General features: G+C 35.4%; 2 protein-coding genes across 2 annotated transcripts in view; one reads left to right on the plus strand and one right to left on the minus strand.

Moving 5' to 3' along the window:
* Positions 1 to 15,363: 15,363 nt before the first annotated feature.
* On the plus strand, positions 15,364 to 24,907 carry LOC148942254 (diacylglycerol kinase epsilon-like). Its single transcript, XM_089102962.1, has 2 exons — positions 15,364 to 15,466; positions 24,555 to 24,907. The coding sequence occupies exons 1-2, from the start codon at positions 15,413 to 15,415 to the stop codon at positions 24,666 to 24,668; spliced, it is 168 nt and encodes a 55-aa protein (XP_088959088.1). The 5' UTR covers positions 15,364 to 15,412; the 3' UTR covers positions 24,669 to 24,907.
* Positions 24,908 to 68,688: 43,781 nt separating this feature from the next.
* The window catches only part of LOC148942255 (diacylglycerol kinase epsilon-like), a 243,418-nt gene continuing 240,017 nt past the window's right edge, over positions 68,689 to 72,089 (minus strand). The window contains exon 10 of the mRNA XM_089103654.1: positions 68,689 to 69,848. Coding sequence (XP_088959780.1) covers positions 69,735 to 69,848 — 114 coding nt within the window. The 3' untranslated portion in view covers positions 68,689 to 69,734. The remainder of the gene's footprint in view (positions 69,849 to 72,089) is intronic.

A 72,089-nucleotide genomic window follows, 5' to 3' on the forward strand; every position in this document is an offset into this window, starting at 1 on the left:
TTTTTTTTCCAGGGGTATTCGTGTTGAACCAGTGGTCCTATAATATCGAGGGAGGGTTTATTCAAACGAAAAATTAAAAGTTCAGTGCCCTATTTAAATGACCAAAAAATGGAGGGCAACTCGGCCCCCTCTCACGCTCATTTTTTCCCCAACGTCATCCAATCAAAATTTTGAGGTAGACATTTTGTTCAACATGGTCGAAAAATACAATAACTATGTCTTTGAGGATGACTTAATCCCCATAGTCCCCGGGGAAGGTCCGCAAGTTATGAACTTTGCCCAATATTTAAATATAGTATTGGTTATTGGGAAGTATACAGAAGTTTTCAGAGGTTTTTTTTTGTAGCTGGGGGGGGGGGGTGGATGGATGTTATGTGGGAGGATCTTTCATGGAGGAAGTTTTCATGGGGAAAGGGACATTGCTATGAAGGGGGCGCCAGATTTTCCAGCCTTATTTAAAAAAAAAACTAGAAAGTAGATTGAAAAAGAAAATGATTTTTTCAACTGAAAGTAAGGAGCAACATCACAATTTAAAACGAACAGAAATTAATACGTATATGATTGGGTTTTCCTCCTACTCATTACCTCGCTCTTTACGCTATAGTTTTTTCTTGACTTTCATCAGAGCTATTTATTCTAATGAACGGCCTTTGTGATTAACGGGTCATTTTAAAAAATTCGAACGAAATTTGAACTTAGCGTAAAGAGCGAGGTATTGACTAGGGGCGAACCCCCTAATATACGTAATAAAAATATGCGAATATTGAAGTTCTTTAAGCATGTTAATTCTTAGGTTATATCTGAACAAAATTTTAAGAGACCCATTTAGCCAAAAAAAATTAATATGCAAATTCTGTTTTAATTATTCATGTACGGTGATCCAAAATAAAAGCTGCATTTACTCAAAAACATTCAGAAATGAAATAAAAAATAAGTTTGTTTTAACTGAAAGTAAGGAGTGACATTAAAACTTGAAACGATCAGAAATTACTCCGTATATGAAAGGGGCTGCCCCCTCCTCAACCCCTCGCTCTTTACGCTAAAGTTTGACTCTGTCTCACAACTTTGTTTTTTAAAACAAAAAAAACTTTAGTGTAAAGAGCGAGGGGTTGAGGAGGAGGTGGCCTCTTTCATATACGGAATAATTTCTGTTTGTTTTAAGTTTTAATGTCACTCCTTACTCTCAGTTAAAAAAAAACTTGTTTTTTTTATTTAATAGGGGGACAGCATCACTCTTTATTGTAAACTTTAGTTAATTTTGTGCTATTGTTTTTTATTATTGTTAATATTATGTCAAAAGTAAAAAAAAACTGTTAAAATTACTAATTGTTTTTGTTAAAGAACAATAATATTCTGACCTTGAGAAGTTTTAGAGTGCTGTAGCCCTACTTCTGTTTCTGGTGGTTTGTGTTCGTTTTAAGTTTGACTGGATTGTTTATATTCATTTCTGTTCGTTTAGGAGTTATTTCCTAATCTATAATAGTATCTGGTATTTTTATTTCCTCTATATCTTTTCCTGCAACTCTATCTATGTTAAGCAAATTCTCAAAATGTTCGGCCCATCTCTCTTTAGTTCTTTCCTTATCGCTAATTGGGGTCCCATTCCTATCTTTAACTGGGGCAAGTCCGGATTGATTACTCCGTCTCAATTTTTTAACATGCCAGTACAATATTTTACTATTATGCCGTCTAGCTGCATCTTCCAGATCCTCGGCAATTTTATCCATGGCCTCCACTTCACACCTCCTTAGTTCATATTTTAATGCTTTCTCCATTTTTTTTACTTTCCTTTGTTTTCATATGATCTATCACTCAGATAATTCTTGTGCAATTCCTTTCTCCTTTCTGTTAAACATCAAACTTTTTCACTAATATTCTTAGCTGCAGTTTTAGCTTTCTTCCCTACCATCTTCCAAATTATCAAATTTTAAACTCTCAAGCTTAGTATTCAACTGTTCCTGGAAAGTTTCTCTCAAATTCTCATCCTGGAGTCTATCAACATCATAACTTCCCGCGAGGTAGTTACCCTTCCGATATTTCAGAATACAATCAGCCACCGTGCAACTTTCCTTTGAGGAACTAGAGTAGGGGCACCACTAAAGTGGAGGGAAAAATTGCCTCTTCCTTTTGGATTGTCAAAAATACCTTTTTTGTATTTTCGTTAAAAAAAAACCAATTAATATGAAGATAACTCCCCTGGTTTTAGAAATATATATTTTTTCTATCTTCATTAATCCTTGCCCCCCTTTCTCCTTCAGCTTCGAGAATTTGTACCCCTGAGCTTGAGTGCTATCTAGGCATCCAACCTGCAAATAGCCCGTTCCTCACTCTTTATTTGTTAAAAAAAAATCGGAAAAAATTCCAATATAAAGCCTCTTTTAGCCTGATATATTTTCTTAACTCACGGGGCTCTCTCAATTAAGGATCGGTACAAAAGTGCAAAGTCACCTGGGTATATGATTTATTTAAAATATTTTAGAACACACGGGATAATAAAGAGCCGTAAATAGTCAAACAACAAAACATAGAAAAATAACTTCAAAAATCATTTAGTTAAAATCATCAATGACAGAGAGGACTTGAAATATTTCTGATAAGCTTAGAAATAACTTAAAACTGTGTCCGTCGTAAATGAACTCTATGGGATAATGATGCTCACTAGTTTTATCCCTCGGCTGATTTAGTTCATAAACCACCAAACTGGCTTTTTCTAGTTCAGATTTGGTTAGAAAAAAATATCCACTATTCAAATCATGTCCAACAAATTTTACCTCTACGGGATAGGTAGGTTTCAATATTTTCAATATTTTGGTTAAGGTTGACAATAACTTATACTTTCCAGTATTTGGCTCAGGAAAAGCTTGTTTGGACAAACATGTGTTTGAGGTGCACATCCAGCCTCTTGGACAACGCCTAGTTGTTTCACAATGTTCTCCTTGGAGTATTTTAAGGCGTTGGCTTATCAATGACTTAAAAACCAATATAGGATCCTTCCTTTCATCCCATTGGCCACCATACTCTTCAATTTCTTTTCCATCATTCTTTTTCGACTCTAGCAAAAATGACACACTGGTGGATCCATTTGAAGGACTTTTACTGCTAGCCCTAGGCCTAATAGTAACTGAAAAATAAACGTTTCAGGACAATCATGTCTTTTTAAGATGAAAATTAAATTACTGAAACAACTAAAAAAAGGTTATATAGATTCCCTATCGTAAAAATTATAAAACCTGTATTCTGGAGGGGGGGGGGTGTTAAAAATAAAACTCCTCACACTGCACACTTTCCTGGGTAAAATATATCCGGATAGGATACTCGTAATTATGCACTAAGAGCGTCAAACAAATCTGATGCATTCTTAATGAAAACAGGACAAACTGCCGGAAGGAAACACAAAAGAACAAGCAGAAAAAATGGACCCCCCCTTCCCCATGAAATTCAGCCAGAAAGCAAAGCGGGCAATCTAAAAAAAAGTCTAAAGAGAGAGTGGAGGTTTATGTAATTATAATAACTGAATATTTTTATATTATTCGAGGCATTAATTCAATGTAAAATATTAAAAGAATTGTAAGTGAAACTATTTAATGATTTAAACTGTCCACAGTAAAAACAAACTTTTAAGGAGAAAGCAAAGGTAAATCCGGTACTTGATTCAAGAACGAGTTAAAACAAATTAATACAGAGTTCCCTATTGGCCACGAAGCTCCAATGTTTTTTCCCAATTGGTATTTAGCAACATTAAAACTCGAAACGAACAGAAATTATTCTGTTTTTTTATGTGATTGTTCCCATCTTAAATATTTCGCTCTTAATGTAATTTTTTAGAATTTTTTTTTTAGAACGATTTATTTTATAATTACAAGACTCTTGTGTTTCAGGAGTCGTTCTCAAAAAATTTGGACAACAATCCAAAAATTATACTGTGGTAAGTTTGGGGTATTAAAATTGGGGAATCCCTTCATATAAGCAATAGTTTTCGTTTATTTTAAGTTTTGATGCTGCTAGAAAATAATTAATTAAAAATAATTTTTCCACAAAATAAGTTTTTCAAAGAAAGTAAAGAATTCCATTAAATCAAAAATGAGTAAAAATAAAATCCAATAATCTACCAAGCGTGAAACAACCATAGATCAGCATCGATAAATAAATAAAACCCAAAACGAACAGAAATTACAATAAATAACCGAGTCAAATTCAAAACAAGTTGAAATTAAAATGAGTAGGGCTCAAAACACCTATGCCTTCCCAAGGCCAGAATATAATTTGCGCTTTACTGAAAAAAATACAAATGAAAGTGCATTGTCAGTTTAATTTACATATAATGATATTTAGTAATCAAAATTTTAATATTATTTGATTTATTAAAGTTATAAAAGCAAAAATTTTTATATTTTTTTCAGTAAAGTACAAATTATATTCTGGCCTTGGGAAGGCATAGGGGTTTTGAGCCCAACTTATGTTAATTTCTGCTCGTTTTGAGTTTGACTCGGTTGTTTATTGTAATTTCTGTTCGTGTTGGGTTTCATTTATTTATTGATGCTGATTTGTGGTAGTTTCACGCTTGGAAGATTATTTGATTTTATTCTTACTCATTTTTGGGTTAATGGAATTCTTTTTTTTTCTTTGAAAACTTATTTTGTGGAAAAAGTTTTTTTTAATTAATTTCTGTTCATTTTATATTGAAATAGTCTTTTCAGGGAAAAAGAAAAAAAAACTTTAAATCTTTACATTTTATTTTAAGACTTTATAGTTTGGCCTGCTGTTTGTATGCTGGAGAAAAATTTTCAGCAATTTCTTACAACATATACCCTTTTAAAAATCTGGACACAAATAGTAGTGTTTAATTTAGTTTCATGCCTCCTTCATGGGCGCCCATAAGCTGAATTCCAGGTGGGGGCAAACTTCGTCTAATTGCTACTTTTAATGCTATATAATAGAAATCTCAGAACAAAAATATAAAAATAAGGCAGATTCATTCAGCCAGGGGGGGCGGCCACGTGGCCCCCCTCCCCGCCCCCCATATGGGCGCCCATGGCCTCCTTTAGTTAATCTGAAATTGAAAACTTGATACCATTCGCAAAAAAAAAATCTGTTTACTTTCTTTGATAGCTTGGATACAGCTATGCTATTTTGATTTGATTAAATTTTAAGAGCAGAAGTTGCCCCGAAAGTTTGAACATAATACCCTCAGTCGTTCTTGGGATACTGCTGAGATGTATTATTGGGAATTAGCATTTAAACAGTGCATTTTGATTTGATATGAAGGTGACATTTAATTTATAAACATAATGGGCAAATTGGAGGTTGGGCATGGGAGGGGGATTAGTTGCCCTCCAATCACTTTCGACTATCAAAAGGGCATCAGCTCTTTCTATTTTCAATTGAATGAGCCCTTTCCGAAGTTCCCACGACAACTCCTTCGATATGAAGTGCCCTGGTCTAAACAACAACAACAACAAAAAATAATGCATTATACACACATCGATCTCTACTATAAAAATGTCAAGCCTTCCAATCACTTTCGACTATTAAAAAGGGCACTAGGCCTTTCAATTTCCAATGGAATGAGCCCTTTTTGAAACAACAACGCTTTCTAAAAACACCTTATATGCTCTCAGGGTATAAATTACAACCCTTAACCTAAGTGTTGTTAGGGTGGTTGTCATCCTCTAAGACCTAATTTCCAGAACTTTTAACTACGTTAAACAAAATGGCTATCTAAAATTTGTATTAGATGTGTTTGAGAAAATAGTGGGCATGACGGGGGCGTTAGTCGCTCTCCAATCACTTTCAACTCTAAAAAAAGGCACTAGCCCTTTCAATTTCCGTTTGAATGAGCCCTTTTGAAGTTTCTACGACAAAGCTTTCAATAAAAACCTTATATGCCCCCAGGGCATAACTTACTACCCTTGCCCTGCGGGCTGGGGGGGGTGGGGAGGCGTTCTCATCTAAAATGGCTATCTGAAAATTTTGATTGGATTTGTTGGGGGAAAAGGGGGGCGTGAGAGGGGGGTTAGTTGCCCTCAAATCAATTTCGACTATTAAAAAGGGCAATTTCAATTTCTGATCAAATGAGCCCTTTTTTAAATTTCTACAACAACTGTCTATATAAACCTTATATGCCCCCAGGGCATATAAGGGGAGGCATTGTCATCCTAAAAGACCTAATTTCCAAAACTTTCAACTATGTTGAATAAAATGGCTATCTAAAAATTTTGATTGGATGTGTTTGAGGAAAAGGTGGGCGGGAGAGGGTAATTAGTTGCCCTCAAATCACTTTCGACTATTAAAAGGGGCACTAGCCCTTTGATTTCAAATCGAATGAGCCCTTATAAAAGTTTCTACGACGAAGATTTCAATAAAAACCCTATATGCCCCCAGGGCATAGCTTATAACCTTTGCCCAGAAGACTCTGGAGGGAGTGTCCTGCTCAAAGGTATAATTTCCTTAACTTTGAACTGCGTGGAACAAAATGGCTATCTCAAAATTTTTATTGGATGTGTTTGGGGAAATGGTGGGACTGGAAGGGGTGTTAGTTGCCTTTCAATCACTTTCGCCTATTAAGAAGGGCACAAGCCACTGTAATTTCCAATTGAATGAGCCCTTTTTGAAGTTTCTACGACAACTTCTTCGATAGGAAGTGCCCTGCTCTAAAGGAACAAAAATAATAAATAATACATTGTGCCAACTTCGTTCTTATGTGCCCCCAGGGCATAACTTAAAACCCTTAAAATCCCTGAAACCCCCAAGGGCATAACTCAATTTATAATCGAATGAGCCCTTTTTGAAGTTTATACGACAACTCTTTTATAAACACCTTACATGCCCCAGGGCATAACTTACAACCCTTGCCCTGAGTGCTGTGGACTGTTTTCATCCTCAAAGACCTAATTTCCAGAAATTAAAACTGCGTTGAAAAAATTGGCTATTTCAAAATTTTGATTGGATGTGTTTGGGGAAAAGAAGGGCGTGAGAGGGGGGTTAGCTGCCCTCCAATTTGAATTTCCAATCAAATGAGCCTTTTTTGAAGTTTCTACGACAAAACCTTCTATAAAAACCTTTTATGCCCCCAGGGCATAACTTACAACCCTTGCCCTACGGGATGTGGGGGAGTGTCCTCCTCAAAAACATAATTTCTATGTGGAAATCAACTACGCTGAACAAAATGGCTATCTCAAAATTTTGATTGGAAGTATTTCGGGAAATGGTGGGCGTGGAAGGGGTGTTAGTCGCCTTCCAATCACTTTCGATTATTAAAAAGGGCACAAGCCACTCCAAATTCCAATTGAATGAGCCCTTTTCAAAGTCTCTACGACAACTTCTTCGATACGAAGTGCCCTGCTCCAAAGGAAAAAAAAGTAATAGATTGTGCCAACTTCGTTCTTATATGCCCCCAGGGCATAACTTAAAACCCTTGCCCTGAGGGTTGTGGGGGAGTGTCCTCCTCAAAAACATATTTTCTATCTGGAAATCAACCACTCTGAACAAAATGGCCACCTCAAAATTTCAATTGGATATATTTGGGGGAATGACGGGCATGGGGGGGGGGGTAGTTGCCCTCCAATCACTTTCGACTATTTAAAAGGGCTTTATCCACTCCAATTTCCAATCGAGTGAGCCCTTTTTGAAGTTTCTACGACAATTCCTTCGATTAGAAGTGCCCTGGTATGGAAAAAAATAATACATTGTACCAACACCGTTCTTTACTTAGGCAGCGCGATTGTGGTGCCTATGATTATCCCATATTTTGCCAAACACAATTATAAGGTTACCGAAATTTTTTCCAGACCAGTAACAGATAAAGGATTATTGGAATTCGGAAATTGGATAAAAAGCAAAACTTGGAGCGAAATTATAATTGCAGAAGATGTTAATGACAAAGTCTTACGGCTAAATAGACTCCGAACTAAACACTACAGTGGATCATTCCCGGAAAAAAAAAGAACGAAAAAGTTTTCCAATGACAAACCGTTCTTCAATCATAACCTTAAAAAAATAGTTCTGGAAAAAATTAAATGCCAAAAAGAAGGAAAACTTTTACAGGCAAAGAAATTAAGGAAAAATTTAAAGAAACGACTTCATCTGGCTGCGTCAAATTTCTACAAAAACAAAATAAATCACTTATACATCACTCATCCAGAAAATTGGTATGAGTAAATAAAACTTATATGTGGCAAATAACCTAAATAATTAAACTTTAACTTAAATGAGCCTCCTATAAAAACCGCAAACGACCTAAAACGCCACCTTAGTTTGATTTCCCAGCGTTGCCTACCCCTGAATCCGAAAAGAATTTCCTCCTAAACCTCTGAAGATAATTTACCAACAATCACAAAATCTGAGATAACAAACAAAATCCAAAAATTAAAAAGAACCAGTATCTGCCCTTTAGATATTCTGATCGTACTCTTAAAAGCTTTCTTCGATAAAATCTCAGAGCTACTGGTAGATATTTTCAACAAGATCACAAAAACAGGCAAATTCCTGGCTCTTTGGAAACAAGGGTACGTAACTCCAGTCCCTAAAAAAGGTGCCGTGGTCGATTTTGACAAAGTTAGAACAATAACATTAACACCACTTTTTTCAAAGCTCTATGAATCATTTTTGTCTGACTGGTTCAGGGTCTCAGTTGCAGAACGTATTGAAATTCGACAATTTGGAAACGTCCCAAAAGTGTCAATGTCGCACTATCTAGTACATATTTACTCTTAGAAAGGACCCTAGAACTTTTAATTTTGAATCGAATTAGCTTCTTTAAATGTTTCAATGATATTTCTAGCTATTATAGAGTGGTGCTGCCTATGATATTATATGCCTTTTTGAAAACCTGCATGTATACAGTTTTTTCGTTTAATTGGAACGTCCCCTGAACACTTCCTAGAAGTTTCACCTTAATGCTCTTAGCGTCATTAGTTACAGTAACTGTAGTGGCAGTACAAAAAGTATACACATAGTGCCTTCTGGCTAGTTCAAAATCCCCCACAACTTACTCTTAAAGGTCTAACTTAATGATATAAGTTGTTCTTGAGGTATTGCTTTGTCACCTTTTTGAAAGTTTACATGCTCAGTAGTTTGTTTTGATTTAGTTCAGCGTCCGCCTTGAATATTTCATTTATTTGATTACTGAAGACATTGTTAGATTCTCTTTGGACTATTGGCTACAAAATGGCTGTCTCACAATTTCAATCGATTGTGTTTGGGGAAAAGAGGATATCAGGGAGAGGGGGGGGCTATTTTCGCTCCATCACACTTGATTCTGGGAATAAAACTAGAAGTATGCAATTCCAATTAAATGGGTCTCCTCTAAAGTTTACAAAACCACTTCTTCATAAAAACCTTAAATCCCCCCGGGGCAAAACTTAAAGCCCTTATCCCCATACTTTGGGAAGTTGTGTCAACCCCAAGGACCGTCTGATGAGATCTTGAACAAATGGCTATCTTAAAATTTCTATCGGATTCATTTGGGGGGGATATGACGTGGGGGGGGGTTAGCTGCCCTCCGATAAATTTGACTCTTAAAAATGGCTCTTCAATTTCCAAATTCCAATCCAATGAGCCCCCTCCAAAGTTTACACAACCACCGTTTCCATAAAAACCTTAAATGCCCTCGGGGCATACCTTACAACCCTTGCACTGAGGACTGTGAGGGGGTTCTTATCCTTAAAGACATAATTTCGGGACTTTTAAACTACGTCAAACAAAATAAATGTCTCGAAATTTCGACTGGAAGTGTTTGGGGAAATGATTGGCGTGGAGGGGGGGTGGTTACCCTCCAATCACTTTTAACTATTAAAGAAGGCACTAGCCTTTTCAATTACCAACCGACTGAGCCCTTTTCGAAGTTTCTACGACAACAAATGGCCATCTTAAAATGTTTATCGGATGTGTTTCGGTAAAATACAACGTGTGTGTGTGTGTGGGGGGGGGGGCTTTTTGCCTTCTGATCACTTTGACTCTAAAAAGAGCACTATAACTTCTGATTGCCAATCCAATTAGCCCTCTTTGAAGTTTATACCACCACCATTTCTATAAAAACCTTAAATGCCCCCAGGGCGTAACTTACAACCCTTGACCTAAGGGCTATATGGGTTGGGGAGTTATATTTAAAGACATAATTTCTGGACCTTTCAAGTACACTGAACAAAATGGCTATCTAAAAAATTATGATTGAATGTGTTTGGGGAAATGATTGGTGTACAGGGTAGGAGGGGGTGGGCTGGATGACCTCCAATTACTTTTGACTGTTAAAAGGCCAGTAGAACTTCTGATTACCAATCAAATGAGTCCCCTCTGAGGTTTATGCGACCACCCTCTCTATACGAAACTATATATCCCCACAGGTCATAATTTAAAACCCTTGCTCTGAGGGTTGAAGGGGGGGGTTTCATTCTCAAAGTCATAATTTCCGGACCTTTAAACTACACTGAACAAAATGGATATCTCAAAATTTTGATTGGATGTGTTTGGGGAAGTGATTGACGTGGGGGAGGGTTGCCCTCCATGAGCTCTTTTGAAGTTCCTATGACATTTCTTTCTAGAAGAAGTGCCTTGTTCTAAAAAAAACAATATATTGTGCCCACATCGCTCTTTAATTAGGCAGCGCTATCGCCATGCCTGTGATATTTTGTCTTGAGATTTCAATTATACAGCACTGGAAGTGCGATTAGACCAGGTAAGCCCCCCCCCCCCCCTAAAATTCCGTCTTTGGGTGCCCATGCCTGGAAACAATATATTTTTCTCGCTGGAAGTTTATAGTTGTACAGCTCTTCATGCTTCTGCACTTCTCCTGCGAATTTCACGTTTAATTCCTGGTCTGACATGTTGGGAGCCAAAATAATCGGACAATATCAAAGCGGTAGCTTCCGAAAATGTATGGGACAATATTTTGCAACGCAACTGTGACCACGGCTGGAGGCTCATACAGAACCGGTTTTAGACTGATTGGAAACCAGTCTCATCTTGATTGCCTAGTGGGCGGGCCCCCGCTCTACTTCAAGCCCATGGTCACAAAACAGCTGCGTGCGCAATTGGTTAGCAATTCTAGGTTCAAAACATTTGCCTCGTGAGCGCTGGGTCTAAGAGTTACCGTTATTATTGAGCCGCGTTTCTCCTTACTTACAGTTTGTTACCACAAATTGTTTGAAAATGTTTATTCCTAGCATTAAAGAACAATCCTAGTATGTTTACAAAGGAACTGTAAAATTATAATATTTGAAGAGAAATTTAACCTGGGCGTACTTGGAAATATCTGCGTCACGGACAAATTTGCTCCATAAGATTACATAATCCAGCATAATATCTAAAGTAATGCTAGTGTGAAAGGTTCTACGTGTAATATGAAAACCCCAAGACCACCTCCCTTTTTAGGGTGAACTTGCCAAGTTTCATATTTAGAAATGGAGGGTTTAAAGGCCCATTTCATGAAGAATTACAAGAAAAGATATTTGTAAAAGACTTACTCAATGTTGCAGCAAATATTGGAAACATTATGTGTTTCTTGATCATTGCGCTAACTACGACTGTTCAGATCTGTCGGAGTTTTACCTTTATATGCATTGAAATTTAAAAAAATATTATTTTCAGTCACTTTTTTCATTTAGCAACTCCTCAGATTTCACGAAATGACTTCATGTACCTGCCTCGGAATTTCATTTTAATTTGAACTCAATTTCGTTTCATTATTTTTTGTCAGGTAATAAAAAAATTTCAAGGAAATAATATAGGATTTAAAGAAATAAATTAGAAAAATATTTTTTTCTTGTTTGGTAACAATTATTGTTTGTTTGTTTGTTTGTTTGTTTGTGAGTTTGATTGTTTGTTTGTTTAAGTTTTGAATTGGTATTGATGTCAACGAATGGGTCAGACATAAGGCAGCTTACTTTTTTTTCTTTCTTTTTTTTTGAAGATGTATTGTGCCAAGTTATTTGACAGTTGTGGTGAAAGACTAAGGACCTTTGAAAATAATCCTTTCTGAGCTGGACATATTCTTTACCCTGATAGGTTTATGTGAGACTTTTTTAACGTCAGAACATTCTTTGTTACTTTTTAATTTTCCAGGATACCAGCTTATTGTAAAAAATAGAAAGACATGACACGTGGAGGTTTAGCATTTCTAGTTAAGGAGCATCTTGTGGCTAATGTGAAGGAGGATTAATCCATTTGAATAGAAGGTAAGGTTGAAACTCTTACTCTTGAGGTGAAAATTGGTGGGAATAAGATTTTGATAAGTGAGGTATATAAGCCACCGAGTATACAATGGGAAGAGTTTGCAGTTTGTTTTGGTTGAGTTTTGGATGAGATCCTGTTGAGTACTTCCAAGTTCATTTGCATGGGTGATTTTAATTTTGATCTTTTGTGTTTGAATAATGATAATTTAGAGTTTTTTACCCTTATGGTTAGTCATGATCTATATCCTGTAGTAGGAATTCCAACGCTCGCTACTCAGCATTCAGCAACATTAATCGGTAACATATTTGTTCGATCTCGCCTACTTGCTACCTCTTATGCTGATGTAATAATTTGTGAGTCTTCTGATCATTTTCCTGTGGTGGCACTGATTTCCTTCCTACGTACACAAAAGCCAAAAATAAAAAGGACAAAGAAAAAGCTACTAAAAAAGAGAATATTGATAGATTTAGGCAAAAACTGAGTGTTCTTTCGTGGCAAGATGTTTATGATGAATATGAAAGTCCATCCGCTGCATTCGATAAGTATATAGGTATTATTCAACCGATATTTCATCCAACATGTCCAATAAGGACTGTCAAGGTGAAGAAGAATACTCCTAGAAAAACCATGGGTAACCCAGGAGCTTCTTCAACTAATCCAGAAAAGAAATGATTTGTACGTACTTTATTTGAATTCAGAGTCAGAGGAGGTGTTCAATCACTTCAAAAACCTTCGCAATTAAACTAATCGGCTTCGCAGATCTTCTGTTCAAAAATATTATGGGATGAAATTTGAAAATAATAAAGGGAACACGAAAGGTACGTTGAAAACTATTAATGAATTATTAAATGGTTGCAAGAAGAATGAAAATACAGCTAGCCTAAAAGTTGACAATAGAATATTTGTTGTAAGGAAGGAAATTTCTGATGTTTTGGGTGAGTATTTTTCAGAAATAGGTGAATCGGTAAGTGAAATTTTGTGTAATAGGAGTAAAATTGCCGAACCTTTTAAAGATGAAAGAGGTTTGGGGGTAAACATGAACATTGCTGAAACTAATATAGAGGAGATGAAGCAAATAATAGGATTTATGAAGTCAAATTCCTCTGTGAGTGATGGTCTCAATCTGCAAACACTTAAATTAGTATTAGTACATTTGTTGCCCGGCCTTGTAAATTTGATTAACTTATCTCTGAAAAAAAGGGTGAGTTTCCTTCGTGATTAAAAGAAGCTATGGTTATCTCTTTGCATAGAGGAGGTCTGAAGACAGATCCTTAGAATTTGAGACCGATTTTGATGTTGTCTTTGTTTTCAAAGTTATATGAAAAGGTCATGCATAAAAGATTGTATAACCATCTGAAAGTTTTTGATACTGCTGTTTTTAAGATCTTGTTGAGCAGGCTATAATGTTTAGGTGTTCAGGATGTATCTTTGAATTGGTTTGAATCTTATCTTGGAGGGAGAACACTTAGAGTGAATGTTGATGGCTGCAAATCATCTCTCTCACCCTCCCTTTCTCTCTCTCTCTCTCTCTTTCTCTCTCTCTCTCCCCCTCTCCCTCTCTCTCTCGAAACTGTGTTTTGCGGAAACACACTTTGGATTCAGGAAAAGCCATTCTAAAGCACTTGAACATGGTGAGTTAGTGCTTTCAATTTGCATAAATTTTAGCAAAGCTTTTCAAACACTTGTTTTTAAGATCTTATTGAGCAGGCTACGTTGTTTAGGTGTTCAGGATGTATCTTTGAATTGGTTCGAGTCTTATATTGGAGGGAGAACACTTAGAGTGAATGTTGATGGCTGCAAATCAAGAAGTTATAGAGTCCATTGCGGAGTTCAAAAAGGTTCGGTGCTTGGGCCCCTACTTTACCTAATTTATGAAGATATCATGCGATTTAATATTCCTGGGACACTAATCACATCATCTTGCAAACATTTTTTGATTGAAAAGGCTAATAAAGCCCTGCTAAATTCAAATACCTGTTAAAATTCAAACCCAAATTGACCAGAAATTACTATTAAAGAGAAAATAAAACCCAAAATGAACAGAAATTAAAATGAACGATCATAGAAAAGATACAGATAGCAGGTTCATGCAGCAATAGTTCATGTAGATTAATAAATAAACCTTACAACGAGTGAAAACTAAACTGAATATTCAATTCAAACTTAAAGCGAACAAAAATTACTATAAGAAGTTGTTTGGTTACTGACCTTTCCCCCCTTCCCTAAAAATATGACTAAAGCTTGTTACGTCATTTGCGTTTCATTGAGAACTATGTATATCTTGAACACTAATTTTGTTTTTCAAAACATCGATGAAAAATAAATATAAAATCCCTATAACAATCAAGGCGACTGGAAAGAGCTAATGAAAATAAACTGATTATTCGACATATAATTATATTAATTCTTGAAAACTTAATGTTGTAAGTATAAAAAAAAACTTAAGTTTTCGTTTTTCAGTAAAGCGCAAATGACGTAAGCGTTGTTGTGATTCAAACGCTTAAGTTTGAATCATAACTTTATTTGTCACACAACTTCATTTTTTAAAACAATTAAAAAACTTTAGCGTAAAGACTGAGGTATTGAGGAGGGACAGCCCCTTTCATATACGGATTAATTTCTGTTCGTTTTAAGTTTTAATGTCGCTCCTTACTTTCAGTTAAAACAACTTGTTTTTGCTTTATTACGAAATAAGACGAGAATGGAATTCTAGATATTTCTCTGGTATGAAAATTGACCAATATTAGATTAGGAATCCCACAGACAGATAAAATTGTGATTGTTGTATAGCTATAATACGTTGTGTATTTTTCTATTTTGATCTAAAAGCCTAAAGTTTAGTTAGTAAAGGATCCAGGAATTTAAGGGAGTCGGCTCGTTACGAAATTTTCCCACTCTTAATTAAGAGTGGGAAATTTATTAAGTGTACTTAATTAAGCGTACCTTATCGATATTTAATTATAGAAAATTATATTCGTTAAACATAAAATGATTTACATCAGTTTCGTGCTTTAGTGTTGCTCTTCATTTGTAGCTTCAAGTTCAAGCACAAAATGGGTTGCAATTTAAAAAAAACTTAAAAATACCCTTATTTTAGGTATTTGAGCATCTGACGATATATATATATATATATATATATATATATATATATATATATATATATATATATATATATGTATATATATATTATAATGATGGTAAAATTGAAGTTTTTGGTATCACTTCTTCATTTCATATTGCGCAGATGCAAGTTGGACTTTCATCCCCCATTCGTTTGGGACAGGCGAATACAGTCAAGGTAAGCTTTAAGAAGAATTAGGGTTGAACTCCCTGCATTACTAGACTCCAAATCGGTGCTACCAATTTTGGCTTGTTTCTAGGCTTTTGAAAGTTTAATCCAGTAGGTTAAATGAAAGCTGTTTCCTCAATTTGAAAAATTGGCACAATTCACCCAAATGTGCTACTTTGCCTTATGAGTTTCACTATTCGGAATAAAATTCGGGATCACTATTCGGGTAACTTAAAGAAAAGTGGCAGCCGCTTCAAATTATAATATTTCAAGCACGATCTTCTGAACTCATTCTAGAATGAACTCATTCTGAAGAGACATGGTCCACAAAAAGGAACGGCTTATATTATGGACATCTTACTTTTTAATATTGCTTCCTTAAAGCTATAAGTAATTTCAAAAGCTTTAACATTCTCGGAGCAATGTACACTCACATTTATTTCATAGGTGCTTACGTTTGTGCTTATTGTACTGGGTTTAGACTGTTAGTAATACACTTCTTGAATTGATTTTATTTTCTTATTTTGTAAATGCCAAGTTCTTTGAGGTTAAAATCTAGATTCTTTCACCTGAATTTTTTCGCTAAATTAAAAAAAAAATCAATCAAAACAGTCATCGACATCATTTGTCTGCTTTCATAATCATATTCACCACTTGTCATTTCTTTCATTTTTCACCTCGTTTGTCACCACTCCTATTTTCAGCAGTCATTCTCTTATATTCCATGTCCTCATTGTCCCCATTGTCCTCATGTCCCCATGTCACCCTTAGCTCCTTTTCAAATAAGGTAAAATATTTAAGGTAAAAGATGACAGGTCGGAACTACCTCCGTACTTTCGTTCGGAGACCCGGCATAAATGGAACATTCAGCACCTAAAATCAAGCACAGAGATATCACGGTTCTTGCCATTATTTCCAATCACGGGTTCATGGTGTCTACATCTACCATTTATTGATTGCAGCAAATCTCTTCCAAATATAAAAAAGCAACTTCATTCTATCCTTATAAATGATTTTAAGAATTAGTAATATATTAAAAAACTGGGTACATTTGATAATATTGTTTTGTTGGGTGTTTTGCCCTGTGAGCTGCCGGTCATCGGCAACCCTTGCTCGCCCGTTGTTTTTTTTGTTTTTTTTTGGTGTGTTTGGTGTCGGTGGGTTTGTGGGGTCTATTAATGAGTCATGGAATAACTCTTATTTATTTGTTTGTTGTCAAATAGGTTTATTCCGATTAATGTACCGGGTTTTTGTCATTCGACCTTGTGTCTCCGGCGTTTACCCTCTATTTATGTCTATTTTGTAAAAATATTTTAAAATTAAACCTTGAAACCATCACTTGTCATCCTCGTATTACCAGTAATTGCATAGTAAATAATGACTTCTAATCCGTAGTAACCAAAATCCAAAAAAAAATTTCAAAAAACTGTCAGGTGAAAAAGAATTGGCATTTTAAGCATATTTAAAAATTTGCTGTGGAAATGCGAAAGGCGTTAAGCGATATTTTTCAAAGTGTGGAGAAGTAAAAAATTGTTTTGGAAAAAAATTTTCTGTATCTCTCTCAAAATCCAATCGTACCTTTCTGGCCATCTTGCAGTGAGCCTTAGGTGACAATCTTCGTGGCTGTGGAAGAGTCGTGATTTTAAAGATTTTGGTCTTTGGTCAAAATGTGGTCATAACGTGTTCGAGTCAATTATAAAATTAAGAATATCTCGATAATGAAAGGGGATGCATTCATTCTGATTAAACCAATCAATCAGGCGTGCCTGGTTTTCGTAAAACCAATATATAACTCATTTTTGACTGATATGTCACATAACGCCTTTTGTGTTTTCACAGCCGAAAAAGAAACTATGATATTGATTAATCTTAGTGGTAAAAGTTTATCGCGAAAACAAATCTGCGGGATTTTCAAAATATAGCCTACTACAACCCCACGAATATGGTGTTCGATCGAGATGAAAACCGAACTATTCGAACCTCCATAGCCGAAACCCCAATCTAGGAGAATTACAGTCCTCTTTTTTGAGTTACAAGTAAAACTGTTTTTTCGCTTGGGAAAATGTGTCTCCTTTTTTTTTATTATCCCCCTGCTTCTTCCTTGTTTTTTTTTTTTTTTTTTTTTTTTTTTGGTTACCGTTCGTGGGGCGCTGCAACATTAACGACATGTTTAAGGGTCCATTTGGAAGGAAAACTACTGTATTTGATTGTTCTTGTAATTAAAAAAACCTAGTATAAAAAATAAAATGAAAATTTTGACAAAAAGTGCATCTTCTTACGCATGATGAATAGCACATGAATTACGTTATATATGTCAATCGTAGTTGGAACGGCAGCTGTAACCTAGGAAAGAACGAAACTCGGCCCATAGTAACCAAAAATTAAGGACGGTGCTTAAAAAGTACAACAACTGACAAGTGAGAAAAAATCGCCACTTGTAGGTGATTTAGGAATGGCAACTATTATCTCGATGAGTAAAATGTTACTATTAATAGTAAAATGTTATTTTGAAATATAATTTATGGGAATTTTGAAAAATAACCTGAAACCGCAAAATTGTCGTCGGTTCAAAACAAAAAGTACAATTTTGAAATTGCCATGGCTGAAAATCCCATACTGGAAGCATAGAGCCTGGCTTGAGCAACAAGGAAAATGACTTTTTTACATGGGTAGCAATGATAATTTTTTTTTCTTCACTGCTTGTAGGGCACTGGAATATCATAGATCTTAGACCTTTGACATTAGTTCCTCCAACACCGTCCAGGGCTCATAAGGCATTAGTGAGACTCCGCCATTCTTCTCAGAACTAGGTAGCGGCTAGTACATCCGCCCAGTCTGGCACAATAGCAGTGTTTATTGTTGCTCCGTCTTTTTCTTGCGTCCGGCGTCGAGTTTTCATCAGCCTGCCGTTGCGTCTTGAGCCCCTGGATTCCATTGGAGTTTCATGTTCGGTAGTCTACTGTCCGGCATCCGTAATACGTGACCAAGAAAGCGCCAGCGTCTATACTTGATTACTTCTGTGATAGCTGATTGCATGGTGCGGGTTCATAATTGTTCGTTGATAACTCAGTAGTGCCACCGGACGTGCAACAATCGTCGGATAAAGTAAGTTTGGTCGAGTTTCCAGATTTTACACGAGTAAAGCAGTATGCTCATCACCTTGCTGTTGAAGAGTCTCATTTTGAGCCTTAGCAATTATTAAAATCAGGAGTCAAATGACATAGCTGTCAAACTCATTCAATGCTATTTGGTTTTTGTTTGAGTGAATGAATGTTTTTCTTTTAATTATCAGTTATTCACTAGTATCCGTCGATGGCTGTTCAATTTTGAATTTCTTTGCAAATCACGGATACTGGTATGACTTGCTTTTATTGTTGTTAGGTATTTGGTTTTAATTCTTACAATTTTTGGCTTTTATTGGATTTTATTCATCTTTTAATTTTTTGTTTTTTTTTTAATTGTTTTTTTTCACATTCACATTGACTTTCCTCGTTTTATTTTGTTGGTTTTTTCTTCGGCACTCGCATTGATTATATTTTTTCGTTTCGCGCTGAGGAAGAGAGGCGTTTGTCCCCTCAAAATATTCGCTAAGTTGCGTTTTTTCAGTATTTCCAGTTGGCTTTTAAAAACCCCATTTTTGCTCGTTTTTCTGTCTTTATGGAATGGAAACAATATCTAAACTCACCATCGGCGCCTCCTTCTTTTCCATAAGCACCACAACATAATTTATAAACAGGGCGAATAATTTAGGAGACAATATGCGACCCCAATATGTGCATGCAGGTTGCCAAAAAGGTATATCTTATGCAGGAGGAAGGCGGCCCCTTTGATGCACACTAAACAAATCCCACCGGCGTGTAGACACGCCCTGTTAGTTGCAAACTTTCTTCCAGCAATGGGTTAAATTGTATGGTACTTCAGGATACCATCTTGGGTGGATCATCTCCAGGAGGACAAGTGCGAAAGGGTGAAAGATCCAGATTTGGACAGCCGGCCTCTGCTAGTTTGGGTTTGTGTTGGTTATGCTCCGAGCTACCACTCAGAGTTTGGCGTCTCTGCCAGCAGAGCTTGAGAGTGGTAGGTACTGCAAGGTACCGACTCCTGCTCCTATTGGGATCACTACTACCCTTGCTGAGGTTAAGTAAGATGTCTTATAACCGCTCCTCATCTGATATAGCAAAGTCTGTCTTAGGAGTTCTTTTGTCCACTGTTTGGACTAACTACCCATTGAGCCAGTTGGAGGTGGTGTTGCTATATACCTTAAAGCTAACATCCCATTTTCGTCACTTTCGATTCCTAGCGATAAGGAGGTCCTTTGGGTGAAAGTAAACCTACCAAACATATTTTTTGTTATTGGTATAGTCTATAGCCCACCAAAGATGAAAATCATCGGATGTCTGGAAGATTGCTTGAAATTTGTGAAGCAAAAGTTCCCTAAATCAGGTATAATAATCCAAGGAGGATTTAACATTCATCATGGCCACTAGCTGAAATGTCGCACGACTGATATGGAAAGCGTAGATCTGCTAGACCTGATTCTTTCTTATTGCCTAGAACAGCTTTGAAGCTGTTGAAATCGACACTTATATTGGCCCTCGTGGATCTTCCCGGCTTGATATCTTCTTAACTGATCATTCGGATTCCTTTAGTGTCGAAATCTATTCTTTTGCCAGCGACCTTGTGATAATTATAGCTCGTGGAAATCTCAAAATGCCTCCACCTGTAAAGCACGACAGGATCATCAGGCAGTATCACCTACAGATTAGAATGGTCTGCAAAACTTCTTATAGGAAAAGTCGTTGTGTACATTTTCAAAAGAAGCCCCAAATAAAGCAGATTTACTTTGCAAAATAGTGATTACAGTGGCCATTCAGCAATTCGTCCCATCAAAAATAGTAAAATTCTTAACTCGAGATTAGCCTTGGTTCAATGCTGGTTGTATAAATGCAACCAGGGTCAGAAAGAACGTTCATATGAAATGATGTTTCACTGAATCAGACGAGGACCGGGAAAAGTACCCCTGCAAAGCGGTGGTGGAGGGTCGTCATAGAAGCTCTACCGTCATATAAACCAACATCAGTTCCTTCGCTTGATGTTGAAGGGATGATGATCCAGTTGGGCCAGGAAAAGGCAGATGTTCTTGCACAGGCCTTTTCAAAAGTCTCCTAACTTGATGACGGCGGAGTCTCCCCTCTCCCCTTTCCGCCATGAACAGATGTGAAAATCACCAGCGGTAACATAACTACTAGTAAGGTGCTCAGAACGCAAAGCCAGCTGGATGTCACCAACGCTTCAGGATCTCACACGATTCCTAATCTCATCCTCAAAAGATATGCCCTTGATATTGCTGGTCCTCTCGCCGCTCTGTATAGAAAATGCTTAGCTGCGGGATCATTTCCGAAAACCTGGAAAATTGCTCATGTGGTCCCTGTCCCAAAGGGAGAATCCGACCTTAGTAATGTTTGAATTGTATCGTCCAATAAGTCTGGTGTCCTGCGTAGGTAAAGTTTATGAGAGCGCCATTAATAAGACACTTTACCAATACCTCGAGTCACATCTGTTGTTGGCAGACACGCAATCAGGTTTGAACTTACTGGTCCTTTCGCCTCTCTGTATAAAAAATGCTTTGCTGCGGGATCATTTCTGAAATCCTGGAAAATTGCTCATGTGATCCCTGTCCCAAAGGGAGAATACGACCTTACTAATGTTGGATCGTATCGTCCAATAAGTCTGCTGTCCTGCGTAGGTAAAGTATATTAAAGAGTCATTAAAAAGACCCTTTACTAATACCTCGAGTCACATTTGTTGTTGGCTGACACGCAATCCGGTTTTGCAGAAAACAATCGACATTAGACTGTCTGATTGCGCAGTATCAAGAGTGGGGTGGGTTTCTTTCTCAGGGGCACGATATGTGCCTTCTCTCCTTTGACATCGCAAAAGCCTTTGATGGTGTATGGCACAACGAACTTCTTTGTAAACTGAAAGCCTGTGGATTTGAGGTGCTTGCTTACTTTCTTTGTCAACGTTCATTGCAGGTTGTCCTCGATGACTTCGTATAAAAAAACACCCAATCTAATCAGGAGTAACCCAAGGAAATATTCTTAGGCCAACTCTTTTCTTGGTGTTTATAAACGACCTAGGGGATAACCTTGTGAAGAAACTTCATCACTTTGCTGATGACACGACAACAAAAATATCAACTGCTAAGGACGAAGATCCCAGCGAACCCCACAAGGAGCTTCAGGCTGATTCGAAAGAATTCAGAAGTGGGCAGGTGCGTGGCTTGTCAGTTTTAACGCATCAAAAACGAAAGAGCTCCTAATTTCTAAGGTGAGGGCTCATCCTGATTTCGTCTTCAAAAGAAAGGCAATATCACGAGTTGATACACTACACCTACTTGGAGTTAATTTCTATTCGAATCTCTCATGGACTGAGCATCTCAGTAAAATTAGATTCTCTTACTCCAAGAAGCTAGGATTTATCCTAAGTTTCCTAAATTCTTTCAAACAGTTTGTGGTAACGAACTGTAAGTAAGGAGCGACCCGGCTCAATGGTAACCGAAACTCTAAAAAACGGAATTTTGATACCAATAGATACATCAAAAGAATTAGATTTTAATGCTGATTTCATATATATAAGTTTCATCAAGTTTAGTTTTACCCATCAAAAGTTACGCGTCTGAGAAAATTTTGCTGATTTTAGAAAAGAGGCGGAAAGAACCCCTAAAATTATAAAACCTTAATGAAAATCACACCATCATATTCAGCGTATCAAATAACCCTACTGTAGAGGCTTCAAACACCTATCTACAAAAATGTGGGATTTTGTATTTTTTGCCAGAAGAAAGATCACGGATGCATGTTTATTTGTTTTTTTGTTTGTTTTTTTTCCCAGGGGTTATCGTATTGACCCAATGCTCCCAGAATATCGCGGGAGGGCTCATTGGAAAGGAAATGAAAAGTTCTAGTGCCCTTTTTAAGTGACCAAAAAAATGGAGGGCAACTAGGCCCCCTCCCACTCTCATTTTTTCCCAAAGTCACCCGATCAAAATTTTGAGATAGCCATTTTGTTCAGCATGGTCAAAAATAGGATAACAATGTCATTTAGAATGACTTAATCCCCCGAAATCCCCGGGGGGAGGGCTGAAAGGTATGAACTTTACCCAATGTTAACATATAGTATTGGTTATTGGGAAGTATACAGACGTTTTCAGGGGGGATTTTTTCTGGTAGGTGGGGGGTGGGTCGGGGTTTATATAGGAGGATCTCTCCATGAAGAAATTTTTCATGGGGGAAGGAACATTGCTATGAAGGGGGCGCCGGATTCCCAGCATCATTAAAGAAAAAGATCAGAAATTAAGTAAAAAAAAAACAAGTTTTTCAACTGATTTCAACTGATCAACTGATTGTGATTAAGGGGCCATTTTTAAAGAATTGGAAAAAATTTCGAACTTTAGCTTAAAGAGAAAGGTATTTACTAGGGGACGAACCCCCCTAATTTACGTGTTAAAAATTTATAAATATAGAAGTTTACTACGTATGTTTATTCGTAAATTAGATATATTTATTACTAGTAAAAACGTTCGTAAATAAAATTAAACAGATTTTGAGAAACCCATTTAACCAAATAAAAGTAAAATTAATATGCAAATTTTGTTTTAATCATTCATGTACGGTGAGCCACAATCAAAACCTGCATTAATTAAAAAACGGACAAAAAAAAAAAAAAGTGAAGTTTTTTTTTTAACTGAAAGTAAGGAACGACGTTAAAACTTAAAACAAACAGAAATCATTCCGTTTACGAAAGGGGCTGGCCCCTCCTCAACGCCTCGCTCTTTACGCTAAAGTTTGACTTTCTCACAACTCTATTTTTTTAACAATAAAAAAAACTTATCACATCCCCACACATGCGGGATGTGCAATATAATTTTTACTGCTTATTCTCATTTATTCTCTCATAGTTCAAGAATGTTAAGAAATTTCACATTTTCACAACTTTATATCCATGCACCTATTTGAGCCTATGCTGAACAAAAGCCTCGCCTACATCAGCACATCAATTGTACTAATTCATTTTCTTTGGAAGTTATATTATGCAAGCATATGAATAGTTATGCAGAATTCATATGCAAAAGGAGCAAGAATAGAGTTTCAGAAAAATTATTTTTCAACTTGTTTCTGCAAGAGTGAACATACATATCTTTCTTGTACTATAAGCCTACATTGTATTTTTTTTCTTATTTTTATTTTAGATATTTGATTTAACTAGGTTAAGTGCTTATTTAAAGTGTGAGAAAGTTTTTCAAGGAGACATTTTATCGAAAACTTAAACAGAAACTTGAAAAAGTCAGTAACACACCAAGTGAATTTTTAAAAACAGTACGTTTAAAAAAAAAAAAAAAATTCATTTAGCATAATTTTCGTTTCACAGAATACTCAAAAATTAAGAAACACATGAAGGGAATTTTCAAAAAGTCAAATATATGTGTAAAAAAAAATGAAATTCTTGTGCAAGAAAACGACACAGGATTATCCAATAACTACAGGAAAGCTGTTTCATATTCCACCCGATCAGAAATTCAAGAAAAAGGGGCGTTAGCAAGTGGTCAGCAGCTTGACGTGACGCCCTGGCGTCGAAGCTACATCAAGGGGTTATGACGGCGTTGTGAAGGGGCTAGGCAACCTGCAAGGAGCTGTTATGAAGTCACTTTGCCGCGCCGAGTGCCCCCGGAAAGTTATTTTGCTTGCGTAAGATCGTATATCGTGTTTCTTGACTTCTTGAATTAGTGAATGTTATTGGGCATTTTGTTATACTGGGAATCATGGAATTGTCCCTTCAACTGCGTGTTTTTGAAGTATCAGTAAAGGAATTACTCTTTTCCTTCTTTAGATCCGTTCCCTGCTATTAAAATTGTCTGACTCTTGTTTTATGCTATTTCTCTTTTTCTCTATTTTCCACTTATCTCATCAGCTACCTTTTAACTTATCTCATAATTTAATTCATTTATGCTCGTTTAAGTTGTGCTTCTTGTCTTTAGACTACATTTCTCGTTTGATATTTTTATATATTGCCATTTTTAAAATTTGATTCTTTTTAGATTGTTCTTCAGGGATTAGTTCCTGCTCAAGCAGATGGTGAGCCATGGGAGCAACAACCTGCCAATATTACTGTCACAAATATTTCAAAGTCAAAAATCTTACACCAAAATTGAAACAGCTAATAATAGTGATATACAAATGTAAAGTGTCTGCAAATGTTAGGCTAATTTCCAGTGTAATACACCCAAAAGCTATTATCATCTCGTGTGTCGGGCTCAGTGCATCTGGCCTTAATATAAGTGTTTGAGCCTTACTTTTTAAGAGCCCTTATAGGGTTCTTATCTAAGAAATTATAGTTCTTTTTTAACCCTCAAAAGATTAAGTGTCCAACTATGAAAAAAGAATTTCTACCAAAATTATATAAAATTATAGCGAATAAAAAAAATATATACTGAAAAATTATACTGAATACATAAAAAATCATTCGTTGTCAAAAATTTACCTCGAATTCATTCTTGCAAATATATTCCCGAATAAGTTTACATGAATATGTTTATATGTTTAGAATTACATCAAATGCACTAAAATTTACGTTGTAATCAGTTGTGTTACTTACCTCGTGGTTTGCTTAGTCGAGGACCATGGGCGGATAGGTTAAGGGGGTAGCGCTTCCTATGGAATCCGTTACCCCCACCCCTCGAAAAGAATCCTCAAAAGTAATTTATCAAAACACTTTTTTTTCTCCTTATCACCTAAGAAGAAAGTTCTTTTGCTGCAATCATACCGAGGTTTGACTAAACATAATTTCTAGCGGAACTTCCTTATTGTAATACCTTCCAGAACAAGACTCAAAAAAATTGCAAGATCAAATTCAGCGTATCAGAGAACCTTGTTGAAGGGATTTCAAGCCCCTATCTACAAAAATGTGAAATTTTGCATTGTCCTCAAAAGGGCAGATAGTTTTTAGTTTTTGTTTTTCACAGATTTGATTTTGCCAAAATAATGGTCCTAGTTAGAAAACTGAAAGATAGGGTAAGGGTAAGGGGGTATACTTCTGATCTTAGTATTTTCTTACTGATTATTTAGTTCACCTCATTTCCAACTGTTCAATTTTATATTTCCCTCAATATTATAGATCAATACTATTTGTCAAGGATAAAAACCCCTCGAAAAGAATCCTCAAAAGTAATTGATGGACACATTTTTTTTCTCCTTATCACCTAATATGAAAATTCTTATGCTACGCTCATGCCGAGGGTTGACTAAAAATGATTTCTAGCGGATCTTTCCTATGGGAATACCTTCCAAAACTAGACACTTAACAGATTTGTAAACATTTTTATCCTTGACAAATAGTATTGATTTATAATATTGAGGGAAATATAAAATTGAACAGTTGGAAATGAGGTGAACTAAATAATCAGTAAGAAAATACTAAGATCAGAAGTAAATCTGATTCAAGTCTATAAAAGAAAATGCGAAAAAAACATAAGAACAGGATGTGTTTTCAGGATTTGGTTTTATTGTTTATTTATTATTTATTTTGGTTTTTCTTCGGCTTATTTTATTAAGCATATTTATTATTTATTAATCTGCTTAAAAATTGCACGGTATTCTCGTATTTGCTTGGAGCATGGATAGTGATGTCCCTAGTAATTCATCCCTAATCCCTAAATCCCTAAATGCATTTTAGTATGGACTTAATCGTATTGGCTTATAAAAAAGGATTTTTTTTGTGTTCGATGGAAAAATAATTTTTCGTCATTTTTCATTTTATTGAAATTGCTTCTGAATATGAAGAGTAAACCAAGTGTAAAATGAAGTTAGTGTAAGAATGAAGAGTAAATCAAGTAATTTCGTAAAGAACCTAAAAATAGGGTAGAATGGCCTTCCTCAGATAAGCTTCTAAGACAACCATATGGCAACAACATAAAGTATAGAATTCTGAAATGAGTTATCACAATCTCCATTTCAGCATGTGTGATAACTTAAATATTGGTCACAGTTGTATAGCCAGGTAAGGCGTCCAGGGGATTGGAACTACTCACAAATCTAAGAATTTAGGGAAACTTAATTTTGTGTTTTTGTTTTAAATTGTTCTGTTTAGTTCTCAGAACAAAGCCCCTTCCCCCAAATTAATTTTGTTATGCTCTTTAATTCCAATATGTAAAAATATATAGAAAGCAATGAGTTTAGGCATTCGTAGATGTTTTTTCTTTTTACTAAATAAGGTTCTACATTAGACAATATTTTCTTTTCCTGTTTAATACTTTTTTCATTTTTCTGTCTCCCCCTCCCCTAAGACAATCCAATCACTTCCCTTTTATTATTCTGGATGTATCTAAATGTGTCAGATGTATTCTGAAAATTATTACGCGTGGCCGTCGAAAACACTCATTCAGACGCATGAAATTGCCACTTTGTTTACTTCAATTAATTGTATACGCCCTTGTTGGCCTTGAGATTAATTAATCACGCCCTTGTTGGCCTTGAGATTAATTAATTACGCCCTTGTTGGCCTTGAGATGCTAGATGGCAGCATACTTTCTTGACATAAAACCTACTTAAAATCATGTTTCTTGTTGTTTGTCTTCACGTATGGTTTCAAATCTTCAAAATTCTAGAGGTATTTGATAGCAGTGCTCTAAAACAAATCTAAAATTCGTAAAATTCAGTTAAAAACGTTTGCAAAGGTCTATGGAGGATAAACAGAGGCAACGCTATAGCGTTGCCTAAAGTAGAGCCATAAGGCTTCAATATATTATTATTAATTTTTTTTTTCAGAGGCATTTCATATGGAATAGGCTAAAGTTCGAAAACTTTAGAATTTTTTTTTAATTAATAATAAAAAGAAAGGATAGTAAAAGACAGAACACACATGTTTACTTTTTATAATTTTCCTTTTTCCTTTCCTTTCCTTATAATTCTTCTTTTACCTTTTTCATTTTCCGTTTGCTGGCGTAACTATATTTTGGTTTAGTAAGGGAAAATAGATCCAGATGGCAAGCACATTCTATGTTTTGTCATCATTACCACCTTAATCCATATAATCTTTTACTTTAAAAGATTTGGTACTTATTTAAGAACCCGCCCTAGATACGCTATTAAATAAAAAAAAAACAAGTTTTTTAAACTGAAAGTAAGGAGCGACATCAAAACTTAAAACGAACAGAAATTATTCATTATATGTACGGGGCTGTCCCCTCCTCAACGCCTCGCTCTTTAAGCTAAATTTTTTAATTTTTTTAAAAAATAAATTTGTTAGACAGAGTCAAAATTTATCGTAAAGAGCGAGGCTTTGAGGAGGGGAATGCCCCATCCATATACAGAAGAATTTATGTTCGTTTTAAGTTTTAATGTTGCTCCCTACGTTCAGTTAAAAAACTTGTTTTTTTATTTAATTCTTAACGTTTTTGAATTAATGCAGGTTTTGATTTTGGCTCACCGTGCATGAATAATTAAAACGAAATTTGCATACTAATTTTACTTTTATTTGGTTAAATGGCTTTCTTGAAAGTTGTTTAATTTTATTTACGAACGTTTTTATTAGTAATAAATATACGTAACTTACGAATTAACTTACGTAAGGAACTTCTATATTCATATGTTTGTAATGCATATATTAGGGTGTTTTCCCCCTAGTTAATACCTTTCTCTTTAAACTAAAGTTCGAATTTTATTCCAATTATTTAAAAATGACCCCTTAATCACAAATGCCGTTAATTAGAATAGATAGCTCTTTTGAAAGCACAAAAAAAAACTATAGCGTAAAGAGCTATGTATTGACTTGGGGGAGAACCCACTCATATACGTAATAATTTCTGTTCATTTTAAGTTCTAATGTTGCTTCTTACTTTCAGTTGAAAAAACTTGTTTTTTAAAATTTAATTTCTGATCGTATTTTAAATAATGCTTGGAAATCCGGTGCCCCCTTCATAGAAATGTCCCTTACCCCAAAGAAACATCCTCCACGGAAAGATTCTCCCGAGTAACCCCCTCTTTCAGCCCCCCCCCACCAGAAAAAAATTCTTCCTGAAAATGTCTGTATACTTTCCAATAACAAATACAATATGTAAACAATGGGCAAAGTTCATAACTTGCAGCCCTTCCCGCGGAAACTGTGGAGGATTAAGTCATCGTCAAAGAAATATATATAATATTTTCGACTATGCTGAACAAAATGGTTATCTCAAAATTTTGATTGGGTGACTTCGGGAAAAAAATGAGCGTGGGAGGGGGCCTAGTTGCCCTCCATTTTTTTTGGTCACTTAAAAAGGGCACTAGAACTTTTAATTTCCGTTCCAATGAGCCCTCCTACAATATTCTAGGACCACTGGGTCAATACGATTATCCCTGGGGAAAAGAAAAAAAAAACAAATAAACACGCACCCGTGATCTTTCTTCTGGCAAAAAATGCAAAATTCCAGATTTTTGTAGATAGGAGCTTGAAACCTCTACGGTAGGGTTCTCTGATACACTGAATATTATGGTGGGATTTTCATTAAGGTTCTGTATCTTTTAAGGGGTATTTCCCCCTTTTTTTGAAAATCCGCCAAACTTTCTCAGGTGCGTAACTTTTGATGGGTAAGGTTAAACTTGATCAAACTTATATATTTGAAATCAGAAATAAAATCTGATTCTTTTGATGTATCTATTGGTATCAAAATTCCGTTTTTTAGAGTTTAGGTTACCATTGAGCCGGGTCGCTCCTTACTTACAGTTCATACCACGAACTTTTTGATTAAGGGAAATTTTCCTCCATGCTGGAGATCCTCTTAAGAATTAGGTTTAAATCTTTCATTGGTATAATATCATAATCTTTTTCGAACAGCAAAACTCTGAACGAACTGACCTCCGTGTTTGTTTGTTTACTTATTGTTGGTAAAGAATTTAGCCCTTACCATCATTATTACCTGTCACTACTCTGTAGCTGTCTATGACATTACCTGTCACTGTCTATGTTAGTATTAGTGTTTCTTTTATTCATATTGTTACGACAGCACTGCTATTTTGAATACGTGGAGCGATCATTATTAGATGCAAAATAGGGGCTGTGTAATAACGCAGATCTTAACTTAGATCCCTCAAAGCCAATCATGGCTTATAGGGCGTATACAAAACATCGCCAGACATCTCAGAGCTGAGCTGCGGTTATAACGTCCTCTCACTTTGGTTCTGATTTCTGAGGTCACTATAGCCGTCATGAGGTATGTCTTGGCTGACCTCTTTTACGCCTTCCCTCGTTGCGTCATTCGTACACTGTATTTGGGAGTCAATCCATCGTTTTAGAATGTCAGTAAGTAATGGTCGATTGGTTTCCCGGTGAATTTCGATGTTGGTGACTCTTTCCTGCAACGATATGTTCAGGACTCTTCTAACGCACATGTTTTCAAACCGACACGTTTCTCCGGTTGGACCTTTAGCTTCCGGTATTAGCTAGCATAGAGGAAGATGGACATTACGCTGTAATAACACAGATCAGATGATATAGAACAACATAATAGTATATTCATGATCAGGCTTGTACTTTTTATCTGAAGTTGGTAACCATTTCCAAAATCTATGATTTTATTTTTTTATGATTTAATTTTGTATCCACAAAATTTAGGTAATAAAATATGTGGTCCAGGAAGGGAGTGGTAAATTTAAATTTTGCTGTTTTTTTTTTTTTTTTGCTAAAAAAGTATATTTTGAGGCTGTACTCCTCTATGAAAGAGGATAAACAGTATTAAAATGAGTAGTAATTTCTCCTTTCTCTTTTTTTTCATTTATTTAAGTATTTATTTCGGCATATATTATTTATGAATGGTAACCAAAACACGTGAATACTCTTTTCTCTCGTGTTTTCATTTATTTTAGTATTTATGAACAAAATATGTGCAGCTTACTAATATTGGCACTCATGGAATTTTAAGGGACCTACAATTAGCATGTTAAATCCTAATTTGAGTTCCCAGGAAATTCAATAAAATGATGTATATGTCAAGATAGTACCTTCGTCCTTGCAGGGTACCATTGGGGTTATTACCTATTCTAGAAAAATAGACGGTACTCTCAAATAAACTGCCACTATAAACAAGTTGATGTTACCAATATGGGGGAAGAAAACCAGTGATAACTGTTGCTTGATGTACTACATTATATACCAGAGATTCTAAAAAGTACCCCTGGTTGCCATAGCTTTTATGCAAGGGCATACTATCTTGCCATCTATTTTTTGTATATATTTATTAGTTCTTCCGGTTACAAGAATTACCAAACTGCTATCCCGACTTAAGATGTCTTTGGGCCCTAAAACTAGCATGCTATTACCCTGAACCTAGATTCCTAGAAGCACCGGCAAAGATCCCGAAGCCTCAATTTTTGTGAGAACTGAACGAATTTTTGTAATAGGATTCACAATTCATTTTTCTTTCTTGTAGCAGTAAATACCTGAATATATGTTTGGTTGAAAGTTTCAGAATCTCACGGTTGATTTAAATCTCATTTAAGTACATGTATTGCCCCTTATTTCCAGGTTAACAATTACCTTATTTAAAATCAATTAATTCATTTAATGAATTTAACTTATTAGCTGAAGCTTTAGTGATTTAACTGATTTAATATACACCGTGCTTACCTTCATTTAACGCACTCCATATTTAGAAATTAATGATTTCACTTTTGAATTGTGTTATAATATTCTTCTTGTTCTATTAAATCTCTCAACTACAAGACTCTTACAAGTAAACGCGTTAACATGAGAGTTGGGTTCTCGAACATGCTACGTTAAGTACAATTAAGTAGTTAACACGTCGAGTTAAGAATTTTGTTTTAATACTCCTTTTATTCTACTGCATACGTGTCAAATACATAACTCTAGCACATAAAAGGGTTCATGAGTTAAAATGACGGTTGGAGTCTCTATTCGGAGCTATTTTTGTAATTCTTATGTTTTAAAATGTGAAAAGTTTTTTAATCTCATATTAAAGTATAATCTTAAAATTATTAATCTTTTCTTTTTATTTATTAATATTTAATTTATTTATAAAAATAGTTAATTAACTTAATATTATTTATTAATAATTAACATTTCAAAATTGACTCATTCAGATTTTAATTCAAAACCGTTTACGGAGTACAGTATTTGCCAGAAATTAATATTTTGATTTTGTCTGCGCATGATAACCAAACACGTGAATTTTTTTTCTCTTTTCTTCTCATTTATTTCAGCATTTGTTGCAGTATTCCTTTCAGTATATATTATTTGTCAGTGATAACCAAACGCTTTAAATTGTTTACTTTTTTCTCTCATTTATTTCAGTATGTATTTGGGTAGTTATTTCAGTATGTATTATTCGTCAGTGAAAACCAAAGACGTGAATACTTTTTTCTTTTTTCTCTCATTTCTTTCAGAGTTTATTTCAATATATGGCATTTGTGAATGATATTTGTTTCATTTATTTAAGGATGAATTATTTGTGAGTGATAACCAAACACGTGAATACTTTTTTGTTCCCCTTTTTTCTCTCATTTAGATCAGTATGCATTGCTTGTGAATGCTAACTAAACATTGAATACTTTTTATCTCTCTTTTTTTCTCATTCATTTCAGTATTTATTTCGGTATTTATTTCAGTATATATTACTTGTAAATGATAACCAAACACGTGAATACGTTTCTCTTTTTATCTCATTTATTTTAGTATATGTTATTTGTGAATAAAAGTCAAATACGTAAATAATAAAGCCAAACACTTGAATAACCGCATAATTTTACAATTTAAATCAATTTCTACCCCTAAGCAAACTAATTTAAGAATTTTCACTCCGCAGCCAGTTAGTGGGGGGGGGGGGGGCTTTTGCCCTTTTTCAATGCCACAATTCTAATTTGCCCAAATTCATCTCTATTGTCATAAAACTATTCCATATATGAATCGATCTGCCCATCCTATATCCCTTGCTCTTTACACTAACGTTTTAGTGCTTTAAAAATAGTTTTTATTCCCATTAAGTGATCCTTTTGTTTGAGTAGTTGTTCATGAAAAATAGGTATATATACAGAATATATATAATACAGAAGAATATATATAATACATAGAATATATAATACAGAATAACTTTTGTTCTTTTTAAATTTTAATGTTGCTCCTTACTTTTATTTGAAAAAAGAAAATTATTTTATAAGAGCACATAAATAGTAGTAATATGGCTTCAAAGTGAAACCAAAATATCAAGAATGTAGAATGCTAATATAGTAGAATGCGAAAATAGAATGCAAGACAGAAAATGTAGAATGCAAATGTTGTAGAAAGTGGAATGCAAAAATGCAGAGATTCTTAGGATTGATCCCATAATGCCTTACATTAACTCCATCCCCCTTCCTACTTTCCCAAAAGATAAAACTGCGTAACTTATTTTTCAACTTTATGCCTTATTTCTTTTATAGACCTCTTTAATTTGACCTTTGAATGGCTCATTTTTAAGCAAAATGTTGGTACTCATGATAACAAGTTGGAAATGATCTCCCCCATACTGCTTCTCTTTTTTATATATTTGTATATATATAATTTTTAGCTTTTCGGCAGTGTTTTCAAATTCTATCTTTTCATTATCCATGTTTTGGTCAGTATTGATGCTGTATTCACGTACTTTTGGATGCAAATAAAACTGAAAGCAGGTTTTTTTTTTATATTTCTCTAGTATCGAATTTGCGCTCAGGTTATTTAATTGGACTGATGATCACCAGCCTATGAGTTCTCTTAGAGCGGTCTATATGGTTTAAAATACCCCCCCCCCCCACAACCCCCCGCCTGGTACAACAAAAAAAAAACAAGAACAGCGGTTATTATTATTCGGAAAAAGAACGAAAGTTTATGGAAAATTTAAAGCTTTGACATCCCATTCCCCTCCTCGTGGGAATTAATCTCTGGGGGCTTTGTTAAGACTCGTCAATATCACTTTTTCCAACTATGCCTGCTGCGGTAATAACTGTCCAAAGTTTGGACTAGCATAATATCAGGAAGGGATATTTGATAAAAATTACCATCATACCTTCAAATAATATACCTTATTACCTCGTGCAAGCGTAGTGGAAAAATCTGGACTTTTCACTCAAAGGTTTACAGGTTCAATCCAGTGCAGCGCGAGGAAATTCTGAAATTTGGATGATGTCATATAATTTTTGTAACTTCAAATAAAAGGTGTGTCTGTGTTATTTCACTTCCACCAGCTTGTTTTGGCGGGAAATAGCTTGCGTTGGATCATTTCTGGAATTCGGTAAAATTTTTCACCGAAAATTTTAGCTTTAATGATTTAACTGATTTAATATATACACTTACAATTTACAATTTAAAACTTACAATTTAAATCAAATGAGTCCCCCTCCCAGTTTCTAAGGTCAACCTTTCCATATGAAATGGTCGGGGAAAAACAATACATTGATGGCACATGGCTCTTTACTGATAATACCAATCAACTAAAACAAGATTGGAGGTGCAGGATTTTGTAATTTTTGCTATTGAACGGTTACCCGAGATGTTTGATTGTGCTAATAGACGCAGTATCCGTTTTCTTTTCGGAGGTGAATAGCTGATTTTTAGGGGAAAAGGGAGTGTGCTGCCGGCTGACGCCGGTTTTTGTTATTAGGAAAGAGTTTCAAATCTCTTCAAAGCCCCCCAAGTGATGTAAGGTTCAAATCCGAACAAACAGATGGTTCTGTTGAAATACCTTAGGACTCCGAGGGCAGCTACTACATAATGAAGCATATCAAAACGAAGAAAATGTGACACAAGCAGTCCTTTTAATCTCTTGCTATTCAATAAGCGTTCCCTTCTCTATGATGCTGTGTTTTCATCATATCTGTAGCTGTACTCAATGAAATCCTGTAATCATAATATCATACATTCCGATCCAGTATGAGCCACAATAGTGAAGTAGCTTTTGTTCTGCATGCACAGGAGAGCACTGAGGAAGATAAAGACTCTGTTTATTTGGGGTGTCGAATTGAAATTGAAGCAAATTTAAATTTTTTTAATCAAAATTAAAGCAAAATTAAAATTAAATAAAATTAAATAAAATTTAATTTTAATGCTTTAATATTAAAATTAAACGATTCCAACACTCAGATTATATTTTCATTGTCCTTGGTACTTTAAATCATTCGAATATTTTGATTAATTAATAAATTAATAATGTATTAATTCAATTATAATTATAATTAATAATGTATACTTTGTAATTGTTTACAAAAGCACCATTCACAGCCTAAACATTTTACAATGCAAAATGAAAATTGCTGTATTAATTCAAATATTATTTCAAAAACATTTCTCTTCAGTGAATTCATGTCAGACAAGATTTATACTTCTCAAAAATAAAAGCAAAGCAAATCGTTTTTTCTTTTCTTCTAAAAAAATCCGGTTCTAAAAAAAAAGAAGAAAAAAAAAATCTATAATCAGAGAGATTTGAGCCCACCTGCGCAATAATAATCGGCTAAAAATTAAAGCAAATGAAAAGAGGCTTAAACCCTTATTTAGGAATATAAAAACTGTGGAATGCAAGCACTTATTTCTCGAGAAGATTGAAAATGAACATAACAAGGAATTGGTTTGAACGTTTTTTCTTTTCTTCTAAAGTGGTCCTTTTCGACACTAAAGTGTTCTGATGTCATCGAAGGGTAAAAAAGTGTAAAAAAAAAAAAATCAATAAGTGTCCTTTTGACAGCCGCAGTTATCCCCAGAATATGAAAGCACTAGTGAGGTTATCGTGGAATGGCAAACTCCACGTTCAACAGAACTTATTACATTCATGAACAATACCTTATGGAATAAGTGGAATAATTGTGTAAAATTGAACACGGTTTGAACATCAAATTAATTCTTTACAAAGAAAAATCTCGTAAATTCATTAAACGTTTTATTAAGCCACAATAGTGGATTAATACAACGTCGTACGTTCTTACCATTTCTACGTTAAGTTGATAATCTTATTTAAAAGAAATGTGGCAAGTGCCAGTTAAGTATGATGTAATTATTAGTTAAAAATAAAACCCATTTCATATAAAAAAAAAACTAAAAGCTTATATTATATAAACTAAAAGTTTATTTAATAACAGTTAAAGACAATATCTTAGACAACTCCAAATGGAGGCAGAATTGCATTTGAAAACCCGAAATGATTCCGATTTCTCGTAAAAAAAAATCAGTATATTTAATATGTGGATATTCTGTTGTACTTCTGTAATTTTGTTTCTTGGAAAAGTCCGTCTAATTGGGTAAAATCCATCGTCTCTGTTGATAAATAACAACAATGAGGATGCAAAGTCTAAGGAGGATGGGCTTTCTCCTGATGAATTAATGAAAAAGCAAAATTCGCTTTATGTAAGTAGAGGAGGGGGTCCGACTCGTGACGGGACTCCTTATATGGGCATAGAATACTGACGGGACTCCAAATAAGGGCATAGCCTCCCTAGGGAGAATGATTACGTAATGGGGTCAATGACCTCTTTTTCCAAGGTCGATTTATTTGATTTTTCTGTGTGTAATAACTCCGGAACGAAGGTTGCACATGCGCAGTGAATTCTAACGGGAACAATGTTATTGATCTAGGACTCGAGGGGGAAGTGAATTTCCGAGAAATTGATTGCGTAATTGAAGGGGGAGTGGATTTCCGAGAACTTGATTGCGTAATCGATCGTGAATGTCATGGTGTCCAGAAATAGTATTTGTTGTTGTTGCTCGAGCCAAATGTTATGACATTCCCCAAAACAGTTAGATCACGTGTTTCCTTCTCAGCCAATCAGCGAGTCGGTTACATCCTCCTTCTCAGCCAATCAGAGGCCTGATTACATATGATTTCCCCGTTACATAACAATTCGCCCTTGAGATTTCGTATATAACGGACATGCAATGTGATTCAATTATCAGAAAGTATTTTGACGCTGTGTAAACAACAATGGATAAATTTGATGAATTAGACGCCATGTCAACTTCAATTTGCAATGTAAGTACATTTTTTATTTTCAAACTAATTTTCCTTGGACATCCTCCAGTATATTCAGCTAAAAAGTAAATATATTCCTTTACCCCAAATCCCCCCCCCCAACCATACAAACATCATTATAATCAATGGAAAACATAAAATATATTATGTTAACCTCAAAACCTAACCCCCCCCACCATTGTTTTACAATCAAATTCTCGCAAAAAGAAATAATTATCCTTCCTTCTATATTTCCAGCTAAAGTGACCGCTGACTTCTGTCAATTTTTAATGAAAATATCGCTCTGGTTTTGACATAATGCTCCAGCGCGATGCCTAAAATTAGCTGTCACCCTTTTTAAAGCACTTCCTGTAAAAGCTTTCTCAGATCAAAATGAGATATTTTTCTCCTGTCAAATTAAAACGCTTTCATGCAGACAATTAAGCTATGCCTATGCAACCTATATAAAAGTAGAGAAACAAGTTATTTTTGAATTATGGGTCTAAAAATATGCCCCTCCCACCACCCGTGTATTACAAACCCAAATTCTCGCAAAAAGAAAAACCATTTTTATAAATTCCTTCCCTCAATATTTCCAGCTAAATCCCCCCCCACCACTCTAATACAAACATCACATTGCAAAGAAAACGAAAATATATTCTTTTACCATCGAAAGCTAACAACCGCAAAAAGAAATACATTTTCTCAAATTTATTTTTTCTCTGTGACACCCGTCGCTATTAAGCCGCTAACTTGACAATACATTTTCGCAAGCATATAATTACTTTGTAACCCTTTTTCCGGCTTACAAACGTAGTCAATGGAACTATTCTTCTGTCAAATTAAACAGTTTTAAGCAAAAAGAGATTGCAATTTATTAAGCGCAGGCATATACAATCTCTTTTTGGAGAACCGATGAAATCTCGTTATTTTCAAATTAAGATCTAACAATATATTTAGGACATTGGTGAAAGGGGGTGGGGACCATAATTTTAAAATGAAAAACAAACTGTGTCTTCGTGTTTGGGCTGTAAGAGAACCGAGGGGTTCTAAGAAAAAAAAATAGCTTTATTATGTGTACATTTACATCCAAGATTGTAATTTAGGCCTATAAGCTGCTATGCTAACAATCTCTTTTATATTTTAAAGACCTATAGACGGTAAACATTTTAAAAATTTTCTCAGCATGGTAAAAATAGGAGCTTTTCTTGCAATTTTTACCTATTGCTGTAGTTTTGGGTTTAGGGGGAGGGGGCTTCTTAGTGATAATTTCATTTCTAGAAAAAATTATATGGATGATGAGACTAACTTTCTTTCTATAAAAAGGGGCAAATTATTTTGAAACTAATTTTTTCTCTTCTTTTTAAGGCAAATTATGAAGAATGCGTGCCCCCTCCTTCCAAGAAAGCCAGAGATGACGAGACAGCCCCATCAGTGCCAGCCCCAATGCAGCCTGGCAGAAAGTTAAAGAGAGAGTGGGTGGCTTCTTATAATATGGTGAACCCTGCCGAAGCTATGCAAGATCGTTAAATAGCCGGCCCAGTCGCGCAAGAACATAGCGACGCCCCCCCGTCCACCCTCCAACACACACTACCTGGGCCATCTGGCACCCAAGTGCAGCCGGGATATAAAAATGTATGCATTTTTTCCTACCTTTCTATTTATTCATTTTTTCAGTCCTTTTCAATCCCAATATAAACTTATCTCTGTGAGATATTAACCCCTCACGCTCAACCATTGGTTTAAATTTATACCCCTCGGAGATATCTAAATGTAATTTTTTACAATGAAACCACTCTTTTCTCTGCTCCCCCTCCCTCGGAGATATCTAAATGTAATTTTTTGCATAGAAACCGCTCTTTTCTAATCTTTGCTATCGCTTCGATATCTCATAAGCGAATATTTTTAGGTAATTTCTATTAATAATCACTGCCATTGAAACTCAAAATGCTGTTTTATCGAAACTTTGCTATTTTCTATGCATTCCCCCCTATCTCTTCGCCGTTATCTCATAAGCGAATATTTTTCATGGGTAATTTCAATTAATGCTCACCATTTGAAACTCAAAATCCCCTATTTTTCACAATTTATTATCACAAAGTTTCAAGAGAAGGAACTGAGTGAGATTATTCACATTTATCTATTTGTTACATATGGATCCCATAATTTGCGCAAGGATATTTTAAAATAACTTTCAATCTTACAAAGCCTTGCCAATATTTTAGTGATGGAGAGACATTCCTGAATAAGAATTAACGGTTCTCGAATTTAATTGTACTGTTTCCCAGAGAATACACTTGGAAACAGAACAGACACGCGATTAAAAATAATCTAGGCTCATTTGGAGTCATAGACAACCTGTACGGGGAGTAGGCGAAACGACTTATGCCGTCTAACAATACGGTTTTTTGGGGCGTTAGGTAAACGGCTGGGAGCCGCGGAGCCCGGACTGCGCCGCTGGGTCCGGGGAGTGCTGTGGGGGCACGGTTAGGGAAGCGCCAGGGGGATGCGCCATGGGTCAGGGAAGTGCCACAGGGATACGCCATGAGCCAGGGAAAGTGACTCAGGAATGCGCCACTAGCTCAAACCGCAGCACAATACGTATGACGGGCCCCGAGAAGCGCCACAGGGATGCGTCGTGGCACTGGTACTTACCACCGGGTGTCTAAAGCGCACCATAGTATAAGGGTAGGGGGGCGCTGGGGAAGGGGGAGCGCCAAAAAAAAAAAAAAATTTGAACACTTTGAAAGTAAACGACCAAATTGTCGCCTTCTATTTCATATCTTAGATTATCTTCAGTTTAATTAACCAATTGCTATTAAGCAATAATAATCCAAACTTTAAAAACAGTAGGGATGATTTGAACAGATCGAAAATAAGCTATTTTTTTCATTTACAAATTGGGCGAGCATTGGTCCCTTATTCGCCGTCCAGTGAAGACGGGGAAGAAGAGGAGGCACGTGTGGAGTCCCCCAACAACTTAACATGGGATGATTTACATCAAATTCCAGATAATATTGACGAGTTTATTGCTGATTTTTTAAATGTTGATTATAGCGCTGTTGTGCTGTTAGAATTGAGTCAAAACAAATTGAAATTTTTTTATTTTTTTACCGGGGAATTAACAGAGACCCCTCAACCCCCCTAAACCCAAACGACTCCACTTCGAACAACTGAAGTGGAGCATTCGCCAGATATTGTTGAACAACTTGGGGGAGGGGATAATATACACGCGGGGGAGGGTGATACAACTCTCCCAGACTTTCAGCTGTCCAACAGAATTTTAAATAATATAGTTGTTTTCACTGCAACGTTTGGTGATCCCTTTAATACACTTATGGGGGGAAAATTTGTTTATGACCCTGTAGAAATTGTGCATGCATATGTAGAAAAAATTCGTGCACTTCTGGAGAACCAGATTCAGTTGTGGGGTGGGGAGTCAATTAAAGTCTCCATTGTTTTAAAGGTTTTTTATTTAAATGAGGGAAAAAGCGAGGTTTACTATCATTTTATACATTCCGAGATGCGTTTGGTTTATTCAAATTTAGAAAATTTTGAGGGTGCTTTCATGGATTGGGTCGATCAAATTATAACGCATCTCGAGAACTTTAATGAAAACAGTAGTGGGTCTCTAGTTCCTTTTGTGGAAAATTTAAGCATAAACATTTGTCAAATTAAGAAAGATTTTATTTTAAGAGGGGGGCATGAGGATGCGTGCATAGTTTTAAATTATAATCCAGATCTAGAAGGTTGTAAAGGTGTCCAGAAGATCTGTTTTGAAACAGATCAAAAGTGTTTCAGATATGCTTTCATCATCTCAGCATTCTAGCCTCTAGCTCGGGACGCTACCAAGAAGAATTTAGATCACTGGGCTATACATGGGAAGGAAGGGTCCCATTTCCCAGTTGTAGATTTTTCTTGCTTAGAGGGGAAATACCCAGTAACGCTAAGATCTATTGACATGTTTGAAAGGGCTAATGCTCATTTAAATATTGGCGTTACTGTTGTACACTACGAAACAGAATTTGAAGATGGAGTTCGTTCTAAAAGGAAGGGGGTAGTCATCCCTGTAAGGAGCACCTCAGTTGATTTGGTTAAACACTGGGTTTGGTTGCTAGACACGACACCGAGTCAACCGAATGCACTAGGTCATTGTAACCCGCTCACTGACCTGCGGCGAGTTCTGGGGGGTGGTAAGCATAAGGGGGTATGTTTCTACTGTCCAACATGCTTGTCACAATTCCGTAGTGATATAAAACCACGGGGTCATATGAGGCACTGTAGCCGGCACGGATATCAGACAGTGGAAACGGTTTCAGGGGATAGGGAAATTCTACTATTTAAAAATTTCCAGAATACCCGTCTCCAATGAAAAAAATATCTGTAGACTGGGAGGCTCAACTGGTGGGAGTGAACTATCCAAGATATCAAAACCGTAGTAGAAGAATACCTGGCCATTGCAGTGTCCTACGCCTAAACGCAAAGAGATAATTCTAACACCATCTAGGGGTTAGAAATAGTTGAAACAGTGGATAAGGGGGAGTGCATGGTCAAGACACTGAATAAACTGAGCGGCACGTATAAGGGTTCTATTTCTCGTGTGAGAAATACGCATTTTCCAATGGTGTTGTCTGCAGAGGATCGTATCGCGATTAAAAATCAAAACATCTGTTGGGTAGGTCAGGGGGAGTTTGTAGAGGGGGATAAGGGGGCTAAAGAGAAAAGAGGGGGAGGGGAAAGTCAGAGACCAGGACCATGGGGCCCCGGACCTCGCCTCGGGGGCGAGTAATGTTAGAGGGGGTGTGCATCAATCATGTAATTTAAATGTTAGCCAGCAGTTTTGTATCCCTATTTTTATTCATAATTCCAATTATGGTTTAATATTTATTTGACCGGCACTGGAACGGCTGCATAGGGAGGGAGGGATAGTAGATTGTCCATGGGTAAATATTTTATTTATCTACAACATAATTCCCAAATTGGCTGAGAAGTTGCTGCTTCTCGAGCTGAGATAGCAGGCAGTGGATAATGAGCGTATGTGCTGGAATAAAATCAGGTTTTTAGATTCTTTTAGTTTTTTCCCCAAGGCATTGAGTCAACTAATTCAAGTGCAGAAAAGCGACAATTTTGATAGCTTTCCCTTGCTTAAACAGCGCTTTCCAGACAGTGAAATGTATGACTTGTTGACTTGCAAAGGTATACACGCATACGTCTATTGCTGCTCTGGCGCAAGCTTAAGCGAGGAAAAAATACCTCCAATTGAAGCTTTTTACAAGTCACTGACCAACAGTGAATGCACAGCCGAGGAGTATGAGTTTGCAAATAAGGTGTGGTCCAAGGGGGATTGTAAAAATGGGTGGGATTATTGTAGACTGTACTTGGCCAGTGACGTTCTAACTCTGTTGGATATAATCTGTAAGAACACAGACCAGATCCATTCAGAGTTCGGGTTAGATATAGGTTATTATTTTTCTACACCCCATTTAGTGATGGATTTAATTTTAAAAAATAGCAGCGAGGAAATAGGTCTAATCACAGACGTAGATTAGCACCTTTTTGTAGAGCGTTCAATGCGGGGAGGGTATTTTTTTCATGGGGACCGTATCTTATCAACCGATCCGAGCGGACAAAGCACCGGTGCAAAGTCAAATGCAGTGTTCTTGGACATGAACTCATTGTACCCCTCGGCAATGTCACACTACTCTTTGCCGTGTGGGAACTATCAATGGCTTGAGAATCCTTGTGAGTTCCCCCACATTACCACCGTCGAGGACAATGGGCCACAAGGATGGTTCTTTGAAGTTGACGGTCACATTCTGCTGGCGCTTCACGACTCAGTCAAAGATTTTGTCTTTCCCTGTATCAATCGGCCCGTGATCAGTGACTCTCTGAGCCCCTACAATCGTTCAGTGGTTGAGGATATGGGGATGCACTGGGCCCCATCTAAACAGAAACTGATTGCTAATTTGGACCCTAAGGAGAATATCGTTGTTCACCATGTGCTTTTGCACTGGATGGTGAGCAATGGTTTCAAAATCACCAAAATACACAGGGTCCTGCAGTTCAATCAGCGACCATACTTGAAAATGTTTATCGACGCCTTTGTCGATAATCGCTCTAGGGCAAATTCAAAGGTGGAAAAGGAAATGTACAAGCTTATCCTAACTTCGGCGTTTGGCAAAATTTGTAAGAGCGTACGTTATAGATCTCGCTGTGATATTGTGACTGACCCTCGAGAGGGGGCATGAATGAGTACCAATCCTAATTTAACCTCATTCGCGTGCATAGGGATCGAATTTGTGCTTCTACATAGGTAAAAGCACAATGTGGTACTGACCAAGAATATTTCAGACGGTAGGTCAGAAATGGAAATTACCAAGAAGCTCATGTTGTCATTCCTTTACAATGTGTGCAAGATGCACTGGCCATGGGAGGGGAGGTTCAAGTTTACTATGGTGATACAGATTCTCTGCTGTTAAAGGTAAATGGGACTGAAGATTTATTGGGTGATTTAGAAAAGGGGTTGCAAATCAGCTCACAGAGGGATTTCACCAACCGGAATCCGTCCCTCTACCACGAGCCGGTGAAACGTCAAGCCCTCAACTAACTATTAAAATTAAAATCAGAGACGGGGAGTGATGTGAGATCCCGAGGTGTTGTCCTGTGTCTCAAAGTTTATTGGATGGAAACACAGAGTGGGGATAAAAAGAAAGCGTATAAAGGGCGCCTACATATTTTGTAAAGAGAAATTTCAACATGAGCGTGTATAGAGACTGTAGAGAAAGACTGTATAGAAAGTAGCCTAGTGCCGAGAGCTCAAGTGCTTGCAATTCGCTCGCTACAGTATAGAAATTATACTGTGGGAGTGGAAAAGAATGCAATGTTATGTTTATCCGACAAGGTCTATGTGCTCGAGAATGGTGTGACTGTTCTACCCCACGGCCACTACCGTATTTCTAATCGAGTTGAATGCATAGACTATCGCAATCAACTTGGTCTGGATAAATTAACCTAATCTGACTAACCACCCAAACCTCTCATAAATTAAATGCTCCAACCTGTACATAAATTAACCTATTCTGACCTAATCTACCCACATTAACACAACCCCATCTAGCCCAAGCACTAACCACCACCACTAACTCACCCACTAACCTAACCCGTAGCAATGACGATACCTATTCTTTTTCCACCGCCGCTCCCGGGGGGGTGGGGGGGGTCCCTTCCCGCGGCCGTCCAGGGGGGGGGGGGGGGGGTCCCGCCCCCGGCTAGCTGGCCTTCGGCCCCGCGGCCCTGGGGGGGGACACCACCTTTAAATTCACCGTAATCAAGTTCAACTGTGCTACTAGCAATTTCCAAGTGTGTTTATTTTATGTTGTACAAAAAGTGTTGTATAGAAAAGTGTTTTTTTTTTGTTTTTTTTTGTACAGAAATATGTTTAATTTGACAATAAGTGCTTTAAAAGATGGACAGAAAAGTGTTGTATAGAAAATTGTTGTAAAAATATGTTATACAGAAAAGTATTTTAAATAAAAGTGTTAATGTACAAAAGTGCTATCATTGCAGTTCATGTTGAACAAATAGAGTTTTCATGTTGACCATGAAATTTTGTCAACTGTTCTTGTTGAACAAGTGTTATTATTTTTATCGTTGTGCAGTTCATGTTGACTGCAAATATTTGTTTTCATGCAGTGTCGAAATAAATGCTGCCATGAAATATTGTTTTTTTGTTGTTCTTGAATAGATAGATCTATGTGAAAATTACTACTTATTCATTGAGCACATATGATTTACAGTTAGTTGCAGTCCGACTGTTGTCAACATCATGTATCAGTTTAAAACACCCTTCAGATTGTTTTCTGTGTGGTTCCTCAATGTTGGGAAAAACAACACTTTTAGCTAAAATAATTCATAATTGCGATAAAATATTTTTGGAAAAAGCAAAAAAAATCTACTATTGCTATAGTATTTGGCAGGAGTCCTATGATAAAATAAAAGCTATTGCGACATCCATAACAATACAATTCATACGGGGACTTGATGTTTTCAATAGTATTGAATCGAACTCGTGGTTAATTATTGATGATTTGTCTGAATCCATTTAAAAGTTATCATAGGAAATACTAAAATTGTTACCAGTTCGAGCCCACCATGACCATATCTACATTTCTCTGGTTCTAAACAATCTGTTTCATCAGGGAAAATGTATGCGAAACCTTGCTTTGAATTACACTGTCTATATTATATATCGAGTCGTACATGATTCTAGCTAGCTCATAACTCTCAATAAACAGATATACCCCGGCGCCCCTACATTTCTGTTGTCAGCGTACATTCAGGCGACTAGCAAGCCCTACGGTTACATTTTGCTGGATCTTAATCAGAGCACGCCCGAGGATCTACGTGTAGTCACCGACATTTTCAACAATGAAATTACAGTATATCTTCCGGTGTACAGTAGAAAAGACTATCAGTCACCATTATGACACTGAAGAAACTACACGAACAACGGCATCTGTTTTCTGTTTTAAGCACTCCAAAACCATTGCTTAGGAAGGCTATACTCAAACACGGGGTTGACAATGATTTCATTAATCTAATATCTGAACTTTGTTTAAATTTAACTGAGGGCAATGTTCAACTGTCAGAAGGTGTTAGACAACAGACAAAGCAACATCGTTCCACTGTACGCGCCTTGGCTTGTAAAAACAAGGGAAAAAATTTAAAAGAACACGGCTCCTTCAAGCAGGTGGTATCTTTTTCACACTTTTACTACCGATAATTTCAGGACCTGTAAACAGTTTTCTCTAGGAATAGAATGGCAAAACCATATAAATTGACACCATTTGAACTTGTCCTCTCACCCATCGAAAATTTTGAAGACAATCTAAACAAATTCATTAACGACGAGAGTATTGCCGACGACAAAAACTACTTTTAGTTCAAGATGCATTGTGACGTGTGGACAAACATAAATCATATCGTGAGAGACCCATCATTGATCCCCCTAAACAGGAAGCATCTCCTCAAGATTCTGCAGCAGCATCAATGGAGAAGGACTTGAATTCAATTGTAATGAAAATTGGAAACGTATTGCCAGTCACCTATCGAGAACAGAGTAAAAAAGTATTATCTTATCTCATGTTGGAAACTGGCGATCGGGTTCAAGTCGAGAGCACAGGGAAACGAATTATAATTCAGGGAAAAAGTTATAATCTCGTTGATTTAATTTGTGACATGGTGACGAATCGTAAAGGACTATTATCCTTTGACAATAATAGATACAACTTTCTCTATGTCTCAAAATTCCCCAAAAATATTATTGGCAATAAGAAAATTCTAAAGAAACTAAGAGAATATAGTCAACCAGCAACACCATCATTTAAAGAAGAAGAAGATTCAATATTTGAAGATACTATCAGCGCCATTGATTTTACAACACCCGTGGTTGCTAGTCAAAAGCGAAGACGAATTTAATCGCCCTCCAGTGTGCAAAAGGGGAGTGGACATTACACTACATGTTTACGCTCAAAATGGATGAAGTTCTGAAAAGTGTCTATAAAAATATTGGTGAAGCGGGGAGTTTAAGTTCTCCCAAAATACTTTCCAAAGCTGTCTCCGGCACCACATTGAAAAATGCGAAGGAGTATCTAGAAAATGAACCGAGTTACACATTGCATCGGAATCACAGGCTTCGTAGGAACCAATATTTACAAACTAATACCTTTGTCCCTCTGCATATAATGCAAACGGATCTTGTAACTTTAGACACGTTTCAATGGCGTCACAATGTACCCTACAAATATATTCTAGTAGCAATCAGTGCCTTTAATCGCTTCGCATCTGCCAATTCACTGCGTTGAAAGAGAGGTGTTGAAGTTGCTCGGGCCATTGGAAGTATTCTTGAACAGGATTCATATAGAAAAATTCAATCGGATCGTGGCAGTGAATTTGTTAATCCCCATGTGCAAAAGGTTCTTTTGAAATATAATACAACACTTTATCATAGTCACAGTCCGATAAAGGCTGCATTGGCTGAACGATTAATAAGAAATATTTGTCTATTAATTTCAAGATATTGTACTTTGAAAAATACACCGGCTTTTATTCATGATTTAGATAAAATCATTCAGATATACAACCATCGACCCCATCGATCTCTGTCCAACTCTACACCAACGGATGTTCATTATATTGAAAATAAATTTGATGCTTTTCTAAAGCAATACTCCAAGGGTGAAAAAGACAAAAAGAAGAAGAAATTCAATGTTGGTGATACTGTTCGAATTAATAGAACCACCAGTATTTTTGAAAAGGGGAATTATTTATGGGGCATTGAAATTTTCAAAGTTTCCAAAATTATCGACACCATACCTTTTACTTATCGGCTACGAGACACCAAGTATAATGAGATTTATGGTTTCTCTTATTACTAAGAATTGAAAAAATTTGGAAACACAACCGAAATGTATAAAATTTTACAAATGTTAAAGAGTAGTCCCTGAAATGACAAGAGACACCTAGATGTTTGATGTCTAGGATACAACGCGGATTTTTATTTTTGAATCAGTTCAGAAGACATTAACAATGCCCAATGATTTCTGTGTGATTTTCATGCCAAATGTTTCTGATCCTCTCTACAACGACCTGAATAAAACAAGTGATTTTTTGACGAAACTCTCCCCCACCGTCAATTTTGATGTAAAGTATGAAGTGGCTCTTGTCGACTGTATTCTTAAAAATACCTATGACATCCTGAGAAAAGATCGTAAATATGATATAAAAATTAGACCCTATGATTGGCCGCCACCACCAGGTGATCAAGAACAAATTCAAAAAATTAATTGGTTGGATTATCCATATATTGAATTACCCTACGAGGAACTCACCTGTATGAATGATTTATGTCGTTCTATTAATGACAGAATTTCCGCTCGTAAAAAGGGAGCTTTTCATTTCAACTATTCGAAGGAGGAGGGCAAGATCTACATTAGTTCGCCTATTGCCAGTGAAAAGGTTATTCTCAATGATAATCTAAAGGATGTTCTTGGTTTTAAGCTCAATATAATCAATGGTAAAAGTGCCGGAAACACTAATTTAATTTTTGCTGACTACCCACCTGCCATCTCCAAAGACACTTGTATATTTCTCTATGCTTCATTTGCGGAAACATATTGGGTTGGTAATTCGAATCTTCCCCTCCTACGAGTTCTTGAACGAAAAACCGATCAAGAACATATTCATCACTACATTATAAAGCATCTTCAGTATATTCCCGTAAACACTTCCTATTTGGAACTCTGTCAGTTAACACTAAGAACCGAATTGGGCGATCCCATAGCAATTTCGAAAGGTTTGGCTGTGATTACATGCCATTTTCGACCCATATTTCAACAGCAAGATGTCTAATAGAAAAGTGGTATTCACTTGTCCTGATATTGACTGCTATGTTAATACTCTTGGCCCAAGACAACAGGGCAATGGACTGAACTATTAGAAGGGGCTTACTACAATGTCTGGCTGCGGCCTTGGCAGCTGGTTTGCTAAGCTGTTCTCGCTCTTCACTACCACTGGCTAGAAAATATCTTGTACTGGCTGCGACAGATTTTGCATCCTCTACACTATACGATTGGGGCTCTGGCAAGGATTTTAAAAAAAGTGCTTCGGAAAATCTTAGGTCCAGTGCGCAAAACCTTGGCGAGAGATTAAAACAGACTGGTAAAGGTTTAAAAACGTCAAGAAACAACACATCCATCATCAGTCTCTACTCAGGACGGAAACGTAAGACACCCTTATTGCCAAAGAAAAGAAGGAAAAAGCCGGCACGTAGTATAATCAGCAGCCCCAGGAAGAAAATTACTAGATCAAAACTAGAGTTCTTCTCCTATGATGTCATATCTACCGCATAAGGATTTTCAACCTTTAATCACCGCCTCATTGAATCTATTCAATGCCGAAAATGTTGATGTGAGTGTCATACATGAATACTATGAACAATTTAATCCACAACAACCCCTCTCCGACAATATCCACTTTCAAATTTATTCCAATGAAGACTATTTCGTAGATTTATCGTCCTCATTTATAGATTTACAAATGAAAGTCCGGAAATCCAATAATACAATACCAATTCGGGCCAATGGGATATCCTATGAAAATTGTAAACTGCATAATTTATTTCGTCAGATTAGTGTCTACATCAATGGCACGCTGGTGAGCACAAGCAACAATCTCTCCAACTATGTAAGCTCTTTGCAATTCATGCTGATGAAACCCAAGTCATACAAGGAATTGAGAGGCGCCTCCAATGGATATGAATATATTGCTAATACTGATAGTACAGATGCGCTTAAAAATGCTACAACTACTGACTTACATCTAGTCGGAAAAATATATCATGAAATATTAAATAGATCCCAATGGTTACCACCCCCTGTGCAAGTGGATCTAAAACTAACGCTTGCACCATCCAATTTCATATTGAGAAAGGAACTTGCTGGCAATCCCGATGTAAGTCTCTCCCTCACCTCAGCAATACTTCATATACGCAAACAGCAGGTCATGAGTTCTGTTGCTTTGGCTGTGGAAAAACTGAGAGCCAATGGCCACAATATTCAACTACTTTTTCCTCATACAATCACCAATCAACGTCATATTGCCGTGGACTCACGCACCTTCACCGATTCATCCTGTATCAATCGTGAAATTCCATCAAAAATAGCGTTGGCCTTTGTAAAAAACGCCAGTTCAACAGGATCATGGACTGAATGTCCACATAAATTCAAGATGTTTAGACTTTCATCTCTTGTCCACAAAGTAGACGGCATCACCCTCTAAAATATATCTTTTGATAGATACTATAGTACCTTGTATGAGTTGACCAAGCAAACCCTAGATCATGATTCGCAACTATTCGAAAATGGTATAACCGAAGATATGTTTGCTAAAATACATGGTATCATTGTACTGGATTTGTTGGGTACACAGGATATGAGTATAGTACGTACGGGGAGTGTGCGTTTAGAGTGTACATTTGCCGGCCCATTGGCTGAGAGTATTGCCCTAATCTCACTAAATCAATGTGACACATTTTGGTAAATCACTACCGAAAGCAGTGTTTTACTAGACTTGGCGCCATGAAAACTAATCAAATAATCAATGTATTTAATATGAACCCCTACATCTCCCAAGACAATTCCTATTGTCTACCCTCTGACTATCTTGGAAAAATTCAAAGTGGCAACAATACCTTAATTATTGTTGATAGCAGTCCGTCGACTGTGCTGATGGGTCATTGGCTGTGCATCTTTTAAACAATGAAGACGATTGAATTTTTTGATCCTCTTGGTCTACCCTATACATTCTACACACCCCACATCAGAAACTATATTGAGAGCAGTGGGAAAACCACTATTCAAAATCGAAAGAGGGTGCAGGATCTAACGACTAAAAGCTGTGGCTTCCATGCAATACTATATTTTGTTTTCCGTTGTCGTTACTATACTTACAAGCAGTTTCTCCACATTTATATTTACAATCCACGTCTGAATGACTTTCTAGTGGAAAATATCCTCTCAGACCTATATAGTATTGATTTCAGTGCCCTAAGAGTAAAGTGCTTAAAAAATTGTTTGTGAATTTGTTTATTAATAAAATGTATATATATACAACAATGTCTTTAAATCTTCACTTTAGATTTCTTCATCTTCGATGTATAGGCAACTGTCGTGAACCACTAATGCTGGTAAATCATTTGGATTCACAGTATATTGATCTTGATTGACTGCAAAGTCAGGGTCACATTTTCTACAGTACAATGTAACTTCACTCTTGTCATATCTCTTTGTATAGTCAATTATACTATTTGCATTCATATTATGAAATTCAAGAGTTTCAATCTGTCTATTTGAAGCAATATCACATACAGTGTTTTCAAGTGGTGAATCACATTCCGTCACAGCCAAATAAAAATCACTTTGCTTATAGTCGTAGTAGGCAGTGTCATCACATCGATGACGTAGAAACCAGATTGTCTTGTTACCCCAACAGTTGAATCGTAGACCAGATTCCTCTTCCCAGAATAATTTAAATCCGCGACGATACCATTCTCGTAGAAATAAAGTGAAATCACGTTTGGGGTTCTTTCCAATCATAGCGGGGTAAGTATTCTCCCACTGAACACATTTATCATAGTGACAATTGGAGCACAGGTGCCCTCTAGGATGAGAGTCACACACCTCCTCAAGACATGAATTACATCCTTTAATTTGTACTGCATAGCCTCTATGTAATTTACAAGGATTACATAATTTACACTTTTCACTATAGTCATCAATAATTGTACAAGTCTCACATTGATTCCAACTGCCACGAGTGTACATGCACAATGGACATATATAGAACATTTTTCGGTTTCCGATGTCAACTCACTCACAGCTAAAACGAAACTGATCCTCATCGTTCGATAAATTCAATGAAAGGGAAATGGGGGAGAGAGGAGTAACTCTGTGACGTTACCTCTTTCGAATGAAGGAGGAGCCATCTACATTGAATCCATTGGCATTATTTTCAAAAGTATATCCACAATATGATTCTGCTTTGTTTCAATTAATATATCAATAAATTGACTATAAGCATTTGAATCACATTTCGAAAGCTTCATACAATAGTCCAATAGAGGAGAATCCCTTCTCATTATATCGTCAAGAGCTCCCGGACAAGAGAATATCCTGCGTTCAATAGATAGCTTGAGGAAAACATCATCCAAAATCAAATTTTTTTCCAGAATCACTAGATTCTATCTAAGTCTCTTTTTCTCGAATTTATTTATATTTCAGTCCTTTCACTCAGAGCGATGACTCTATACTATCACTGAGTCGTTATGAAACACGTGATACTGTTTCCCGTTATTGGATCAATAAAATTCCCAATCGATTACGCAATCAGGTTCTCGGAAATCCACTCCCCCTTCAATTACGCAATCAAGTTCTCGGAAATTCACTTCCCCCTCGAGTCCTAGATCAATAACATTGTTCCCGTTAGAATTCAATGCGCATGTGCAACCTTCGTTCCGGAGTTATTACACATAGAAAAATCAAATAAATCGACCTTGGAAAAAGAGGTCATTGACCCCATTACGTAATCATTCTCCCTAGGGAGGCTATGCCCTTATTTGGAGTCCCGTCAGTATTCTATGCCCATATAAGGAGTCCCGTCACGAGTCGGACCCCCTCCTCTACTTATGCATTGTTTTTCTGAGCTTTCTAAGGTCAAGAATCCTTATCCCTTTTGATAAACGAATTATGACGTGGCTTTTAGCCTTTACATAAGGTGTATTCTGTTCATAAAGAAAAGACGCACAAAGATAACTCAAAGCAGCGCAATTTTCTGCATTTGGTATTCAAAAGCATCAATATTGCTGATAGGGAATCATGTTTCAAGAAATATGATTCTTAATATTTTCACTGACGAAAACGAAAAACAGCAAAATTACCCCTTTCCCTATATTTCCAAAAATACTCTTTTTTAATCATCATTTACAAAATATCTCTATCAACCTTCCCCCTTACTTCTTAGGAATTGGCATCCGTGCAAGCTTTCTAAGTATTTGCTTACAGTACTTCATATGTATATATCTTAGGGAATCAACTTCTAAAATTGGCAGAAGTTGTAACTCAATCCCTTTAAAACCGTTATTAGTAAATGGTTTGTACAATACCAACTTTCATATATATATATATATATATATATATATATATATATATATATATATATATATATATATATATATATATATATATATATATATATATATATATATATATATATATATAAAAAAAATATATATATATATATATATATATATATATATATATATATATATATATATATATATATATATATATATATATATATATATATATATATATAATATATATATATATATGAAAGTTGGTATTATACGAACCATTTACTAATAACAGTTTTAAGGGGGTTGAGTTACAACTTTTGCCGATTTTAGAAATTGATTCCCTAAATATATACATGTGAAGTACTTAGAAAGCTTGCAGCAAATACTTAGAAAGCAAATACTTAGAAAACTTGTACGGGTGCCAATTCCTAAGAAGTAAGGGGGAAGGTTGATAAAGGTATTTTGTAAATTAAGATTTAAAAAAAGTATTTTTGGAAATATAGGGAAAGGGGTAATTTTGCTGTTTTTCGTTTTCGTCAGTGAAAATATTAAGAATCATATTTCTTGAAACATGATTCCCTATCAGCAATATTGATGCTTTTGAATACCAAATGCAGAAAATAGCGTTGATTTGAGTCATCTTTGTGCGTCTTTTCTTTATGAACAGAATACACCTTATGTAAAGGCTAAAAGCCACGTCATAATTCGTTTATCAAAAGGGATAAGGATTCTTGACCTTAGAAAGCTCAGAAAAACAATGCATAAAGTGAATTTTGTTTTTTCATTAATTCATCAGGAGAAAGCCCATCCTCCTTAGACTTTGCATCCTCATTGTTGTTATTTATCAACAGAGACGATGGATTTTACCCAATTAGACGGACTTTTCCAAGGAACAAAATTACAGAAGTACAACAGAATATCCACATAGTAAATATATGCACCGATTTTTTTTCACAAGAAATCGGAATCATTTCGGGTTTTCAAATGCAATTCTACCTCCATTTGGAGTTGTCTGAGATATTGTCTTTAATTGTTATTAAATAAACTTTTAGTTTATATAATATAAACTTTTAGTTTTTTTTTCTTTTTTAGATGAAATGGGTTTTATTTTTAACTAATAATTACATCATACTTAACTGGCACTTGCCACATTTCTTTTAAATAAGATTATCAACTTAACGTAGAGATGGTAAGAAAGTATGACGTTGTATTAATCCACTATTGTGGCTTAATAAAACGTTTAATGAATTTACGAGATTTTTCTTTGTAAAGAATTAATTTGATGTTCAAACCGTGTTCAATTTTACACAATTATTCCACTTATTCCATAAGGTATTGTACATAAATGTAATAAGTTCTGTTGAACGTGGAGTTTGCCATCCCAGGATAACCTCACTAGTGCTTTCATATTCTGGGGATAACTGCGGCTGTCAAAAGGACACTTATTGATTTTTTTTTTTTTTACACTTTTTTACCCTTCGATGACATCAGAACACTTTAGTGTCGAAAAGGACCACTTTAGAAGAAAAGAAAAAACGTTCAAACCAATTCCTTGTTATGTTCATTTTTAATCTTATCGAGAAATAAGTGCTTGCATTCCACAGTTTTTATATTCCCACATAAGGGATTAATCCTCTTTTCATTTGCTTTAATTTTTAGCCGATTATTATTGCGCAGGTGGGCTCAAATCTCTCTTATTATAGATTTTTTTTTTCTTCTTTTTTTTTAGAACCGGATTTTTTTAGAAGAAAAGAAAAAACGATTTGCTTTGCTTTTATTTTTGAGAAGTATAAATCTTGTCTGACATGAATTCACTGAAGAGAAATGTTTTTGAAATAATATTTGAATTAATACAGCAATTTTCATTTTGCATTGTAAAATGTTTAGGCTGTGAATGGTGCTTTTGTAAACAATTACAAATTATACATTATTAATTATAATTATAATTGAATTAATACATTATTAATTTATTAATTAATTAAAATGTTCGAATGATTTAAAGTACCAAGGACAATGAAAATATAATCTGAGTGTTGGAATCGTTTAATTTTAATATTAAAGCATTAAAATTAAATTTTATTTAATTTTATTTAATTTTAATTTTGCTTTAATTTTAATTTAAAAAATTTAAATTTGCTTCAATTTCAATTCGACACCCCAAATAAACAGAATCTTTAGCTTCTTCAGTGTTCTCCTGTGCACGCAGAACAAAAGCTACTTCACTATTGTGACTCATACTGGGTCGGAATGTATGATATTATGATTACAGGATTTCATTGAGTACAGCTACAGATATGATGAAAACACAGCATCATAGAGAAGGGAACGCTTATTGAATAGCAATAGTTTAAAAGGACTGCTTGTGTCACATTTTCTTCGTTTTGATATGCTTCATTATGTAGTAGCTGCCCTCGGAGTCCTAAGGTATTTCAACAGAACCATCTGTTTGTTCGGATTTGAACCTTACATCACTTGGGGGGCTTTGAAGAGATTTGAAACTCTTTCCTAATAACAAAAATCGGCGTCAGCTGGCAGCACACCCCCTTTTTCTCTAAAAATCAGCTATTCACCTCCGAAAAGAAAACGGACACGGCGTCTATTAGCACAAACAAACATCTCGGGTTACCGTTCAATAGCAAAAATTACAAAATCCTGCACCTCCAATCTTGTTTTAGTTGATTGGTATTATCAGTAAAGAGCCATGTGCCATCAATGTATTGTTTTTCCCCGACCATTTCATATGGAAAGGTTGACCTTACAAACTGGGAGGGGGACTCATTTGATTAAAATTGTAAGTTCTAATACCCTCTGTAAGAGTCTAAAAAGAATAGAAGGCAACAAATCCCCTCTCTCTGTCCTTTTTTCTACCCCTCCATTTGATGTCTAAGGGAAATTTTGATGTAGCATTTCCATTTAGAATAGTCGAAGGTTCCGATAAAATACCTCTGGGGATAAGATGGCCGTCACTACCCTGGTACCAGGTTCGTAAATATTGCATATTTCCAGTTATTTACTCGATGGTTTTTTATAAAGAAAAGTGGGTTTGCTTCATACCCGTTCGAAAATTTCAGGGATTGTTCTCAGGTCAGATAACCCCACCTTTTTTTATGATAGAGAGAGGGGGAGGTTATGGGGTCTAAAACGGACCAAGAATTTTTTGGTCCTGATCATTCCATCCGTAAATCCTTGGACAAAGAGGACCCTAATGTACGAGAAATGTCTTGGGCTTGGCAATTCTATAAAAAAAGGAACCGAAATGGCAGCAAAACTGTTTGCTGGAAAAATTTTGATTCCTCCACAACCGGACTCAACAAAGCATCAGAAGGCGGCCAGAATACTCTCATGGTCCCTTAGTGTGGCATGGGGGGATATTGAAAACTATGAAGGCTGTATTTGAGAGGCCAAGAGGTCTTTTAAGCACCAAAACTGAATAGAGGGTAACCTACCTTCTTTCCATGCCCTTTTCAGCTACCTGCCCCCTCCTTCCTAACCCTTGCCATATTGGATGGACATTTTAAGATTAGCAACGAAGCTAGGGACATTAGTGAAAATGATTTATGTTTAATAGAGAGGAAAAGAGGCTTGTACAAGAATTACCTGAGTAATAGATAAAATTGCCGAGGATCTGGAAGATGCACCTTGACTGCATACTAGTAAAATATTGTACTGGCATGTTAATAAATTGAGAGAGAGTACTCAATCTGGACTTGTCTCTCTTAAGATAGGAATTGGGTCATAATTGGTGACGGGTGGATTGGTGATGACAAGGTCCGGGTGCTGATAGTATCTTAAATATGGTGCCTATGAGGTTCGAAATAAGTTACTAAGGGTTATGAATAGTATTTTTAAAGTAGGGGCTTTAGAAAAACCATAATTAAACCCTTGTATAACAAAGGTGATAAGATTGAATGTGGTAATTACAGAGGCATTAGCCTGGTTTCTGTCGGTAGCAAATTACTTAGAATAAAGATACTTTCTAGACTTTGAGATGCTGTTGACGAATATTAAGAAAAGAACATTAAGTGAAGTTTTAAGAGAAGAGTATTGTGGTTGTAGGAGGGGTAGAGGATGTGTCGGCCATATTTTCACTCTTAGATTTATAATTGAGAAGTACCTGAGTCATCAAACACCTTTAGTCCTCAGTTTTATAGATTATTAAATAAAAAAACAAGTATTTTTTTAACTGAAAGTAAGGAGCGACATTAAAACTTAAAACGAACAGAAATTATTCCGTATATGAAAGGGGCTATTCCCTCCGCAATACCTCGCTCTTTACGCTAAAGTTTGAATCTGTCAAACAACTTTATTTTTTAAAACAATAAAAAAGTTTAGCGTAAAGAGCGAGGTATTGAGGAGAGGAAAGCCTCTTTCATATACGGAATGATTTCTGTTCGTTTTAAGTTTTAATGTCGCTCCTTACTTTCAGTTAAAAAAACTTTTTTTTCGCAGACAAAATCAAAATATTAACTTCTAGCAAACACCGTACTCCGTAAACGGTTTCAAATTAAACTTTGAACGAGTTAATTTGAAATGTTAATAATTAATAATTAACATTAAATAATTAATTATATTTATAGATAAATTAAATATTAATAAATAAAAAGAAAAGATTAATAATTTTAAGATTATACTTTAATATGAGATTAAAAAACTTTTCTCATTTTAAAACATAAGAATTACAAAAATAGCTCCGAATAGAGACTCCAACCGTCATTTTAACTCATGAACCCTTTTATGTGCTAGAGTTATGTATTTGACACGTATGCAGTAGAACAAAAGGAGTATTAAAACAAAATTCTTAACTCGACGTGTTAACTACTTAATTGTACTTAACGTAGCATGTTTGAGAACCCAACTCTCATGTTAACGCGTTTACTTGTAAGAGTCTTGTAGTTGACAGATTTAATAGAACAAGAAGAATATTATAACACAATTCAAAAGTGAAATCATTAATTTCTAAATATGGAGTGCGTTAAATGAAGGTAAGCACGGTGTATATTAAATCAGTTAAATCATTAAAGCTAAAATTTTCACCGAAGGCGAAAATGTCGGCAGAAATTTTGCAAAATTGCCCGAAATTTATCAAAATCCTTTATTTCTGCAGAAAAATCGGCATAAATCAGGTAGCGATTCGGTAAAATTTAGGAAGATCGCCCCCCCCTCCAACGAAATGAATCTCGGGATGCCCCTGCAAGCATGATCATTAATATACTACTATGTTGTTACTATATCATCTGATCTGTGTTATTACAACGTAATGTCCATCTTCCTCTATGCTAGCTAATACCGGAAGCTAAAGGTCCATCCGGAGAAACGTGTCCCAGATTTTGAAAACATGTGCGTTAGAAGAGTCCTGAACATATCGTGGCAGGAAAGAGTCACTAACGTTGAAATTCACCGAGAAACCGATTGGCCATTGCTTACTGACATTCTAAAACGATGGATTGACTCCCAAATACAGCGTAAGAGTGACGCAACGAGGGAAGGCGTAAACAAGGTCAGCCAAGACACATCTCATGACGGCTGTAGGGACCTCAGAAATAAGAATCAAAGTGAGAGGACGTTATAACCGCAGCTCAGCTCTGAGATGTCTGGCGATGTTTTGTGTACGCCCTATGTGCCATTACAGGCTCTGAGGGATCTAAGTTAAGGTCTGCGTTATTACACAACCCCTATTATGCATCTAATAATAATCATTACTATGGCTCCACACATTCAAAATAGCAATGCTGTCGTGACAATATGAATAACAGAAACACTAATACTAACATGGACAGTGACAGGTAATGTCATAGACAGCGATAGAGTAGTGACAGGTAATAATGATGGCAATGCCTAAATTCTTTACCAACAATAAGTAAACAAATAAACAGGGAGGTCAATTCGTTCAGAGTTTTGCTGCTCGAAAAGATTATGATATTATACCAATAAAATATTTAAACAAAATTCTTAAGAAAATCACCAGCAAGGAGGAAAATTTCCCTTAATAGCATATCTAGGGCGTGTTCTTAAATAAGTACCAAATCTATTAAAACAGAAGATTATATGTATTAAGATGGTAATGATGACAAAACATAAAATGTGTTTGCCATTTGGATCTATTTTCCCTTACTAAACTAAAATACAAGTTAAATAGTTACGCCAGCAAACCGAAAATGAAGAAGGAAAATAATAAAAGGTAAACATGTATGTTCCGTCTTTTACTATCCTTTCTTTTTATTATTAATTAAAGACACTTCTAAAGTTTCCTAACTTTAGCCCATTCCATATGAAGTGTCTCTGGAAAAAAATAAAAATAATAGGGATTTAGGAATTAGGGATGGATTACTAGGGACATTACTATCCATGCTCCAAGCAAATACGTGAACACCGTGCAATCAGGAAATTTTTAAGCATATTAATAAATAATAAATATGCTTAATAAAATAAACCGAATAAATACCAATATAAATAATAAATAAACAATAAAACCAAATCCTGCAAACAAATCCTGTTTTTATGTTTTTTTCGCATTTTCTTTTATAGACTTGAATCAAATTTACTTCTGATCTAAGTATTTTTCTTACTGATTATTTAGTTCACCTCATTTCCAATTGTTCAATTTTATTTTTTCTTCAAAGTTAAAAAAAACTTCTTTGCTTTTGACTTTCGCCTACAAGTTAGTTTTTAAAGATTGGTGTAGGCGTTAAGAAAAAAATAACTCCGATGAATAAACATTATTTGTCAAAGATACTAATGACAAGGTTTACAAATCTCTTTTCAAATAAGAGTCTTGTTCTGGAAGGTATACTTTCCGCTAGAAATTCCGCTAGAAATTGTTTTTAGTCAACCCTCGGTATGAGTGCAGCAAAAGAACTTTCTTCTTAGGGGATAAGGAGAAAAAGTGTTTTGATCAATTACTTTTGAGGGTTCTTTTCGAGGGGTGGGGGTAATGGATTCCATAGGGAGTGCTACCCCCTTACCCTATCCGCCCATGGTCCTCGACTGAGCAAACCATGAGATAAGTACCACAACTGATTACAACGTAAATTTTAGTGTATCTGATGTAAACATATTCGGGATAAGATTTGCAAAATTGAATTCGAGATAAATTTTTTGACAACGTATAATTTTTATGTATTCACTTATATTTTTCGGTATAATTTTTTTTTAATTCGGTACAATTTTCTTTTTAATTCAGTATAGTTTCTTTTAATTTGGTATAATTTTTATATAATTTTGGTATAATTTTTTTTTTAATTCGGTATAATTTTTATATAGTTTCGGTACAATTTTTATTTTCGTAGCTGGACCCTTAATTTTTTGAACTAATTAATTTCATAGATAAGAACCTTGTAAGGGCCCTTCCTAAAGTAAGGCTCAAACACTTATATTAAGGCGAGATGCACTGAGCCAGACAAAAGTTTTCGATAAATTTTTTGACAACGCATAATTTGTATGTATTCGCTTATATTTTTCGGTATACATTTTTTTTTTAATTCGGTATAATTTTTATATAATTTCAGTACAATTTTTTTTCGTAGCTGGACCCTTAATTTTTTGAACTATAATTTCATACATAAGAACCTTGTAAGGGCCCTTCCTAAAGTAAGGCTCAAACACTTATATTAAGGCGAGATGCACTGAGCCAGACAAATGTTTTCTATAGTTGACACACTAGATTATAATGTTTCAATTCTGGCGTAAGATTTTTGACTTTGAAACATTTGTGACAGCAATATCGGCAGGTTGTTGCTGCCGTGGCTCACCGTCTGCTTGAGCAGGAACTAATCCTCGAAGAACAATCTAAAAATTATCAAATTTAAAAAATGGCAATATATAGAAATATCAAATGAGAAATGTAGTCTAAAGACAAGAAGCAAAACTTCTAAAACGAGCATAAATGAATCAAATTATGAAATAAGTTAAAAAGTACCTGTTGAGATAAGTGGAAAATAGAGAAAATGACAAATAGCATAATGTTGCTAGAGGTTGCTGCACAAAAGGCTCGATTTTGAATCCGTTGGAGTGGAGCGATACGACTTTTTGGTACACCAGCGAGAGAGGACATGCATATTCCATGACAGGTCTGAAGTACAAAATGAATATTGGAAAAAAGACTCGTCAGGGAGGAGACTCTTGCATCTTAGGATAACTCCTAGCTTCTTGGAGCAAGAGGATCTAATTTTACTGACATGCCCAGTCCATGAAAGATCCGAAGAGAAGTTAACTCCAAGTAGGCTAGTTCATCAACTCGTGTTATTGCCTTTCATTTGAAGAAAAAATCAGGATGAGCCCTCATATTACGCGCCTTAGAAATTAGTAGCTCTTTCGTTTTTGATGCGTTAAAACTGACAAGCCACGCATCTGTCCCCTTCTCAATTCTTTCGAGGTCAGCCTGAAGCTCCTTGTGGGGTTCGCTGGGATCTTCGTCCTTAGCAATTGATGTTTAGTTGTCGTGTCATCAGCAAAGGGATTGAGTTTCTTCACAATTTTAGTACCCTAGATTGTTTATAAACATCAAGAAAAGAATTGGCCCAAGAATACTTCCTTGGGTTACTCCTGATAAGACTGGGTGTTCCTTTGATATGAAGTCAGCAAGGACAACCTGCAATGAACGTTGACGAAGAAAGTCAGCAAGCATCTCAAATAGTCGACCATCAGCTCTATAGGCTTTCAGTTTACAAAGAAGTTCCTTGTGCCATACGTATCAAAGGTTTTTGTAATGTCAAAGTAGAGAAGGCGAGTATCGTGCCCCTGAAAAGGAGCTCAACCTACTCTTGATACTGTGCAACCCGACAGTCTAATGTAGATTGTTTTCTGCAAAAACCGGATTGCGTGTCAGCCAACAACAGATGTGACTCGAGGTATTGGTAAATGGTCTTATTAATGACGATTTAATAAAGTTTACCTACACAGAACAGCAGACTTATTGGACGATACGATCCTACATTAGTAAGTTCGGACCCTCCCTTTGGGACAGGGAACAAATGAGCAATTTTCCAGGTTTTCAGGAATGATCCCGCTGCAAAGCATTTTCTATACAAAGAGGCGAGAGGACCTAGCAAGTTCAGGGGCACATCTTTTGAGGATGAGATTGGGAATCGTGTGAGGTCCTGAAGCTTCGGTGACATCTTCATGGCTTTGCGGCCTGAGCACTTTACTAGTAATTATATTAACGCTGGTGATTTTCGAATCTGTTCGTGGTGGAAAGGGGGGAGGGGAGACTCCGGCGTCATCAAGTTGGGAGACCTTTGAAGAGGCCCGTGCAAGAAATCTACCTTTTCTTGGCCTGACTGGATCAGCGTCCCTTCAATATCAAGCAAAGTAATTTATGTTGGTTTAGATGAGGTTAGAGCTTCTATGACGACCCTCCACCACCGGTTTCAATTAAGAAGATATTAAGCCAAGGTGGAAAGGGGGGAGGAGGTAGATACACAGTGAATATAATTTCCTGAATGAAAAAGAAATCATTGAAAAAGAAAATAAGACTTTGTTCTTTTTTAATGATATTTGTACTATAACTAGATAGGTCAAATCAGTTGTAGTTTGGTCATAGAATTTGGTAGAGGGAGATCTGCTCCAGGAATCAGTCATTTGTATCAATTTTTATTTCCAGTATTTAATTAAAACTTTGATTCTCTTATTTGTCATTGAGGTGCCTAATAAATACTGATAACGTCCTATTCCTTACGTTTTGGATTCACATACTAACCAACAAATGTAGGCCTGCCTCTATACACAATCAGACCAGATACCATTTCTTCCATCAGTAACCATTTTTCTATAACATGGCAGAATTTCTGATTCGCCTTTTTTATCCAACGCAAGCTATTTCCCGCCAAAACAAGCTGGTGGAAGTGAAATAACATAGACACACCTTTTATTTAAAGTTACAAAAATTATATGACATCATCTAAATTTCAGAATTTCCTCGCGCTGCACTGGATTGAACCTGTAAACCTTTGAGTGAAAAGTCCAGATTTTTCCACTACGCTTGCACGAGGTAATAAGGTATATTATTTGAAAGTATGATGGTAATTTTTATCAAATATCCCTTCCTGATATTATGCTAGTCCAAACTTTGGACAGTTATTACCGCAGCAGGCATAGTTGGAAAAAGTGATATTGACGAGTCTTAACAAAGCCCCCAGAGATTAATTCCCACGAGGAGGGGAATGGGATGTCAAAGCTTTAAATTTTCCATAAACTTTCGTTCTTTTTCCGAATAATAATAACCGCTGTTCTTGTTGGTTTTTTTTCGTTGTACCAGGCGGGAGGTTGTGGGGGGGGGTATTTTAAACCATATATACCGCTCTAAGAGAACTCATAGGCTGGTGATCATCAGTCCAATTAAATAACCTGAGCGCAAATTCGATACTAGAGAAATATAAAAAAAAAACCTGCTTTCAGTTTTATTTGCATCCAAAAGTACGTGAATACAGCATCAATACTGACCAAAACATGGATAATGAAAAGATAGAATTTGAAAACACTGCCGAAAAGCTAAAAATTATATATATACAAATATATAAAAAAGAGAAGCAGTATGGGGGAGATCATTTCCAACTTGTTATCATGAGTACCAACATTTTGCTTAAAAATGAGCCATTCAAAGGTCAAATTAAAGAGGTCTATAAAAGAAATAAGGCATAAAGTTGAAAAATAAGTTACGCAGTTTTATCTTTTGGGAAAGTAGGAAGGGGGATGGAGTTAATGTAAGGTATTATGGGATCAATCCTAAGAATCTCTGTATTTTTGCATTCCACTTTCTACAACATTTGCATTCTACATTTGCTGTCTTGCATTCTATTTTCGCATTCTACTATATTAGCATTCTACATTCTTGATATTTTGGTTCCACTTTGAAGCCATATTACTACTATTTATGTGCTCTTATAAAATAATTTTCTTTTTTCAAATAAAAGTATGAAGCAACATTAAAATTTAAAAAGAACAAAACTTATTCTGTATTATATATTCTATGTATTATATATATTCTTCTGTATTATATATATTCTGTATATATACCTATTTTTCATGAACAACTACTCAAACAAAAGGATCACTTAATGGGAATAAAAACTATTTTTAAAGCACTAAAACGTTAGTGTACAGAGCAAGGGATATTGGATGGGCAGATCGATTCATATATGGAATAATTTTATGACAATAGAGATGAATTTGGGCAAATTAGAATTGTGGCATTGAAAAAGGGCAAAAGAAACCCCCCCCCCCCCACTAACTGGCTGCGGAGTGAAAATTCTTAAATTAGTTTGCTTAGGGGTAGAAATTGATTTAAATTGTAAAATTATGCGGTTATTCAAGTGTTTGGCTTTATTATTTACTTATTTGACTTTTATTCACAAATAACATATACTAAAATAAATGAGATAAAAAGAGAAACGTGTTCACGTGTTTGGTTATCATTTAGAAGTAATATATACTGAAATAAATACCGAAATAAATACTGAAATGAATGAGAAAAAAAGAGAGATAAAAGTATTCAATTTTTAGTTAGCATTCACAAGCAATGCATACTGATCTAAATGAGAAAAAAAGGGAACAAAAAAGTATTCACGTGTTTGGTTATCACTCACAAATAATTCATCCTTAAATAAATGGAAAAAAAAAAATCATTCACAAATGCCATATATTGAAATAGACTCTGAAAGAAATGAGAGAAAAAAGAAAAAAGTATTCACGTCTTTGGTTTTCACTGACGAATAATACATACTGAAATAACTACCCAAATACATACTGAAATAAATGAGAGAAAAAAGAAAACAATTTCAAGCGTTTGGTTATCACTGAACAATAATATATACTGAACGGAATACCAAAACAAATACTGAAATAAATGAGAAGAAAAGAGAAAGAAAAATTCATGTGTTTGGTTATCATTTGCAGACAAAATTAAAATATTAATTTCTGGCAAACACCTTACTCCGTAAACGGTTTCAAATTAAACTGTGAACAAGTTAATTTTGAAATATTAATAATTAATAATTAACATTAAATTAATTAATTATTTTTATAAATAAATTAAATATTAATAATTAACAAGAAAAGATTAATAATTTTAAGATTATACTTTAATATGAGATTAAAAAACTTTTCACATTTTAAAACATAAGAATTACAAAAATAGCTCCGAATAGAGACTCCAACCGTCATTTTAACTCATGAACCCTTTTATGTGCTAGAGTTATGTATTTGACACGTATGCAGTAGAACAAAAGGAGTATTAAAACAAAATTCTTAACTCGACGTGTTAACTACTTAATTGTACTTAACGTAGCATGTTCGAGAACCCAACTCTCATGTTAACGCGTTTACTTGTAAGAGTCTTGTAGTTGACAGATTTAATAGAATAAGAAGAATATTATAACACAATTCAAAAGTGAAATCATTAATTTCTAAATATGGAGTGCGTTAAATGAAGGTATGCACGGTGTATATTAAATCAGTTAAATCACTAAAGCTTCAGCTAATAAGTTAAACTCATTAAATGAATTAATTGATTTTAAATAAGGTAATTGTTAACCTAGAAATCAACCGTGAGATTCGGAAACTTTCAACAAAACATATATTCAGGTATTTACTACTACAAGAAAGAAAAATGAATTGTGAATCCTATTACAAAAATTCGTTCATTTCTCACAAAAATTGAGGCTTCGGGATCTTTGCCGGTGCTTCTAGGAATCTAGGTTCAGGGTAATAGCATGCTAGTTTAGGGCCCAAAGACATCTTAAGTCGGGATAGCAGTTTGGTAATTCTTGTAACCGGAAGAACTAATAAATATATACAAAAAATAGATGGCAAGATAGTATGCCCTTGCATAAAAGCTATGGCAACCAGGGGTACTTTTTAGAATCTCTGGTATATAATGTAGTACATCAAGCAACAGTTATCACTGGTTTTCTTCCCCCCATATTGGTAACATCAACTTGTTTATAGTGGCAGTTTATTTGAGAGTACCGTCTATTTTTCTAGAATAGGTAATAACCCCAATGGTACCCTGCAAGGACGAAGGTACTATCTTGACATATACATCATTTTATTGAATTTCCTGGGAACTCAAATTAGGATTTAAAATGCTAATTGTAGGTCCCTTAAAATTCCATGAGTGCCAATATTAGTAAGCTGCACATATTTTGTTCATAAATACTAAAATAAATGAAAACACGAGAGAAAAGAGTATTCACGTGTTTTGGTTACCATTCATAAATAATATATGCCGAAATAAATACTGAAATAAATGAAAAAAAAGAGAAAGGAGAAATTACTACTCATTGTAATACTGTTTATCCTCTTTCATAGAGGAGTACAGCCTCAAAATATTCTTTTTTAGCAAAAAAAAAAAAAAAACAGCAAAAATTAAAGTTACAAATCCCTTCCTGGACCACATATTTTATTACCAAAATTTTGTGGATACAAAAGTACATAATAAAAAAAGAAAATCATAGATTTTGGAAATGGTTACCAACTTCAGATAAAAAGTACAAGCCTGATCATTGATATACTATTATGTTGTTCTATATCATCTGATCTGTGTTATTACAGCGTAATGTCCATCTTCCTCTATGCTAACTAATACTGGAAGCTAAAGGTCCAACCGGAGAAATGTGTCCGTTTGAAAACATGTGCGTTAGAAGAGTCCTGAACATATCGTTGCAGGAAAGAGTCACCAACATCGAAATTCACCAGGAAACCAATCGACCATTACTTACTGACATTCTAAAACGATGGATTGACTCCCAAATACAGTGTACGAGTGACGCAACGAGGGAAGGCGCAAAAGAGGTCAGACAAGACATACCTCATGACGGCTATAGTGACCGAAGAAATCAGAACCAAAGTGAGAGGACGTTATAACCGCAGCTCAGCTCTGAGATGTCTGGCGATGTTTTGTATACGCCCTATAAGCCATTACTGGCTTTGAGGGATCTAAGTTAAGATCTGCGTTATTACACAGCCCCTATTTTGCATCTAATAATAATCGCTCCACATATTCAAAATAGCAGTGCTGTCGTAACAATATTATCGTAGTTTATCATCCAAAGACCTTTGCAAACGTTTTTGACTGAATTTTACGAATTTTACATTTGTTTAATATCACTGCTATCAAAAACCTCTAAAATTGTGAAGATTTGAAACCATACGCGAAGACAAACGACAAGAAACATGATTTTAAATAGGTTTTATGCCAAGAAAGTATGCTGCCATCTAGCGTCTCAAGGCCAACAAGGACGTAATATGCTGTACAATTAATTAGAGCAAACAAAGTGGCATTTTCGTGCGTCCGAATGAGTGTTTTCGACAGCAACGCATAATAATTTTCAGAATACATCTGACACATTCAGATACATCCAGAATAATAAAAGGGAAGTGATTGGATTGTCTTAGGGGAGGGGGAGACAGAGAAATTAAAAAAGTATTAAACAGGTAAAAGAATGTCTAAAAAAAATTGTCTAATGTAGAACCATATTTAGTAAAAAAACAAACTAATCTACGAGTGCCTAACCTCATTTAGGATTTTATGTTGATAATAATTTGAGTTGGAAGAAACACATAAATATGATTTCTTCTAAACTTACACAAGGTCTTGGAGTAATGCGGCGTTTGAAACATGTGTTACCTTTAACTGTTTTAAGACATATATATCATACTGTTTTTCATCCTGTTATTGTTTATGGTTGCTGTATTTATGCATCTAATTTTTCTTCAAATATTAAAAGACTGCAGATTCTTCAGAATAAGGCACTACGAGTACTGGGTGAGTTTGTTCAGTATGAGCATACACGTGAATCTTTTATTAGTTTTAGAATTTTAAATATTCATCAGATCAGGGACCATCAGGCGGGAGTGTTTACTTACCAGGTGCTTAATAGATTATCTCCAGAATATTTTAGAGATTTTTTTAAGTTTAATTCTGATTATCATCATCATAGGACTAGAGGTCGTTGAAGCTTGGTCTCAGAAGTAAGGAGTACGAGTCGATCTAGTTTTGCAATTAAAAACTATGCAGTTAATTTATGGAATGGTTTCCCGGAGAGTATTAGGGAGTCAAGAAAGCCAGTTTCAGTTCAAAATTAGATTAAAAAAAGTTTTTTTTGGGTGGGAATTAAATTTTTTTTTTTTTAATGTATATTTTTTTAATATTTTTTATTTTTTAATGTTAAATTTTAATTAAGTTGTAAATGAAAATGTTAAAAAAAAATGTTAAATTGAGTTAATTTGTATTGAATGGTATGAAAAGAGTAGAAAGAGGGAATGAGTTTTGGTTTATGATAAAAGATTGTGTGACGCTGCTCAAGTCACAATAGTGGCTTAATAAAACGTCATACGTTCTTACCATCTCTACGTTTGTTGATAATGTTATTAAAAAAATGTGTTGTAAGTGCCAGTTAAGTATGATGTATTATTAGTTGAAAATAAAAGTCAAGTCAAGTCTAAAAGTCAAGTCAAGTCATTGCTTTATATATATTTTTACATATTGGAATGAAAGAGCATAACAAAATTAATTTAGGGGGGGGGGGAGGCTTTAAGTTCTGAGAACTGAACAGAACAGTTTAAAAAAAAAAATAAGCTTTCCTAAATTCTTAGTTTTGTGAGTAGTTCCGATCCCCTGGACGCCTTAGCTCCTGGACGACTGCGACCAATACTTAAGTTATCACACATGCTGAAATGGGGATTGTGATAACTCATTTCAGAATTCTATACTTTCTGTTGTTGCCACATGGCTGTCTTAGAAGCTGATCTGAGGAAGGCCATTCTACCCTATTTTTAGGTTCTTTACGAAATTACTTGATTTACTCTTCATTCTTACACTAACTTCATTTTTACACTTAATTTACTCTTCATATTCAGAAGCAATTTCAATAAAATCAAAAATGACAAAAAATTATTTTTCCATCGAACACAAAAAAAAATCCTTTTTTAGAAGCCAATACGATTAAGTCCATACTAAAATGCATTTAGGGATTTAGAGATTAGGGATGGGTTACTAGGGACATCACTATCCTTGCTCCAAGCAAATACGAGAATACCGTGCAGTTTTTAAGCAGATTAATAAATAATAAATATGCTTAATAAAATAAACCGAAGAAAAACGAAAATAAATAATAAATAAACAATAAAACCAAATCCTGAAAACACATCCTGTTTTATGTTTTTTTCGCATTTTCTTTTATAGACTTGAATCAGATTTACTTCTGATCTTAGTATTTTCTTACTGATTATTTAGTTCACCTCATTTCCAACTGTTCAATTTTATTTTTCCCTCAGTATTATAAATCAATACTATTTGTCAAGGATAAAAATGTTTACAAATCTGTTAAGTGTCTAGTTTTGGAAGGTATTCCCATAGGAAAGATCCGCTAGAAATCATTTTTAGTCAACCCTCGGCATGAGCGTAGCATAAGAATTTTCATATTAGGTGATAAGGAGAAAAAAATGTGTCCATCAATTACTTTTGAGGATTCTTTTCGAGGGGTTTTTATCCTTGACAAATAGTATTGATCTATAATATTGAGGGAAATATAAAATTGAACAGTTGGAAATGAGGTGAACTAAATAATCAGTAAGAAAATACTAAGATCAGAAGTATACCCCCTTACCCTTACCCTATCTTTCAGTTTTCTAACTAGGACCATTATTTTGGCAAAATCAAATCTGTGAAAAACAAAAACTAAAAACTATCTGCCCTTTTGAGGACAATGCAAAATTTCACATTTTTGTAGATAGGGGCTTGAAATCCCTTCAACAAGGTTCTCTGATACGCTGAATTTGATCTTGCAATTTTTTTGAGTCTTGTTCTGGAAGGTATTACAATAAGGAAGTTCCGCTAGAAATTATGTTTAGTCAAACCTCGGTATGATTGCAGCAAAAGAACTTTCTTCTTAGGTGATAAGGAGAAAAAAAAGTGTTTTGATAAATTACTTTTGAGGATTCTTTTCGAGGGGTGGGGGTAACGGATTCCATAGGAAGCGCTACCCCCTTAACCTATCCGCCCATGGTCCTCGACTAAGCAAACCACGAGGTAAGTAACACAACTGATTACAACGTAAATTTTAGTGCATTTGATGTAATTCTAAACATATAAACATATTCATGTAAACTTATTCGGGAATATATTTGCAAGAATGAATTCGAGGTAAATTTTTGACAACGAATGATTTTTTATGTATTCAGTATAATTTTTCAGTATATATTTTTTTTTATTCGCTATAATTTTATATAATTTTGGTAGAAATTCTTTTTTCATAGTTGGACACTTAATCTTTTGAGGGTTAAAAAAGAACTATAATTTCTTAGATAAGAACCCTATAAGGGCTCTTAAAAAGTAAGGCTCAAACACTTATATTAAGGCCAGATGCACTGAGCCCGACACACGAGATGATAATAGCTTTTGGGTGTATTACACTGGAAATTAGCCTAGCATTTGCAGACACTTTACATTTAAAGTAAGGCTCAAACACTTATATTAAGGCCAGATGCACTGAGCCCGACACACGAGATGATAATAGCTTTTGGGTGTATTACACTGGAAATTAGCCTAACATTTGCAGACACTTTACATTTGTATATCACTATTATTAGCTGTTTCAATTTTGGTGTAAGATTTTTGACTTTGAAATATTTGTGACAGTAATATTGGCAGGTTGTTGCTCCCATGGCTCACCATCTGCTTGAGCAGGAACTAATCCCTGAAGAACAATCTAAAAAGAATCAAATTTTAAAAATGGCAATATATAAAAATATCAAACGAGAAATGTAGTCTAAAGACAAGAAGCACAACTTAAACGAGCATAAATGAATTAAATTATGAGATAAGTTAAAAGGTAGCTGATGAGATAAGTGGAAAATAGAGAAAAAGAGAAATAGCATAAAACAAGAGTCAGACAATTTTAATAGCAGGGAACGGATCTAAAGAAGGAAAAGAGTAATTCCTTTACTGATACTTCAAAAACACGCAGTTGAAGGGACAATTCCATGATTCCCAGTATAACAAAATGCCCAATAACATTCACTAATTCAAGAAGTCAAGAAACACGATATACGATCTTACGCAAGCAAAATAACTTTCCGGGGGCACTCGGCGCGGCAAAGTGACTTCATAACAGCTCCTTGCAGGTTGCCTAGCCCCTTCACAACGCCGTCATAACCCCTTGATGTAGCTTCGACGCCAGGGCGTCACGTCAAGCTGCTGACCACTTGCTAACGCCCCTTTTTCTTGAATTTCTGATCGGGTGGAATATGAAACAGCTTTCCTGTAGTTATTGGATAATCCTGTGTCGTTTTCTTGCACAAGAATTTCATTTTTTTTTACACATATATTTGACTTTTTGAAAATTCCCTTCATGTGTTTCTTAATTTTTGAGTATTCTGTGAAACGAAAATTATGCTAAATGAATTTTTTTTTTTTTTTAAACGTACTGTTTTTAAAAATTCACTTGGTGTGTTACTGACTTTTTCAAGTTTCTGTTTAAGTTTGCGATAAAATGTTTCCTTGAAAAACTTTCTCACACTTTAAATAAGCACTTAACCTAGTTAAATCAATTATCTAAAATAAAAATAAGAAAAAAAATACAATGTAGGCTTATAGTACAAGAAAGATATGTATGTTCACTCTTGCAGAAACAAGTTGAAAAATAATTTTTCTGAAACTCTATACTTGCTCCTTTTGCATATGAATTCTGCATAACTATTCATATGCTTGCATAATATAACTTCCAAAGAAAATGAATTAGTACAATTGATGTGCTGATGTAGGCGAGGCTTTTGTTCAGCATAGGCTCAAATAGGTGCATGAATATAAAGTTGTGAAAATGTGAAATTTCTTAACATTCTTCAACTATGAGAGAATAAATGAGAATAAGCAGTAAAAATTATATTGCACATCCCGCATGTGTGGGGATGTGATAAGTTTTTTTTATTGTTAAAAAAATAGAGTTGTTAGAAAGTCAAACTTTAGCGTAAAGAGCGAGGCGTTGAGGAGGGGACAGCCCCTTTCGTAAACGGAATGATTTCTGTTTGTTTTAAGTTTTAACGTCGTTCCTTACTTTCAGTTAAAAAAAAACTTCAGTTTTTTTTATATTTAATTTTTGAACGTTTTTGAATTAATGCAGGTTTTGATTTTGGCTCACCGTACATGAATAATTAAAACAAAATTCTTATGCTAATTTTCCTTTAATTTGGTTAAACGGCTTTCTCAAAAGTTGTTAAATTTTATTTACGAACGTTTTTAAACTTATGAATTAACTTACGTAACGAACTTCTATGTTCATAGATTTTTAATACGTATATTAGGGGGGTTCGCCCCCTAGTCAATACCTTGCTCTTTAAGCTAAAGTTCGAATTTATTTCCAGTTCTTTAAAAATTACCCTTAATCACAATCAGTTAATCAGTTGAAATCAGCTGAAAAACTTGTTTTTTTTTTACTTAATTTCTGATCTTTTTCTTTAATGATGCTGGGAATCCGGCGCCCCCTTCATAGCAATGTTCCTTCCCCCATGAAAAATTTCTTCATGGAGAGATCCTCCTATATAAACCCCGACCCACCCCCCACCTACCAAAAAAATCCCCCCTGAAAACGTCTGTATACTTCCCAATAACCAATACTATATGTTAACATTGGGTAAAGTTCATCCCTTTCAGCCCTCCCCCGGGGATTTCGGGGGATTAAGTCATTCTAAATGACATTGTTATCCTATTTTTGACCATGCTGAACAAAATGGCTATCTCAAAATTTTGATCGGGTGACTTAGGGAAAAAATGAGAGTGGGAGGGGGCCTAGTTGCCCTCCATTTTTTTGGTCACTTAAAAAGGGCACTAGAACTTTTAATTTCCTTTCCAATGAGCCCTCCCGCGATATTCTGGGAGCATTGGGTCAATACGATAACCCCTGGGAAAAAAAAAACAACAAAAAACAAATAAACACGCGTCCGTGATCTTTCTT

This window comes from Artemia sp. Qi Xiang Cuo, chromosome 17 (assembly GCF_049724085.1).
Source record: "Artemia sp. Qi Xiang Cuo chromosome 17, ASM4972408v1, whole genome shotgun sequence".
Taxonomy (NCBI): domain Eukaryota; kingdom Metazoa; phylum Arthropoda; class Branchiopoda; order Anostraca; family Artemiidae; genus Artemia; species Artemia sp. Qi Xiang Cuo.

Coding starts and splice junctions, on each gene's coding strand:
- LOC148942254 (XM_089102962.1), top strand. CDS start 15,413: ATGCAAGTTGGACTTTCATCCCCCATTCGTTTGGGACAGGCGAATACA. Junction 15,467..24,554: donor GACAGGCGAATACAGTCAAG/GTAAGCTTTAAG, acceptor GATTCTTTTTAG/ATTGTTCTTCAGGGATTAGT.